Source organism: Poromitra crassiceps, assembly GCF_964638095.1.
Source record: "Poromitra crassiceps genome assembly, chromosome: 29".
Lineage (NCBI taxonomy): Eukaryota > Metazoa > Chordata > Actinopteri > Beryciformes > Melamphaidae > Poromitra > Poromitra crassiceps.
The window spans coordinates 4,172,218-4,244,306 of NC_139641.1; the positions used below are offsets into that span (position 1 = coordinate 4,172,218).

Here is a 72,089-nt window from a genome sequence, read left to right on the forward strand (position 1 = left end):
GCGAGGCGGCTGGCTTTACGGGACTCCTAAATGGCATTTTTTCCGCGATCTGTGTATGAAAGAGCCTTCTGTTTTGTTTACAGCAAGTGGGCCTGGCCAAAGAGTTTGAGAGTCTGGTGAGGGCCGACAAGAGGTTTGAGATCTGTGCTGAGGTGATCATGGGACTGGTCTGCTTCAGACTGAAGGTAACACCATCATCATCCAACATGACATCATGACTGTTGTGTCAATCCAGAGCTGAGTGACTTTTCTGTTTTGGATTTGAATAGAAGAGACACAAGCTGAGCACGTCCAGACCAGCAGGTCTCATAGCTCCTGACAACAAATCACCCTAGTAGGCTACCTATTGATAATACAGTATTGTGTATTATGAATGAAGAAGACAAAAATGGTTTGTTCGTGTTGTGTTGTTGTTTAATATCATTCATAACAACACTTTCACTAACGTTAGTGGAGACCAGACTAGCTAATTTACCTGTTGGACCAGACCAAACCAGAGTAGACTTGAAGCTAAATTAAATTAACGTGGCGTCAGTAGCTCTGTCTGTAACGTTAGCTCTGTAGCTAACGTTAACGAGTCTGCAAAAAAACAGCGAGTTTGACAGTTGTAAACAAACGTTATTACCTAGCTAACACTACATAAAACAAACACAGAAGAAAGGCTAGATACGTCGGACAAGCATGTTTACCAACCGTTTGAACATTTAAATTGAAAGTAGTCGGCCGAAAACAACGAGAGGGTTTGACAGCATTTATTTGACAACACGCACATTTAAACCTGCCGCCTTCCCCAAGTGGTACGCGGAAGTAAATGTTGTTTACATGGTGACGTCACGTGGATTTGGTCGATATAGAGAGCCCCAGGAACGAGTCCGGAAATCATCGATGCTAACACTCCTGGTTCTTCACTGTTTTCGCCTATGGGACTTTTGAATGGGTTTTTGGCGCGATGCTTCTAATAAGGTCTCTGGGCAACGCAAGATTAATCAAACGCGAACCAGTGTTTAGTAATATCATCTTCACACATGAGGACCACTTGTATGAGTTTTGAAGCTTTTACGTGCCGTTAAAAGGGCGGCTAGCTAGCAAACGGCTAAATGAGACTACACTGTTGAGTCGACTTCAAAGGACGAACACGGAAATTCTCTTTCCCTCACCTGGTTCAGCCCGTTCAGCCCGGGGTAATCAGTGCACACATCAACAACAGTCCAGGTTGAGTGGTGACGTGACGTGGAAGCCTATGCGACAGTGTGTAGTTCTGGATTAGCTTCGCTCGAGCTTTTTACTTCTAGGGCTCGCATTTACGCTACAAAACTCATGAAAGTGGTCCTCATGTGTAAAGATTATCCGACTGAACTCTGGTTCGCGTTTGATTAATCTTGCGTTGCTCAGAGACCTTATTTGAAGCATCGCGGCAAAACCCCATTCAAAAATCCCATAGACAGAAACAGTGAAGAACCAGGAAGTCCGGGACTTCCGCGTTCTGACTACAAAAATACGTCATCCCTGCGGCTCTCTATAACGGATTCCCCTCTCCACCTACTCCCGACTCCCTCCCTCCCTTCACTCCTCCTCCCAGGGCTCCAACGAGCTGAACGAGGCGCTGCTGAAGAGGATCAACCACAGCCGGCGGATCCACCTGGTGCCGTGCCGGCTGTCGGGCCGCTTCGTGCTGCGCTTGGCCGTGTGCGCGCGCACCACCGAGTCACCTCACGTCCAGGAGGCGTGGCGACACATCACACAGCTTACCTTTGAGCTGCTGCAGGAGCCTGCTGCTCACTGAGACCTATACAGAGAGAGAGAGCTGCCTCTGTGAGGGGGAAGAGTGCCCACTACCAGTGGTGTAGTCTACCTTTTTTCAGAGGGTATTCATAGCTTTCAAGGGGCGTTACGTGCTGCCGGGAACGCCCACCTGACGGTCAAAAAAAAAACTTGTTCATTCCGCTGCCCGCCGAGTCGACTAGTTTCTCACGCAGTGTTTGTTCAGCCAAAATGCCGATTACCTGTTGTGCTATCGGTTGCACTAACCGACGAGGAGACACGCCTGGCTTGTGCTTTTACAGAATCCCGTCGGAGAAAGAAAACTCAGAAAGAGGAGGTTGTGGATTTGACGTGGTTCAGTCGCTGGGGAGGGCAAATGGCTTTTTTTTCTACCATCAAAGTACACACGTTGTAGAAAAGGGTCCATATTACAATGATGTCATAGCATAGAGTTCACCTGTGAGGTCATCGGCGATGTCAGACATAACACCGATGATGTCATACCTCCCTCGAACGTTGTGACATCACCAATGACGTGATGATGTCATACACCAAACGCGGGGATATAAACAAGGTGTTCTGTGACGCTATATTGTTTTCCAGAGATTCCTTCTACTTCCATACTTCTTCCGGTATTCTTACTCCCTACTATCCTTCATAATGTCAACCATTAGCACAACCAAATCCGAACTCGAGCTGAATCCTGGCTATCTTACAACCAGCCAGGCCCTGGTGACCGACTGCCTTACACCCAGACAGGTCACCAGTGGTATTTCAACCGCGTCCGAGGACCGACATCTCGGTCCCTATCTCCATCCCCGTGATTCTGATCGATCACAGCCTGTGAGCCCTCATCCACGATCCAGCACACTTCACGAGGCAAGCCCCAAAGCTTCTCCCCAGCAAGCACACAAGCTTCGCTACAAGTTGATTGCGATTCTGACCGATCACTCTTGGTCACTGGCTGCCTTACACCCAGCCAGGCCAGGCCCAGGCCACTTCACGCATCACCCGAGGCAAGCCCACAAGCTTCGCTACACACGTCTTTGCGGCCAACATTTCATCAAAGGTAAGCTCAAGTAACGTTAACGGGGTATTTTAATCATTATTGTAACGTTACTTGAGCTTACCTTTGATGAAATGTTGGCCGCAAAGACGTGTGTACTTTGATGGTAGAAAAAAAGGCCATTTGCCCTCCCCAGCGACTGAACCACGTCTAATCGCACAAATCCACAACCTCCTCCTTTCTGAGTTTTCTTTCTCCGACGGGATTCTGTAAAAGAACAAGCCAGGCGTGTCTCCTCGTCGGTTAGTGCAACCGATAGCACAACAGGTATCCGGCATTTTGGCTGAACAAACAGCGTGAGAAACTAGTCGACTCGGCGGGCAGCGGAATGAACAAGTTTTTTTTTTGACCGTCAGGTGGGCGTTCCCGGCAGCACGTAACGCCCCTTGAAAGCTATGAATACTGACTCTGACTCTGGGGGCGTGGTTTCGGCCGGAAGTGGGCGGAGATTCGACCCATTTTGTTGTTGTTCCTCCCCAAATTTACAGAATAGCTTCAGCTATCAGCTTCATCTTGCTTCTTCTGTCGCTCTTCTCTCTCCTGAAGATTTGTTTACCGACGGGGAGAAAGCCCCACGTGATAGCCACCCGTCAATCTCTCTCTCTCTCTCTCTGCTCAACACTGTAACACCATTTTATTTTGAAATTCAGTTGACTTTGCCATTTCCCACGGATATTGTCGTGTTTTTCTTTCATGGCTTGACAGAAAAAGTCTGCCTTCTTCACGCGCCTAGTCGGCTTGAAAATAGAACTCACGTAAAAATCGGCGCAGCTCAGGCGAGGCGTGGGTACACGGAAGAAGGTTCACGTTGAGGCGCCCTGTGTACACAGCCTCATTGACTAAAAAGGACGCCTATTTAAAAGCGTGGGTAAAGGCAAGGCTTGGGTGCTGTGTGTGAACGTAGGGTAACACACCTTGCACAAAATTGCACACCTTGCACAAAATGCACAGGGTGAATTTTATGAATGGAAATTGAAAAACGATACGTATCATAGCGCATTTCCCAGTGCGCATACGCAAATCTGAGTCATTTCGCAGTGTGTATACGCCGTATACCTGCGTATCACGTAGACAACACCCAGGCCCGGTTCTACGGGGGTGCAAAAACACGCATTGCACCCTTATTTTAATTGTCTGCATGCTCAGTTGAAAAGTAAAAAAAAAAAAAAAAAAAATGCTGCAGCTGCACACTTACTGTTTAAACTTGAATAATAATTGTTGTTTTTCTTTGTTCTTTGATGTGAATTTATGGCTTTTTGGCACCTATATGTAACCTTTTAAGGTTGAGATAATTGTATTATCATTATATGGTCCAAATATTTCAGTAAAGCACTTGAAACACTTGAAATATTCTTGCTTGGGTGGTATCATTCTACTTGAAATGATGGTCAAATGCATTCTTTTTAGTAAAAAAATAACATGTCAAATCAGTGACACTATTCTTATAAATCAGGTGTAGGTGTTGCAGATGAAATCCACGTGGGCTTTAATTTGAAGAGTAATACCCCAGCAAAAAAAATCACCCCTCATAATCCTGCTGTACCTTCAAACAGTTGAGAGTATCCTAATCCCCTATATCCCTGCAGGGGGCATGGCCAGCATTCTATAAATACAGATAAGGATTTGGTGTTAGAGGTTTAATCCCTATAGATTTCTCTTTAACTTTACACTGTTTCCATGGTCCAAACTCACTCCAATGCTGCTGGTCTCCAGGTTGAATGACCAATAATGAAGATGTTAACGTTCTTACAAGAGAAGACCTGTGTTTTGCACAACCCGGCCTGTGTTAGTAGCAATCCCCATTGCTCTGATATTGGATGCCAAAGTAACATTTCTGATTCTCAACATAAACTAATATGGATGAACAAGTGGGGTTCACTTTACATGGGAATTCAATGGAGCCTTATGATACAAGAAAACAAATCTATCAATCACGCCCTGCCTGGTACTGTAAGGCCCGCGATAGGGTGCAGAGTGGCCCCCCAACCATTTTCTAATTCACAATGAAAACTAACATGAAATAAAGTTTGACTGAGCTCCAGCTAAACTGTCAAATACCGCTGTCTGCTTGCCACTCAGGCACTTATGTACCTACCTAAGGGCCTGTGTCCACCTAGCGTCTTTTTCCGACTGTTAAACGCTGGGAGTGCGCTGGGGAGCGCTGATCCCAGCGCACAATATACAAGGAAGCAGTCTCAAACTAACGTTAGTTCAGTGCGGTAGTAGCTTGATAGCTGACAGCTAACAAGCTAACAACACAGGTAGGCTACGTTATTAAAAGCAGTAAGCACAACACTCACCAGAAATATTAAGTGTCTAGCCAATCTGCTCCCACAATTGAGCCTTTCTGTCTCTGTTGCGATAGTTTCTCCATATGATTAGTTGCCAGAAAAGCAGCACCCGACACCAGCGTCTTTCTGAAAAGTTATATTATTTTCAGCTGGAAGCGCTGGGAGCCGGCGCACAAAAACGCTGGAGCGCTCTGAAAATAGACGCTGGGCGCAGCGCACTTTCTATAGACGTCCGTGTGCGCCCGCATACGCTCTCCCCCCATTGGAAACAACTGAAAAAAGACGCTGGACCTGAGGAAAAAACGCTAGGTGGACACAGGCCCTGACTAACTTAACTATCCTGTGTGCTGTGTGCACAAAATTGTCAGACTAAACTCCAGCTGACACCAAAAATAATATTAATGTTTGTTTGTGAACTGGCCCCTGGCCTCCTATCATTATACAGAAGTGGCCCCCGGACAAAGCAAGTTGAATATCCCTGCTGTAAGAGCTACTTTCAATCATACCTGGCCTTTGCTCTGCTAGCTTTTAGGGACATTAGGGAAAATTCAAAGGCTGTTTTGGGTAATCAGGGGCCTCAGGTGTTGTCACCTTATCACTCTGCTCATCTCCAGGTCTAAAACAGTCATCTCCCGGTCTAAAAGAGTCCTCTCCAGCTCTAAAAGAGCAGTGGAGACTCATCTCCCGGTGTAAAAGAGTCATCTCCAGGTCTAAAAGAGTCATCTTCAGGTCTAAAAGAGTCATCTCCAGGTCTAAAAGAGTCATCTCCAGGTCTAAAAGAGTCCTCTCCAGGTCTAAAAGAGCAGTGGAGACTCATCTCCAGGTCTAAAAGAGTCCTCTCCAGGTCTAAAATAGTCCTCTCCAGGTCTAAAAGAGCAGTGGAGACTCATCTCCAGGTCTAAAAGAGTCATCTCCAGGTCTAAAAGAGTCACCTCCAGGTCTAAAAGAGCAGTGGAGACTCATCTCCAGGTCTAAAAGATCGGGACCAGTTGCAGGCGAGCGAAAAACACTCAAGAGAGCCAGAGACACTGCGTTGGCTGCGTTCATGTGGGGACCACAATGGAAATAAGCCCTAGGGCTTTTTTGTCTTTTTATCCTCGGTGATTTCCTGGATGTTTGTTATTAACTTACTGTATATATGTTTGATATTTGGTACTGTCCAGTGTCCACCTCTCCTTGTTCCTTTGATCTTATCACCAAATAAATAAATAAATTCATTCATTCATTCATTCACTCCTGCCAGTCTGTTAATGGCCCATGACTCAAGCTGTTAGCTTGTAGCATTTCACTTGATGCAATATCCAAAAATCTGCTGTGTAAGAGTTGGATTTTGTCTCGTAGTTGTGATGACACATCTAATCCTTTGTGCTTTCAATTTAATCCAATTTGGAGTACCCGGTTTATCTAGCCGCCAAAATGTGTGGTGGCATAAAATAAGTAAATATTGAGATAGTGAGTATCACATGCTATGGAAAGAAGAGCCAAAGTTCAATATCACATTTAGGGAAAATCTGCTGGTAACGTTTAGGGATAAGAACAGAAACATGCAGATCATTGACTCTAGCGTTTCGTGGCGGATCTAGGCATTTGGGGGCCTAAGGCGAAGCCACAAAGTTTTTTGACCTTTGACCTTTTTTGGACGTATTTTTGCCATATTTAGAGGCTGTTCGAAGTTACATCCCCCCTCAGATTCAATGGGCATGACCCTCTGCATCCATTGTTCTCCCCCTTTTTAAATCCTTATTTATCTAAGAAAGACCTACCTGTAACTTCTTCTTCTCCTCTCTTCACCAGTACAGTCTTCACCACACCACAAATCTCTCTCCAGCGCTTTGCTTCAAGAGCAATTAGATCTTGGTTCTGCTGATCTATAGCTGTGTTTGTTTGTAGTTTCTGGAATAGATTGCGCCAGGTATCCATGTTTGTGATATCTCATGCATGTTCAAGGCGGCTGAAAGATTTTTCCATGCACTGAATCCATCCCCACTTAGCTGAGTTATCTTTTCTCTGTTTCCAAACAGGCGGCAACAAAAGCACAGAGCACTGTCCTCCTTTTCACTGTACACAAGCCAGGACCTGTTGATCTTTTCTCCATTTTTCATGTGGATGTAATAGTGACTGCTTGTGAATCTGCGCCCTTCTTGATTTGGGGGAAATATTCTGTCCTTCACCTGAACTGGTCCTCTCTGCACTATTGAGCAGCGCTCTTTGTCTGACAGCTGTTTTTTGCCAGAGTGCTGGATCATCTTCAATAATACAAGTTGAAGTGCTACTCACTGGTTCTGGTTCTAAAGTATCTTCATTGTTGCCATCTTCGTTGTCAGTGTCAGTCTGTTGATTAAAGTTGTCATCCGTATCGCCGACGTCACTGTCACTGTCAGACTCAGCCACTTCCTCTTCAGTGTCAGTTCCACTAGCACTAGCAGCAGTGTCAAGCATACTAACACTAACACTACTACAAGTTGCTGCAGCTCCTTGTGCGTGACTTGGACCTGCTACCGCCGGTAGAAGATCCTCCTCCAGCTCCTCTTCACTAACGCTAACGTTAGCAGCTCCGTCCAGCTCCTCCTCGCTAATTTCGTTAGCAGCAGTGGCAGCGTCTTGCTCCCAGCTTAGGCAGTTTTGCAATGAAGTTTTCCTTCACCTCTTTCTTTTTCCTTTTTGAATCACCGCTGGGGTACATTCGTTTCATGTTTACTGTTGTGTTGTTGTCATGTATTCGTTTGAATTCTGTTCTGTTCCTGTTTACTTCCTACACATGGAAGTGATCATTGGTTGGTAGACGTGCCGGGGGCCCTCCTTCCCCCGTCACACCAGCCAATCCGGCAGTAAATTCATGGAATAGTCCAAGTAGTGGGGACTGAGGGGGGGGGGGGGGGGGTGCCGGCCCGAGACAGCCATGATTCATGAATTTGTCGTTCTGATGCAATTTTAGCATATGGGTTTTTAGAAAGACATGGTGCAAAGTAAAAGTAAAATATTAATAACGAAAAACATTTTTTTACCATAGTTTTATGGGGCCCTTGGTAGGTTGGAGCCTAAGGCAACCGCCTTACTTGCCTAATGGTATGGTCCGCCTCTAACACTTTAGCTATGAGTGATAGAAAACTCCATGCTAACATGCAGGACATGATATAAAACTAACATTATTTTGAAGTACTGTATCAGGAACTATTCCTAGTACTGTATCAGGAACTATTTCCCCTGTTTTCATTGGAAGTTTTTTTTTTTATCACTTTATCACTAAAACATCTCTCAACATAGTGTAGCCTGCTGCAAAAGTGTTAGCATGGAGCTCAAGAGCCAATGATCTACCGGGAACATGTGAATGAATTTGGCATCTACGTTCTCATTACTTAGTTAACCAATGGGCCAATCTCTCAAAACCAGGGGCCGGTTCCACAAACCACCTTGAGTTAAGATTAAGATTTTCCTCAAAGTCAGAGTTAAGGTTTCAATCAAATAAAATCGGTTGCACAAAAACAACCTTAAATCTTCTCATTGGTTTCCGTAAAATGTTTTTGAGAAGATTTGAGGGTGTTTTGTGCAACCAATTTTATTTTCTGGAAACTTTAACTCGGACTTTAAGGAAAATCTTTTTCTTTTCTTTGGGGCATTTTGCTTGAGTTGATTCACTATTCACTATAGATTTACGAATGGGTTAGAGTTAGTTACTTGCTTACAGAGTTATCTGTTCTTATCGTGTCTGCTGACACCAGAGAAAGACCATTATGAATGTGACCCAACGTGGAAAAACAGGCATGTCATGGGATATGTCATTGATAAAAACACTACAGGGATAGGTTACTGTGTCACCAGGAGCTCAAACTGTACAATAAGGTCACACTATGGACACACTGCTTGTCACTATAGGAAACCTATAGGAATATTATCAGAGGTAGCCTAGTTACATCAAAGTGGCACCGCAGGACCTAAACATTCCATAAGACACACTATAACTGTAAAATGGGTAAAGGTAAACCTAGGCTAGGGCTGGTTCCGGTTTAATGCATCCCCCTCGGAGGTCGGTTAGAACTGGAATAATGAAGCGTTGATGGATGTAACTGGGTTTATTAACAGGCAGTAGGTAGGGTGTTGATGGCATGGGGGTATTTGGGGTTGTGTGTGTGGTCTGAAATAAACAACAAAAATAAACTGCATTATAAAATGAGTATCCAGAAACTAACAAACATGTTTCCCACTGAAGGGTTCAAACTAAACCTACATGCACGGAGATAAATTAGGCTACTGGTTACCATAGTAACACAATACTGTAGGACAACCAGGAAAGACTGGTGACTACTGGAGAGTCAGTTGACAGCCGGAACAGGGACGGCACCCGGGTAGCAGTATGGGTTAGCTCCCCAGCCTGCGTCTTCCGTGAGGAAGAAGCCCAAAAACCCACGAGAGGCCTTTTAGGAGGGCCATTCAAGCCGCAAGTGGAGACTGCAGTACCACCAAGTACTGGTACTGCATGGTGTCCACTAAGATACCATCACCTCGGAATGAGATGTTTGGAGTGGGGGAGTCTGGTGCAGCGCACAGGTCGTAGACCTGGTGAGACGAGGGAGGAACCCGGCCGGGTGGCAACCCACAGAGCTCGGTCCCTCTACGTACCAGGGCTCTCTCCCTCCCCCGGTCCCGGCAGAGTAGTTCCGGAGCAGCGGATTGAGTGGCCCTGACCGCATGACCACCTTCGACCCTTCCTAGAGGGCTGACCGTGGGTAGCTACTGGGACGTAAGTCGGGGCTTGGCCAGCCCCGGCTGGGTCACCTGGGCGAGGGCGTATGATGTTGCGAGACCCGAAACATCCTATGACCCCAGGGTACATCACTGAGGATACGTCCCAGTTATGCATCCATGCGATGTTTTTTCTTTCTTTATTAGGTGGTGAATTATAGCCTATTATATTATATTATTATAACTATTACATGACATGAGTCTTCTCTATTCAGTAGTAGGCTAATAAACATCACTACAAACAAACATTACAATCATGACATCATAACCAAACAAAACTGTATCAGAATTATATTCACAACTTCAATGGATGGAGCACATGGCCAACTGTCAATTATTCAATTAAGGTGCCATGACAGGTGAAACATCAACAGGTGGAAAACTACTAACTCAGGATATCTACAAAACAGAAAGAATGGCTCAAATCAAAAACAACAATGAACACAATGTGAAATGACTTACATTTCCTTTCATGAACGCACACAAAGGCAAGTCAATCAAGGTGAAACAGCGAGCCATCAATTGTGCGCACCTCTGGAAGTCCTTGGCTTCACATAACAGACAAGGCACGCAGTTGAAGCCTTTATACAGAAGCTGCAGTACCGGGTTGCGCCAGTAGAGTTCGCCATGGGGGCTTTGCTATTAAAATGATAAAGTACACAATAACTGAACTAAAATAACTAAACATTACAGGGCCTTTTTTTTACAATAACTCTATAGATGGTTTTAACTTGACACACTTTCTAAAATTAACCCCCAACTCACTTCCTGTTGCAGTGTTTTATAATAGGCTGCAATAGGCCAGCACACGACTGACAATTCTGTGAAAATCGTCTATATTATAGATATTATGTTAATAATTAAACCATCTCTACAGTACAGTATATGAATACTATAAGTGTGTTAGTCTGTCGGTGTCGTGACCTTGTCATTTATAATCTATTACCATAAGGTCAGAGACAAGAAATTAGACCAACATTAAAGTGACACCAATGTCACTGTTAGCCGCTCCAGGAGAGCTACATGAGAGCTAGTCTCGCTGGCCAGCCTCCCCTCCCTTCCGTGAGATGAGTCTGGCAGCGCAGGTCTCCATTGTGGGATTGCGATGGGGGCGGCGCTTAGCGGCAGTGCCCTTAGAAAATAGTTTCCAACAATCCAACCTGCCGTTTTCAGCGTGTAGCAACGAGCTAGCGTGTAGGTTTCTACCGTTAGCGTGCTAGCGAGTTAGCGTTATTGTTTTCACTGAGGCGGCAGGGCACTATTTACAGCGACACACAGGGAGGAGGGAGCGGAAGCCGCTCTGATTGACATGGTCGGAGCCAATGACAGAGCTTGTAATAAGCCGGGAGCGGACATCCGACACCGAAACAGTCGCTCCAATGGGAGAGCAGCTGTAGAGCAGGGGAGGGTTTATCCCAGTAGCCTGTTTCCGTGCAGCCAAACAACTCTCACGGAAGGGAGAGGAGTCTGGCCAGCGAGACTACATGAGAGCTGAAACACCTTCAAGTGTCTATGTGGCCTCCTTTACACCTGGCATGAAAATGTGTTTTGGGGGATCAGATTGCAATAGGATCGTGCTTGACAGTACAGGTGTAAATGCACCCAAGACACATTGAGGACAGATTTGTGATCTGATCGACCAAACCACCTCCGGAGTCGGTCAGGGACACATTGTGACCACGTTGAACACAAGTGGAAATTCAAATGTGTTCTCAAGCCCCATATGACAACTACATGGGCGGAAATCCATATTCGCACACGACTGTTCCAAACTCAGCGATTGAGAGAGTCGAAAATGCTTGATTGTCACATGACTCACATAGCTCCATTCCATAGGCTGCATTCTAGCATCCACCTAGTGGACCTTCAAGGATAGTTCCACAATGTAAATTTTGTATGTGATTGAAACTATGCAAGTTGTTTGACCCCAGGAAGAATAGCTGCAGCTCTGCTGTAGCTAATGGGGATCTTAAAAAAAGACAAAGACAAAGACAAAGACAAAGACAAAGACAATGACAATGACACAATGTAAGACTATTTTGGTCACGAGTTTCATACACGTTCTGTAATAAAACATCTAAAAGCAAAAATCTGATCAGATGGGGTGTGTGGTCTAATTTGTGTCCGTTTAGGGTCCTTGACATGAACAACTTTGATAACTGGTGTAGAGCCACAGATCTGATGAGAGCTTGTCTCTCAGACCCAAATCAATCAAATCAATAAATATAAATGAAAAAACGGTGAAGTATAACAACGACCCTGGTGGTCCCCGGCCCGCACGTTGACAACCGCTGTCATTAGGAGGTGAAAATCCCATGTAGCTGATCTAGAGTTCCTGCAACACAGCAGGCCTTTCTCATGTTTCTCAACAGCAGAGAGGAAAAAAAGGAAAACCCCACGGTTGCGTCAACCCCCTCCCCCCCCCCTCCCCCAGCTGAGTAAACTTCCTCAAACCTCCACTTCCTCTCCTCTCTTTAACCCCGCCCACTTCCTCTCCTCTCTCACTTCCTGCTCTTCTCTGTAGCCCCGCCCGACTGGCTCTCACACATACACACACATACACCTCTGTAGGCCCGCCCGCCTGGCTCTTTCTCTCTCTCTCTCTCTCACACACACACACACACACACACACACACTCCTCTGTAGGCCCGCCCGCCTGGCTCTCTCTCTCTCTCTCTCTCACACACACACACACACACACACACACACACACACACACACACTCCTCTGTAGCCCTGCCCACCTGGCTCACACACACACACCCACAGACCCGACACACACACACTCTCACACACACACTCCTCTCCTCTCTGAGACCAGATGACCGGTGAGTGAGTCCCTTCTCTCTCTCTCTGTGTGTGTGTGTGTGCGTGTGTGTGTGTGTGTGTGTGTTTCTGTGCTGCTGCTAACCCCATCGATCGATCGGCTGTCGAGGGTGATCATGTCTGAGCTGAAGAAAGTTTTTCTGTTCAAATCTACCGAGGGAAGTAGAGATGGAGAGAGAGAGAGAGAGAGAGAGACGGGGGGAAGAGTGACACAGAGAGATAGACAGAGGGGGGGAAAGAGTGACAGAGAGAGAAGAGGGAGAGAGACAGTGACACAGAGAAATTGATGGGGGGAGACAGAGAGAGAGAGAGAGAGAGGGAGAGAGAGAGAGAGAGAGAGAGCGAGAGAGACCACTCCTTGAGAGTGTTGACATGCCGGTAGTGTGTGTGTGTGTGTGTGTGTGTGTGTGTTTGAACCTGTGGGGTGCGGCCGGCAGGTGGGTGTGGCTGTCAGGTGGGCGTGGCGTACAGCAGGAGGACAGCTGTCTCCCCCCTTTCCACATGTTCAACCACTCGCACCCTCGTTCCCCCTTTAACTTCCCCTTCTGTGACCTCACAGCCAGAAGTCGCTTTGTGTTTTCCCGACCGCACGTCAACGCCTCCCCTGCAGTGCACTGTATCCCTCTGCCTGTCAAAGAACGTACATCGCTAAGAACTGAAGTTTTAATAGGTTGTACCCAGTCCCCAACACGACAGCCCCTCTCTTTTTTAGGCCGATGCGGAAATTGCATTCTCTCAAATGGCCAGTGGGGGGGGGGGGGGGGGGGGGGGAGCGCAGCTTGTGTAGCACTCCCGGGAACATCCATTCAACTCTATGGGAAACGAGCCAACTTCTCTCTCTCGGTCTATGTCTTAAATAAACACTTTACAAATGAGTTTATGGTCTGAAAAAACAATTTCAATTTCTTTTTCGTGCTCTCACGCGCTCCGTTTACCAAATGATAGCCCCATTTCGAGGAAAATTGACGACAAACATCGGACAATAAGAACAGTAATACTTCCGACCGGTAGAGGCAGCAATGTGCCGCAAGGCATCAGGTAGCAAGTAATAGTTGAGCAAATGATCAGAAAATAGCGTTACTTTATGATATTTTAATAATGTTAGTAGACACACGTAACTATATAGATACCATACATCTAACGTCCATAACATGGCGGACCATTTAACGTTATCTATACCGTTAGATAAAGCCTTAAGCCTTCTCTGTATTCAGACCATTCAGACCATTGGATTCAGCCCAGAAACCGGAGTACGTTATAACGTTATAAATATAGTCACGTTATAAACAACTAACCAACGCTGGGGGTCCGTATTGAAACAGTGTTACTCGAAATGGTTAAAAGTTCAATCAATTTGGTCATTCAGTGCCGTTGTACTGCAATGTAGCCTAAACTAAGTAGCGTTAGCCGCTAACATTAGCCACAGTAGCTGACTACCCATAATGCATTACGCCGATAAGCGAGACAGGGCAAATTCAGAAACTCCCCCGGCAGCCGCTAGGGGCAGCCGCCCCCTCTCCTCGTACTTCCGTGTAGCATTCATTCATTCAACCAATCAAACGAAATCAAACAATATCCGGAAGTGAGCTTCATTTTGCTGTGTCAAAGTCAATGAGCTATGTTGGTCCATTATATATAGGTCAATGGTTGTACCATTGTAACATCAGCGCACAGCAAATCCCTCATTTTGGCCTGAAGGAGACGACCGTAACGACGGCAGTAAAAGGTGCCATACAAAAGTTCCTCTACTGAAACGGCCCGCGACCTTCGACCTTCTCTGTCATGGTCCTGTGCTGTTTCCCATTGGAGCAAGCAGGAGTTGTTTTTCAGGCCAAAATGGCGGCAGCACTGTTGTCAAAAAAGCACCAGCCGAGCTTTGTCTCCTGACTTCTATAGACGGTTTTAACGGAGTTGTGTTGCTAGGGAACCATTTTGAAACCTATAGCTCATTTTCTGTCAGTTATTGTTATTAGCAAAAACTGCAACAGGAATTAAGCTGGGGGGGAATTTATAATGTTTATGTTGTGGAGTTGAAACCATCTATACACACTGGTTTAACCCCTTTGCTTCCTCGTTCCCTCTTTAACTTCCCCTTCTGTCACCTCACAGCCAGAAGTGGGTTTGTTTTCCCGACCGCACCTGAAGGCCTCATCGTCTCTCTGGACATTTTGAAGCTCTGCACGTTGTGTTTACGCTCGCCGGCCACCATCTAGTCACCTGTGTGGTTTCCATCTAGTCACCTGTGTGGTTTCCATCTAGTCACCTTAATTACACCCTGTGTGGTTTTCATCTAGTCATCTTGCACCCTGTGTTGTTTCATCTAGTCACCTTAATTACACCCTGTGTGGTTTCATCTAGTCACCTTAATTACACCCTGTGTGGTTTCATCTAGTCACCTTAATTACACCCTGTGTGGTTTCATCTAGTCACCTTAATTACACCCTGTGTGGTTTCATCTAGTCACCTTAATTACACCCTGTGCACCTTAATTGCACCCTGTGTGGTTTCATCTAGTCACCTTGCACCCTGTGTGGTTTCATCTAGTCACCTTGCACCCTGTGTGGTTTCATCTAGTCACCTTGCACCCTGTGTGGTTTCATCTAGTCATCTTGCACCCTGTGTGGTTTCATCTAGTCACCTTGCACCCTGTGTGGTTTCCATCTAGTCATCTTGCACCCTGTGTGGTTTCCATCTAGTCACCTTGCACCCTGTGTGGTTTCATCTAGTCACCTTGCACCCTGTGTGGTTTCATCTAGTCACCTTGCACCCTGTGTGGTTTCCATCTAGTCACCTTGCACCCTGTGTGGTTTCATCTAGTCACCTTGCACCCTGTGTGGTTTCATCTAGTCACCTTGCACCCTGTGTGGTTTCCATCTAGTCACCTTGCACCCTGTGTGGTTTCATCTAGTCACCTTGCACCCTGTGTGGTTTCCATCTAGTCACCTTGCACCCTGTGTGGTTTCATCTAGTCACCTTGCACCCTGTGTGGTTTCATCTAGTCACCTTGCACCCTGTGTGGTTTCATCTAGTCACCTTGCACCCTGTGTGGTTTCATCTAGTCACCTTGCACCCTGTGTTGTTTCATCTAGTCACCTTGCACCCTGTGTGGTTTCATCTAGTCACCTTGCACCCTGTGTGGTTTCATCTAGTCACCTTGCACCCTGTGTGGTTTCCATCTAGTCACCTTGCACCCTGTATGGTTTCATCTAGTCACCTTGCACCCTGTGTGGTTTCCATCTAGTCACCTTGCACCCTGTGTGGTTTCATCTAGTCACCTTGTCACATGGGTGCCATCTTGGCCCCCAAATTCCAAAACACATCACAAACTCTAAGCCAGCTCCATAGACTCCCATTATAAAGGCAGAACAAAAGTATAAAAATTTTACTGATTTCTCAAAAAGTACAAAAGATGAATTAAATTGATACAGGGCTATAAGTATTGTTAAAGTTTGAATGGAGTTTGAGAAATTAAATGAACACTAATTTGTATTCATTTATTTATTTATATTAGGCTATATAGAAATTGCATTGGTCAAATGTAAACAGTAGTGACTAAACTGAAAGTATGGGTTGGATTGCTTTTGGGGTTTTCTTCACAAAAGTGGAGAAGGAGGCAGAAGCAGCACTGCAGCAGGTGCTCCTGCAGAGCTGGAGGTGGTGTTGAACTGATCAGAAGCAGCACTAGCACTGCAGCAGGTGCTCCTGCAGAGCTGGAGGTGGTGTTGAACTGATCAGAATCAGGAACCTTCAGGTAGGCTACAATTTCAGAGCATAAAGTGAAACATGTAGGCTATATGCTTATTGCTTTCACATTAATGTGCATTATGGGATTATCAGTAGGACTGCACAATACAGTTTAAAGTGGAGATGAAGCAGTTTGATTTTTTGTATTTGCATTTAACCTCAGACAAGCCAAGACAGGACACTGCACTTTTCCTTAAATGAAGTTTGCTGTGAAGCTTTTGTACAGAGGCATGTTTTTGTTTTTACGTCTTCATATTATACTCGCAGTTATCTAGGCAATGTTGAATTCTATTAGTGAACAAATGGGTAACATGTAACCAGTGTTGGGAAAGTTACTGAAAATTGGTAATTAGTTACAGTTACTAGTTACTTCTCTCAAAAGGTAATTTAATTACTATAAAGTTACCAGTTACTTCAAAGTAATTAGTTACTAGGGAAAGTAACTTTTGTGTTACTTTTAAAAGTCTGCTTCGATTGGTATTAATGCACACATTATGTTAGTGTTGCTGTGCCACAGTGTGGCATTGAACCTTCGCTTATTGGGGAGGCTTATAGCCTATCAAGGTCATTAGCCTCTGTGGCTCTGGCTGCAGCTCTCTCCCCGGACTAGGTCTGAGGATCAGAAACTGGGTAATCCTCTGAAGTTGTCCGTTATTTTCATGTCCTAAAGTAACTAGTAACTAGCCCAGTTACTATTTTAGTAACTGTAACTGAGTTACTGAATTTGAAAAAGTAATTAGTTAGATTACTAGTTACTGAAAAAAGTAGTTAAGTTACACCTTAGTAACTAGTTACTCCCAACACTGCATGTAACATCACATTAGCATTATATTCACCAAATCTCGCTTCAAACGGCCCAAATTTTTCCTTTTCCTTTTTCTTCCTTTTTCCCAGGCCTTACTTCTGCTTACTCTAAACCGTTTACCTAAATCTGTGAACAGCAAACCAAGACGAAGCCTCATTAGAACAAGTAACAGTTGGTCGTGCACAGCTGCCAAATTGATGACCCTTGGCTGTGGCAGAGAAACCATGAGGGCATGCAAAAGTTGACAAAAACTGTCTTTACCTATGCCTGTGAAATACTTAGAATCTTTGTCATCCAAGTCATAGGCTGACACTGATGGTGCAGCATCAGTTTGTGTTGCACTGTCTTTCGTTGTCTTGTTAGAACAGTACTTGTGGTCTGTAGCATCTGGCCACTGGATACCAACATCACACGTCTGCAGAGGCATGATATTTTCCAAATCTGATGACAAACTTTGGTTGTGTGATGCCAACCGATGTTTATTGTGATCATTAGGTTGTCCTACTGTAGCTCGAGTGCATATTTAACATTAGATCAACTGTTATTTCACAATAACGCCAGTTTGTTAACGTTAGCCACTAGCTAATCAGTGTTAGCTTAACAGCTGCATGCTACTCATTATGAAGCGAAATAACGTTAGCGATTTACCACTGTTGATCAAAACCTACTGTGCTGTTGTTGGTGGGAACAAAGTCCTTTCTATTAATATTCTTGATCCACCTCTGGCGAACATCTCGGTCCTCTGCACATCCAGGGAATCTATGTAAAGTGTATGGTTTCAGACGGGGGCATTCTTCATGGAGTAAAGGCTTGTGTATTTCACATGCTATTATCTTCCAAAGTTGAAGTTTGCCACTACTGTTGGAGCAGCCGATAACTGCACAGCTTCTTCCCGATTTCCTAGGCATCGTTATCAAAGGTAACGTTGAATAAAAATGTAAAGGTAGAAAAATATCCGGAAAAATATAAGGCTACACTCGAGGACAGCTTGCATTCAAACGCGCGCGCCGTGTATTTCCCCCTGGAGTCACCGCAGTAATGGCGGCGGCTTGTGTACATCCGGGACTTCGCAGGATTCGTGTATACTACATCAGAGTTGCTCAATTGACATCTGTGACATCACAGTTGGGCAATCAGTTGCTCGAGTGACATCACTGATGACATCACTGATTGTGACCCACATCGCCGTCAAACACTCCGCTACCCACTTGCCAATTTTAATTAAGAAGATATATTAGTTGTGTCTCTATAATATGATACACTGGTTTGAATATGCAGTGAACCATTTCATTTGCAGATAGGCCAGTGCATGCAATATCTAATCATCAATCATTTATCTCTGGGGGCGGCCTAGCAGCTTCTTTCACAGGACCTATGCTTCAGTGTCACTCGCTTAAATAGTGAGTGAATTTATGACATCACTGATGATGTCACAATGCTATATATGACATCACTGATGACATCAGTCACTGATGATGTCATCAGTGACATCATCACTGAACCTATAGCCTTGTGTGTGTGAGTAATTCACTGATGTCATCACTGAGTAATTCACTGATGATATAATTTATGACATCACTGTGGGACAGGGACAGACAGAGCCCAGACAGACCCCCAGCTCCCATTTATATACTGATGATGATATGAGGCTTCATTACTAGTTTAGATGAAGAAGTGATGTGAAGTCTGACTCAAGACCCACCCTACTCTGCCTCTGATTTGTGGTTGAGTTTGTTCTGAGGGTAAGCCAATCAGAGGCGGAGTAGAAGTCACATGTCACATTGCGTTTTTTCTCTCTCTCCCAGTTTAAACCTGTGTCAATGTTAACAAGGGCAAATTCGGCTCTGGACCACGTGCGGCAACTGCGGTGGCAGGCATCCCTGGGTTGTGGCTAGATGGGGTACAGCCACGGATGGAGTGACGTGAAATGGTGGCAATTGTTATTCCATGTAATTTGTGTTACTTAGTGTCATGACGAAAGCAAAGATACAACAGGGTGAGATAAAGGATACATCGCCCAATATTGCAGTAGCCTATAATACTGTGTGTGTGTGTGTGTGTGTGTGAGTAACTTCCTCTAGACCTAACCGTATTTTTGAAAATTTCTGATCACCAATATGCATTTTTTTTTTTTTTTAGGGCTTTATAGCCTGAATGACAGATGAATAGAGGGGGGCCAGCTATTATAATTTTTTCAAAAAAAATAATAAGAAGAAAAAGAAGTCATATTTGAGATCCGGGGCTTTTCATAAAAGATCCGGGGCTGTAGCCCTGAAAGGCCAGGCCTAACGACGCCACTGCTTGTAGGGAGATGCTGCTTTATCCTCAAAACTGCATGATAATGTCAATCTAATAAAAAAGAGGAAAGAAATCTCCAATAGGCTATCAAAGAACATGTCGGCGATCTCAGAATCAGAACCCTGAAGACCTGGACCCAGGCCCGGGTCCCTGATGTGAAAGCCCCCTGTTCCTGCTCTGACGAGGCTTTTCTATGAGACCCGGGCCCGGATCCCAGGCCACTTGACCCCAAAGTCCGGTTCCTTTTTTTGTATTGTGCCCATGGACGCCCAACCAAGCCGGAGGTAACGTGGGGGATGGAACCTGCGACTGTCATATTGATAGGCAGGGAAGCTGCACAGGCTGCGGTTAGAAAACATCCAAAATAAAATGCATGACAACAGAGTCTGTTTAGGGAATGAAGAAGTGGAGAAGTTGATCTCTGTGAAGAAAAGACGTGATGTGTCTGTATAGTTCCTCTCAGTCTGCGGCTTGCTGACGTTCTGCTGACTCAGGTCAGCTCGTCCTTCAGAGACTATCCATGTCTGACCAGAGACAACTAAAACTAACATTTTCTCCCAATGGGCCTTTTTCACAGCCGGCATTTTGTGTCTAAAAGGCAGGGTAAACACAGGTGCAACCAAATCATTAATTAGGGTCCCACTCCCAGCACTGGAACACCTAAATGGATTGAAAAGTTAGAAACCCTAATTAATGTTTAGCTTGCACCTGTGTTACTTCCTGCCATTTAGACACAAAATGGCTGCCGTGAAAAATGCCCATTGTACTTGGCCAATTTGAGAGTTGTAGACGAGGACGTGCTTCATGTGCAGTCGCCAGCTGCCTCTTTTCACTTGACAGCGAGGAGTTTCACCGCCAGGACGTAGCATGTGGGAGGATCACGTTATTCCCCCAGTTCCCCTCCCACCGAACAGACACCTCGACCGACCAGAGGAGGCGCTAGTGCAGCGACCCAGGACTCACACCCTCAATCCAGCTTCCCACCGGCAGACACGGCCAATTGTGCCTGTGGACGCACGACCAAGCCAGAGGTAACACGGGGGGCTCGAACCTGTGACCCTCGTGTTGGTGGCCGGGAATCTACCGCTGTACCACCCGGACGCTAGTCTCTTAAAACAGACTGTCTCATCTACATCCGGCGAATGCAGCTAAACAGTCTGTATGTTACACCCCCAGAACATGCACAAGGAAGTTGGGGGAAAAAACCTTCAGACTGGAAGGAAGTTCGACAAAATCAGTTTGGCTGATTGTTGACTCCTCCTGTAAGCTTCATTATTCCTCCAATAAAGTGGATTCAGTTCTAAAAGGAGCTGGCTAAACATGTTGTACCTCACTTTTCCAGAAGGGGATAGTGAAAGTAATATAGTAAAGTAACAAGTAATGTAACTAATTACTTTTGATAAGTAATAAGTCAAGTCATTTTAATTTCAAAGTTGTAATGACTTCCTGAGTAATTTGCCCAACACTGGGTGTCAGTCGGTCATCCAGGTCTAACTCTTGGACTTGATCACGTCTTTGTTAAAGTTTGAGCTCTAGACAGGGATCAGGCTGTTGGTAAACAAACCGCTTCAACAGACTTCCGGGTGCAACTGCCGTTGGTTTTAGACAGCAGTTCATGGTGAAGTTTGGTCCCTCACATGGACTTTGGCCCCCTGGAACCATTTGTGAGACCCACTGTAACCAACCTGAGTGTGAAAATGAACAGTGATTTTAAACTTGACAAACAGATCAACTCTGTGCTTAAATCTAGCTGCTCAGCATGGGACTTGTTTCGATTTGAATTTGAATTTCTGTCTGACTAGTCTCTGTGTCTATTTGTGTGTTGAGTATTTTTTGCTATTCTGCTATTTTTGTTTGAGTGTACAGACAGCACTTTGGTCAACTGTGTTGTTTTAAATGTGCTTTATAAATGAAGTGGATTGGACTGGATTGGATCATACTTTAAGCTAGACCACTCCATTTAAACTTTAAACGAGTCTCCACTTTTAGGACTCCGTCATCTTAATTCAGCTTTAATGTATCTTTCATCGTGTTTGAGAAATCGCAGTTTAAGTTTGATGCTGTTTTTTCAGCCTTCACAATGGGATCCTATGGAGCCAGCCTTGAGTGCGTCTCACTCTAGCAGGCTGTACTTTTTTTTTAAACTAAATTCACACGTTTTAAAACTGTGACAGTTCACACAACTTTAACAGTACATACATTTACTATACATAATTAGACCATTTAGCTACTTCTGCTCTCACTCAGAATGTCAAAATATAAGTGATGTGCTGTATACTTTTTGAGATATTGTTTGTTTGGCACAGCTTTTCAGCTTCATTTCATTCTAGTTTCTGCTGCAGTGGCACCCGGAAGTGCTTTTTTTGTCATTAAGTCACGCTGATTCATCCTATGGAATCCATATTATTTGCATATTACTAATAATACATGGACGTGTTTGTATTTGCAGTGTTTTGGTTGCCAGGAGATGAAATAAGTTCAGTTAATGTAACCCTGTGCTCAGTATACTGTGCCTGCTTGTGTGTATCGTGGGGGATTTGCTTGTATTTGAATACGACCGTTTCCTTATTGCCCCGGTGTGAGTGTGTGAATGGTGTCATGGTGTCATGGTGTCATGGTGTCATGGCCGGCAAACTTCTGCTTTAACCAGGAGCGCATGGATCAAGCCAGCTGTCTGTGTGACACCCACTGAGGATACCAAATCAAAATGTCAATAGCCCAGGGGTCTCATTAATCAAACTGTGCGTATAGGATCCCTACTAAGGATTTACTAAAAGAACTAAAAGAATGATTAACCTGTCCAGTGAATGTTGCACACCTGCAGGCTCATTTATATGTCATGTGGTAATTGGCATTGACCATTTATGGTTGGATTGGTGCAGATATGGAATGTCACATGATTGATAACAGGTAATTGCCTGCAGCTATGGGGACTTGTCTCCCAAAAGGGTCAGAATTGACTTCAATTATTGGCCTAAGTTGTCTTGTTTACTTTATAACCGTTGTGTGTGTGTGTGTGTGTGTGTGTGTGTGTGTGTGTGTGTGTGCGCGTGTGTGTGTGTGTGTATTTACACACAACAAAAGATGTTTACTTCACATACTTTTGCATGGAATACCTTTGCAAGACGACACTAGAGATTGTGAAACAAAGAGTATGTCACTGGACAAGTCATAATTTTAGTAGGGATTCTAGGCACATATTGATAAATGACACCCCAGAAATCGCCGTTAGCCTGTTAGCATCGATGGACTCTTGTTTCTTGTCTCTGTCTGAGTGGTCTGAGATCAGAAACAGAAAGTGGCAGTGAAGCAGTTATGGGGTTAAACTGAGTCAGTGCGACAGACAGACTGACTGACTGACTGACTGACTTCCTAACCTTGCTTAAGATAGATCTTAAGAAATGACACGAGGATATTTTAGGAAGTTCTTAAGAAGGCTCTTAAGTGCAATTCCTCAATATTTTATGAGTAACAGTCCCACCCCGACCACAATGCCATCACTAGCCCACCACTTGATGTCATTGTGACACTCCCATGGCATCTATTTCACATGTGGGAGTTCTATAGAAGTCTATTGGCTCTGGGGCGTCATGGGTATTGTAGGTAAAAAGCACTCGGCTACCAGTACCACCGCAGAGACCCGGGTTCAATCCCCGGCAGCGGCACCTCCGGCTTGGTCAAACGATCCTACGGCCGTGTCTGTGGATGAGAAGCCAGTGGGGTTTGAGTCCTGGTCGCTGCACTAGCGCCTCCTCTGGTCAGTCAAGAGTGATGATCCTCCCATGCGTTATGTCATGCCGGTGATACACTTTTATTATTTTCGAAAGCGTAAATGTGATTTTTTTTTATCACGATTTTCAGAAAACACTTCAGAAAAAGAATCAAAGTGGTCCTCATTTTGTGAAGATCATCTTGCTGAACATGAAGTTTGCCATTTCATTAACTTTTGTTAACCACAGACTTTATTTCAACCACAGACCTTATTTCAACCAAAATCCCATTGACTTTTAGATGGGGGAAGCAGAAAGGCACTGACTTCTGGGTTGGCCTACAAAAAGATGTCCTCCAGCGGTACTCTAGTCCAGTGGCTCTCAAATGGGGGTCCGCGGACCCCCAGGGGTCCGTGGCACTTTGCCAGGGGGTCCGCGAAAAGTTTTCAGGTTAAATCTTTTTTTTTTTTTTTTTTAATAAATAAAAGAAAATGCTACATGTTACTTATTCCTTCTCAAACTACTTCCTACATGGTGCTAGTCTATCAAAATATCTTGGCTGTCATTGATTGTGTTGCATAGTGGTTTTCTGTACTGTTGACAAATTGTGATATTGTAAGTCGCTTTGGACAAAACAAAAGCGTCTGCTAAATGACGTAATGTAAATGTAATGTAAAAAAAAAAAAATATATATATATATATATATATATATATATATATATATTATTATTTTTTTGCAAAATCTTCATAGTTCAACGAAAATAGTTTATGCTTTAAACCTAAAATGGTTCATGGATTACATTCTAATAACAAACCTATCAAATTAAAAGTCAAGCACGTTACCGTGGCAACAATTAAGCTTAGCCCAAAATCACAAATCAGAATGAGGGGGTCCCCGGTATATTTTCTATCTTGTAAGGGCTCCTTGGCTAAAAAACATTTGAGAACCTCTGCTCTAGTCTATTGGACTACCCTGCATGTTGAAAAAGGAAGAAAAAGGGGGGTAGCCAGTGCATGTGGAGTGAGAATAGGCTACATGATGAGGTGACTGAAGTGCTGTGCAGAGCGTCCAGAGAGAAGCTGCTGCGAACGCTCTGGCTGATAGCTGGGAGGTCAATGACCTCACTGCTCCTTCCTCTTATAGTCCTCCTTTCTTCAGCTCTCTCTTCCTGTCTCACATCCTCCCCTCTCTCTGCTGGGAGTCCACACATACACCATCCATCCACAGACAGACAGATGGATGGACAGACAGACAGACAGATTCTGATCGAAGTTAAATCTCTTCTGACCAGACAAACTCACTCGTCAAATCCTGACATTTGGTCAGGACATTTGGTCAGGCATCAGTTTGAACAGACTCGGCATCCCCTTTTCCTCACTTTTCAGCATGCAGGGTATAGTCCAATAGACTTCTATAGAACTCCCACAATGTGCAGGGTAGTCCAATATATTTCTATAGAACTCCCACAATGTACAGGGTAGTCCAATATATTTCTATAGAACTCCCACAACGTGCAGGGTAGTCCAATAGACGTCTATAGAACTCCCACAACATGCAGGGTAGTCCAATAGACATCTAGGAACTCCCACAATGTGCAGGGTAGTCCAATAGACATCTAGGAACTCCCACAACATGCAGGGTAGTCCAATAGACATCTAGGAACTCCCACAACATGCAGGGTAGTCCAATAGACATCTAGGAACTCCCACAATGTGCAGGGTAGTCCAATAGACATCTAGGAACTCCCACAATGTGCATGGTAGTCCAATAGACATCTAGGAACTCCCACAATGTGCAGGGTAGTCCACTAGACTTCTATAGAACTCCCACAACATGCAGGTTAGTCCAATAGACTTCTATAGAACTCCCACAACATGCAGGGTAGTCCAATAGACCTCTATAGAACTCCCACAACATGCAGGTTAGTCCAATAGACTTCTATAGAACTCCCACAACATGCAGGGTAGTCCAAGAGACATCTATAGAACTCCCACAATGTGCAGGGTAGTCCAATAGACATCTAGGAACTCCCACAATGTGCAGGGTAGTCCACTAGACTTCTATAGAACTCCCACAACATGCAGGTTAGTCCAATAGACTTCTATAGAACTCCCACAACATGCAGGGTAGTCCAAGAGACATCTATAGAACTCCCACAATGTGCAGGGTAGTCCAATAGACATCTAGGAACTCCCACAATGTGCAGGGTAGTCCAATATATTTCTATAGAACTCCCACAACATGCAGGGTAGTCCAATAGACGTCTATAGAACTCCCACAACATGCAGGATAGTCCAATAGACTTCTATAGAACTCCCACAACGTGCAGGTTAGTCCAATAGACTTCTGTAGAACTCCCACAACATGCAGGGTAGTCCAATAGACTTCTATAGAACTCCCACAACATGCAGGATAGTCCAATAGACTTCTATAGAACTCCCACAACATGCAGGGTAGTCCAATAGACTTCTATAGAACTCCCACAACATGCAGGGTAGTCCAATAGACTTCTATAGAACTCCCACAACATGCAGGGTAGTCCAATAGACTTCTATAGAACTCCCACAACATGCAGGGTAGTCCAAGAGACATCTATAGAACTCCCACAACATGCAGGGTAGTCCAATAGACATCTAGGAACTCCCACAATGTACAGGGTAGTCCAATATATTTCTATAGAACTCCCACAATGTACAGGGTAGTCCAATATATTTCTATAGAACTCCCACAACGTGCAGGGTAGTCCAATAGACGTCTATAGAACTCCCACAACGTGCAGGATAGTCCAATAGACTTCTATAGAACTCCCACAACATGCAGGATAGTCCAATAGACTTCTGTAGAACTCCCACAACGTGCAGGGTAGTCCAATAGACTTCTATAGAACTCCCACAACGTGCAGGGTAGTCCAATAGACTTCTATAGAACTCCCACAACGTGCAGGGTAGTCCAATAGACTTCTATAGAACTCCCACAACGTGCAGGGTAGTCCAATAGACATCTATAGAACTCCCACAACGTGCAGGGTAGTCCAATAGACATCTATAGAACTCCCACAATGTGCAGGGTAGTCCAATAGACTTCTATAGAACTCCCACAATGTGCAGGGTAGTCCAATAGACATCTATAGAACTCCCACAACGTGCAGGGTAGTCCAATAGACTTCTATAGAACTCCCACAATGTGCAGGGTAGTCCAATAGACTTCTATAGAACTCCCACAACGTGCAGGGTAGTCCAATAGACTTCTATAGAACTCCCACAATGTGCATGGTAGTCCAATAGACATCTAGGAACTCCCACAATGTGCATGGTAGTCCAATAGACATCTAGGAACTCCCACAATGTGCAGGGTAGTCCAATAGACTTCTATAGAACTCCCACAATGTGCATGGTAGTCCACTAGACTTCTATAGAACTCCCACAACATGCAGGGTAGTCCAAGAGACATCTATAGAACTCCCACAACATGCAGGGTAGTCCAATAGACATCTATAGAACTCCCACAATGTGCATGGTAGTCCAATAGACATCTAGGAACTCCCACAATGTGCAGGGTAGTCCAATAGACTTCTATAGAACTCCCACAACATGCAGGTTAGTCCAATAGACTTCTATAGAACTCCCACAACATGCAGGGTAGTCCAATAGACATCTAGGAACTCCCACAACGTGCAGGGTAGTCCAATAGACATCTATAGAACTCCCACAATGTGCATGGTAGTCCAATAGACATCTAGGAACTCCCACAATGTGCAGGGTAGTCCAATAGACTTCTATAGAACTCCCACAACATGCAGGTTAGTCCAATAGACTTCTATAGAACTCCCACAACATGCAGGGTAGTCCACTAGACTTCTATAGAACTCCCACAACGTGCAGGGTAGTCCAATAGACATCTAGGAACTCCCACAATGTGCAGGGTAGTCCAATAGACATCTATAGAACTCCCACAACATGCAGGGTAGTCCAATAGACATCTATAGAACTCCCACAATGTGCAGGTTAGTCCAATAGACATCTAGGAACTCCCACAATGTGCAGGGTAGTCCACTAGACTTCTATAGAACTCCCACAACATGCAGGTTAGTCCAATAGACTTCTATAGAACTCCCACAACATGCAGGGTAGTCCAATAGACATCTATAGAACTCCCACAATGTGCATGGTAGTCCAATAGACATCTAGGAACTCCCACAATGTGCAGGGTAGTCCACTAGACTTCTATAGAACTCCCACAACATGCAGGTTAGTCCAATAGACTTCTATAGAACTCCCACAACATGCAGGGTAGTCCAAGAGACATCTATAGAACTCCCACAATGTGCAGGGTAGTCCAATAGACATCTAGGAACTCCCACAATGTGCAGGGTAGTCCACTAGACTTCTATAGAACTCCCACAACATGCAGGTTAGTCCAATATACTTCTATAGAACTCCCACAACATGCAGGGTAGTCCAAGAGACATCTATAGAACTCCCACAATGTGCAGGGTAGTCCAATAGACATCTAGGAACTCCCACAATGTGCAGGGTAGTCCAATATATTTCTATAGAACTCCCACAACATGCAGGGTAGTCCAATAGACGTCTATAGAACTCCCACAACATGCAGGATAGTCCAATAGACTTCTATAGAACTCCCACAACGTGCAGGTTAGTCCAATAGACTTCTGTAGAACTCCCACAACATGCAGGGTAGTCCAATAGACTTCTATAGAACTCCCACAACATGCAGGATAGTCCAATAGACTTCTATAGAACTCCCACAACATGCAGGGTAGTCCAATAGACTTCTATAGAACTCCCACAACATGCAGGGTAGTCCAATAGACTTCTATAGAACTCCCACAACATGCAGGGTAGTCCAATAGACTTCTATAGAACTCCCACAACATGCAGGGTAGTCCAAGAGACATCTATAGAACTCCCACAACATGCAGGGTAGTCCAATAGACATCTAGGAACTCCCACAATGTACAGGGTAGTCCAATATATTTCTATAGAACTCCCACAATGTACAGGGTAGTCCAATATATTTCTATAGAACTCCCACAACGTGCAGGGTAGTCCAATAGACGTCTATAGAACTCCCACAACGTGCAGGATAGTCCAATAGACTTCTATAGAACTCCCACAACATGCAGGATAGTCCAATAGACTTCTGTAGAACTCCCACAACGTGCAGGGTAGTCCAATAGACTTCTATAGAACTCCCACAACGTGCAGGGTAGTCCAATAGACTTCTATAGAACTCCCACAACGTGCAGGGTAGTCCAATAGACTTCTATAGAACTCCCACAACGTGCAGGGTAGTCCAATAGACATCTATAGAACTCCCACAACGTGCAGGGTAGTCCAATAGACATCTATAGAACTCCCACAATGTGCAGGGTAGTCCAATAGACTTCTATAGAACTCCCACAATGTGCAGGGTAGTCCAATAGACTTCTATAGAACTCCCACAACGTGCAGGGTAGTCCAATAGACTTCTATAGAACTCCCACAATGTGCAGGGTAGTCAAATATACTTCTATAGAACTCCCACAATGTGCAGGGTAGTCCAATAGACTTCTATAGAACTCCCACAATGTGCAGGGTAGTCCAATATACTTCTATAGAACTCCCACAATGTGCATGGTAGTCCAATAGACTTCTATAGAACTCCCACAATGTGCAGGGTAGTCCAATATACTTCTATAGAACTCCCACAATGTGCATGGTAGTCCAATAGACTTCTATAGAACTCCCACAATGTGCAGGGTAGTCCAATATACTTCTATAGAACTCCCACAATGTGCAGGGTAGTCCAATAGACTTCTATTGAACTCCCACAACGTGCAGGGTAGTCCAATAAACTTCTATAGAACTCCCACAATGTACAGGGCAGTCCAATAGACTTCTATAGAACTTCCACAACGTGCAGGGTAGTCCAATATATTTCTATAGAACTCCCACAACATGCAGGTTAGTCCAATAGACACTTTCTAAATTAAATGTTGTCCACGGGAGCAAAAAAGAAACTGTGTCGCGAGCCACTTTTTCTAGTTTGATTTTCTGTATTACAGTTTGGCTCAGCACCAAGAAGTGGATGTGCGTAAGTTCCTTATCACCAGCATAGTCCAATAGACATCTATTGGACTCCCACAATGTGCAGGGTAGTCCAATAGACTTCTATAGAACTCCCACAACGTGCAGGGTAGTCCAATAGACTTCTATAGAACTCCCACAATGTGCAGGGTAGTCCAATAGACTCCTGTAGAACTCCCACAACGTGCAGGGTAGTCCAATAGACTTCTATAGAACTCCCACAATGTGCAGGGTAGTCCAATAGACTCCTGTAGAACTCCCACAACGTGCAGGGTAGTCCAATAGACTTCTGTAGAACTCCCACAACGTGCAGGGTAGTCCAATAGACTTCTATAGAACTCCCACAATGTGCAGGGTAGTCCAATAGACTCCTGTAGAACTCCCACAACGTGCAGGGTAGTCCAATAGACTTCTGTAGAACTCCCACAACGTGCAGGGTAGTCCAATAGACTTCTATAGAACTCCCACAACGTGCAGGGTAGTCCAATAGACTCCTGTAGAACTCCCACAATGTGCAGGGTAGTCCAATAGACTTCTGTAGAACTCCCACAACGTGCAGGGTAGTCCAATAGACTTCTATAGAACTCCCACAATGTGCAGGGTAGTCCAATAGACTCCTGTAGAACTCCCACAACGTGCAGGGTAGTCCAATAGACTCCTGTAGAACTCCCACAACGTGCAGGGTAGCCCAATAGACTTCTATAGAACTCCCACAACGTGCAGGGTAGTCCAATAGACTCCTGTAGAACTCCCACAATGTGCAGGGTAGTCCAATAGACTTCTGTAGAACTCCCACAACGTGCAGGGTAGTCCAATAGACTTCTGTAGAACTCCCACAACATGCAGCGTAGTCCAATAGACGTATGGAACTCCCCCAACCCCAATTTTTTTCCCACAAGCTGTCAGCCTGCTGAACACTACCCCTCGAAACACAACACAACCCCCCCCCCCTCCCCACCCGAACAATGAACTCTGACCAACTCTGACTGTCTCACACTCATTGCTCACAAACTCTGTACAACATTCTGGACTCACTGGTTACATGCACTACTGAACAGTCACTAACTCTGATGCCTTTATAGAATCATGTATTTATTTATTGTATGTATTTATTATTTGGGCCGATGCACTTTACCTTGGTGTTTCACTGTACGTCTCAGGGAGATGCTTGTCTATATCTCGTTGTTGGAGCAATTTAACAATGACAATAAATATACTTGAACTTGAACTTGAACAACGTGCAGGGTAGTCCAATAGACTTCTATAGAACTCCCACAATAGACTTCTATAGAACTCCCCCAATGTGCAGGGTAGTCCAAGAGACATCTATAGAACTCCCACAACATGCAGGGTAGTCCAATTTGTCTCTGTCTAAATTAAATGTTGTCCATGGGAGCAAAAAAAAAACTGTGTCGCGAGCCACTTTTTCTAGTTTGATTTTCTGTATTACAGTTTGGCTCAGCACCAAGAAGTGGATGTACGTAAGTTCTTTATCACCAGCATAGTCCAATAGACATCTATTGGACTCCCACAATGTGCAGGGTAGTCCAATAGACTTCTATAGAACTCCCACAACGTGCAGGGTAGTCCACTAGACTTCTGTAGAACTCCCACAACGGACAGGGTAGTCCAAATGACTTCTATAGAACTCCCACAATGTACAGGGTAGAGTCCAATAGACATCTATAGAACTCCCACAACGTGCAGGGTAGTCCACTAGACTTCTGTAGAACTCCCACAACGGACAGGGTAGTCCAAATTACTTCTATAGAACTCCCACAATGTACAGGGTAGAGTCCAATAGACTTCTATAGAACTCCCACAACGTGCAGGGTAGTCCACTAGACTTCTGTAGAACTCCCACAACGGACAGGGTAGTCCAAATGACTTCTATAGAACTCCCACAATGTACAGGGTAGAGTCCAATAGACATCTATAGAACTCCCACAACGTGCAGGGTAGTCCAATAGACTTGCGGAACTCCCCCAACGTGCAGCACAGTCCAATAGACATCTATAGAAATCCCACAAAGTACAGGGTAGTCCAATAGACTAGAACTCCCACAATGTGCAGGGTAGTCCAATAGACTTCTATAGAACTCCCACAATGTGCAGCAGGGTAGTCTAATAGGTGGCTGGTGACTTTTCCTCTGAACCTCTGGAGGGGGAACGAGTTAAGTGAAATCCTCATTCTAAAACCCCATAGACTTTTCCACTGAAGAACCAAATGGCGGCGATTTCTGGATAAAGCCTACAAAAATACGTCATCCATGCGGTACTCTATAGACTTCTATAGAACTCCCACAACAGGGTAGTCCAGTAGACTCCATGCACAACTTCTTTACTTCCTGAAATTAGTACAGCTTCTTTATTTCCTGTCCTAAACTATTGGATGAACTGATGAATCAGGTGTGCCTGATCACTGTTGTAACTGCAGCACACCTGACATTAATCACTTCATCCAATAGTGATGACAGGAAATAAAGAAGCTGTACTAATTTCAGGAAGTAGTGGAGTTGTGCATGTAGCCCATAGACTCCAATAGAGACACTGCATGAAATAGGCCACGCCCATCACGGGGGAAAAGCTCCGTTCATTTCCACACACCAGCGTCATTTTCCTTGAATGAAACATAGCTAAAAGCTGTTGTGTGGTGGGGCTGCGCAGACAACAAATGTAAAAAAAATCACCAGTTAAAGTTTTTTTTGTACTCCTGAGCAAAACAAGGAAGCCATTGAGAATTGGCGAGAAGAAAAATGTGGATCTAGCTGTCAAGGAAGTAAGTTGGAGTGTTCATCTTCCGTATATACGATCTTTTTGCGCAACACGCAACCATGCACGTGACATAGGAGAACGCCAGGATTGGAGGGGGGGGGCTTTCTGTTTTCCCCCGTCTTGGGCGTGGCTTCTGAATGATGACGCGTTACGCAGTGTCTCTATAGTCCACAATGTCTGAACTCGACGCCACGGGAGTGTGACAGTGAAATCAAATGGGCATTGTGGTCGGGGTGGTGGATGGGCATTTTACATCATAAAAAAACAAAACACACAACAGACAGAAAGAAAGAAAGAAAGAAAGAAAGAAAGAAAGAAAGAAAGAAAGATAAAATAATACAAGACCAGGAGACCAAAAGAGAGTTCAACATTATTTTGAAAAGGTGTTTTTTTATGAAGTGATTTCTTGAATGGGCAGAGTGAGGACGAGTCTTTGATGTGGCCCCCCCAGGTCACACGCTCTGCTGTGGGATGATATCTCCCGACAGGCCCTGAAGGCAGCACTGTGAGAGCTTACAGCGGTGAAGAGTTAAAAGAGGAAGTCACCCAGCCCGACCTGTCGGAGCAGGAACTGTCGTGTGAGCGCTGACACTTTACTCTGCTACGGGACAAAGTAATGTGATTACTTTACTCTGCTACGGGACAAAGTAATGTGATTACAGTATCACATTACTCTGCTACGGGACAAAGTAATGTGATTACAGTATCACTTTACTCTGCTACGGGACAAAGTAATGTGATTACAGTATCGCATCACTTTGAATACTTTACTCTGCTACGGGACAAAGTAATGTGATTACAGTATCGCATCACTTTGAATACTTTACTCTGCTACGGGACAAAGTAATGTGATTACAGTATCGCATCACTTTGAATACTTTACTCTGCTACGGGACAAAGTAATGTGATTACAGTATCGCATCACTTTGAATACTTTACTCTGCTACGGGACAAAGTAATGTGATTACAGTATCGCATCACTTTGAATGTAGTCTGGCGTGCCAGACTTGCCATGCAGGAGATTCATTGATTGATTGCCTTTATTGATCCAACAGTGGGGAAACTTACTCGTTACAGCAGCTCACACACATAGAACATGACACATTTAAAAGAGCTCCAAAATAAACAAGTTCCAAGTTTGGCTCCTCTTACTCTCACTCTGGTATGCCAGCTCAGTGGCCTTGTGGTCGCCTGGTCGGAGTGTCCGCCCTGAGACTGGGAGGTCGTGAGTTCGATCCCCGGCCGAGTCATACCAAAGACTATAAAAATGGGACCCATTTGCCTCCCTGCTTGGCACTCAGCATCAAAGGGTTGGAATTGGGGGGTTAGATCACCATGTGATTCCCGAGCGCGACGCACGCTGCTGCTCACCGCTCCCCCAGGGGATGGGTCAAATGCGGAGAACAAATTTCACACATTGTGTGACAATCAGTGGGACTTTCCCTTTATAGACTGAATCGAGGTAGCGTTAAAGGATGGCTTTACCGATTATCAGCCCACTTTGTATCATTACAATGTCGTTAATATAAGCAGATGGGCAGTGTTTACCTTCGCTATATGTTTTCCACACAGAGAGCTCTTATTTCCTCTTCTGGCAAAATGCACCACTGTGACGCGTTTGACGTCACAACAACGCGTCACGAACTGCGGAAGCTCTGCTCGACACGCAGAATCTGCTCCGAGGGCGGCTGTTATTATTTTCTTTTTTTAAGCACATCCACTGAGAATCGCATGGAGAGGCTTAATGAGCCTTAGCCCTCATTCACACAGGACACCGAACGTAAGCAGAACTGAAGCTTGAAGATGAACGTACGCCTTACTGTTCACACAAGACGCCTTCTCTTTTCCTCTCAGCGCCTACTCTCGCGCCTTGAACCCGCCCACAACTCCCATTGACTTCATGCCTCACGGCTTCACGGCTTCAGCGTCACGCTTGGAAATTCGGCATCAGTCCTGAGCGATCGCTTTGGCGCGGCGTGAGCGTGGCTTCGGCACGGGGGTGTGAACGGCTCCGCCTGTTAACAAGGACGCCAAAATGAAACTTGTGGGCACAGCGTAGGTACAGTACAGCTTCGGTTGAGCGTTGCTTCAGCGTCCTGTGTGAACGGGGGCTTAATGAGTTGCAGCTGGCGGGGACGGAGTTTCTGCAAATGGAGGATATTCGGCCATGGAAAACATATAGCGAAGGTAAACACTGCCCATCTTTCAATGTTTATTATAAAACATAATATTATTCTGGTCTAATTTCCACGGATGGAATGCACACTTATGCAGATTATACCTAAATATACAAAAAGGAAAATGCACGCTCGCACACTCTTGTCTGATTTGCTGACATTTATTATGAGCCAACCAATTATATCTGAGCGGCATAGTCTTGATGTCGCAAGTGAGACGAGGGAGGAGCCCAGCCGGGGGAAAAACCCACAGAGCCCGGTCCCTCTACGTACCAGAGCCCTCTGGAGTGAGACGAGGGAGGAGCCCAGCCGGGGGAAAAACCCACAGAGCCCGGTCCCTCTACGTACCAGAGCCCTCTGGAGTGAGACGAGGGAGGAGCCCGGCCGGGGGAAAAACCCACAGAGCCCGGTCCCTCTACGTACCAGAGCCCTCTGGAGTGAGACGAGGGAGGAGCCCAGCCGGGGGAAAAACCCACAGAGCCCGGTCCCTCTACGTACCAGAGCCCTCTGGAGTGAGACGAGGGAGGAGCCCAGCCGGGGGAAAAACCCACAGAGCCCGGTCCCTCTACGTACCAGAGCCCTCTGGAGTGAGACGAGGGAGGAGCCCGGCCGGGGGAAAAACCCACAGAGCCCGGTCCCTCTACGTACCAGAGCCCTCTGGAGTGAGACGAGGGAGGAGCCCGGCCGGGGGAAAAACCCACAGAGCCCGGTCCCTCTACGTACCAGAGCCCTCTGGAGTGAGACGAGGGAGGAGCCCGGCCGGGGGAAAAACCCACAGAGCCCGGTCCCTCTACGTACCAGAGCCCTCTGGAGTGAGACGAGGGAGGAGCCCGGCCGGGGGAAAAACCCACAGAGCCCGGTCCCTCTACGTACCAGAGCCCTCTGGAGTGAGACGAGGGAGGAGCCCGGCCGGGGGAAAAACCCACAGAGCCCGGTCCCTCTACGTACCAGAGCCCTCTGGAGTGAGACGAGGGAGGAGCCAGGCCGGGGGAAAAACCCACAGAGCCCGGTCCCTCTACGTACCAGAGCCCTCTGGAGTGAGACGAGGGAGGAGCCCGGCCGGGGGAAAAACCCACAGAGCCCGGTCCCTCTACGTACCAGAGCCCTCTGGAGTGAGACGAGGGAGGAGCCGGGCCGGGGGAAAAACCCACAGAGCCCGGTCCCTCTACGTACCAGAGCCCTCTGGAGTGAGACGAGGGAGGAGCCCGGCCGGGGGAAAAACCCACAGAGCCCGGTCCCTCTACGTACCAGAGCCCTCTGGAGTGAGACGAGGGAGGAGCCCGGCCGGGGGAAAAACCCACAGAGCCCGGTCCCTCTACGTACCAGAGCCCTCCCCCCTCCCCCCGGTCCCGGCAGAGTAGTTCCAGAGCAGCGGATTGAGTGGCCCTGACCATGTGACCACCTTCGACCCTCCCTATAGGGCTGACCGTGGGTAGCTACTGGGACGTAAGTTGGGGCTTGGCCAGCCCCGGCTGGGTCACCTGGGCGAGGGTGTATGATGTTGCGAGACCCGAAACATCCTATGACCCCAGGGTACATCACTGAGGATACGTCCCAGTTGCATCCATGCGATGTTTTTTCATTATGTAAACAGAAGATAAAACCTATGCGTAATGACCTCTCCATGCCGTGGAGAGGTGTGTGCGCGCACTTCATACAGTACCTTCACTAGGTCTCCATCTCCCTCTCTCTGACACCTGTCAGTCTGTGTGTTTAAATTGTGTTTTCTGAATTCCTAAGGAATGTTTGAAGTCATTTAAGTTGTAGGCTATCTGTTTCTGGTTTTGTGGTTTGTTTGATTGGACTTAGATTTCTAAGGTAAATTCTCGCTCCATCACTCATTGGGCATATTAGTCTGGATATGAACATGCACCTGCTGGTATCCTAATGATTATTTTTGATTTCTTTCTGCACTCCCAACCTTAAAGTTCAAACTTCGCCTGTGTCTGTATAATAGAGTTTTTTTTGACAGATTATGACAAAGATGACCAACCGTCTCTCTCCTCTTCATTTCAACATGAAACCACCACACATCACTGTATTTAAATCTTCCCTTTCCTCTGCCTAACTGCTGCCGAGTTACAACATCACATGTCACAACAACCTCTGAACGTGTGTGTGTGTGTGTTTGCTGTTACACATCGTCATCTCAAACCTGAACCACGTCTGGCCGCAGTTCAAAGTAATCAATGTTTCAGGACTTGAGCATCCATGCATTCAGACTCGGAAGCTGGAGCTTGTTTTGATATACTTTTTTTTCTTTTCTTTTTTGTAATAGGCCCTACTAATTTGGCACAACATATTGATAGCTATATTAATAACGTGAAATTATTCAATTTTGTGAAAAAGAGTATAATGAAGGCAAGAGACTAAGCTCGGTTCTTATCAATGTCAGTTCTTTGGCACAAATAATGATGTGTGATTATGCAGTGCGCTAATGTGTGTTTGACATGGAACACCAAATGTTACAGAGGTAGAAAAAGTGACTGGATAATGAGTCTGTTTCAGACTGAAAACATAGTTTGTCTAAGATGACAGGTTGAGAGGCCATAGTATCATGTCGATGATTTTATTTGACAATTCTGGGGACTGGATTGGGCTTTGGCCAATCCTGGCGTGTTCCGCCTCCAAATCGAGTGGGATTCAGTGTGTTGTGGCGCTCCCCTCGGGAAGAGCCTTTTGACGGGAGGAGTGGAGCTCAGCGAGCCGCAGGCAGCCAGCTGCCTTCGTGTTGCCCAGCGGAGAGTGCAGCACGTCGGCCTGGAATCTCCGAAGTGCGACCCCTGACAACCAAGCTCTCGGATGCGCGCGCCATTATCGCTGCTGTAAATACGATATCCCTGGAATGCGCGTTTTAACGAGCCAGTTACATTTCTTTGCATTCTTAGAGATTATAGTTTTTGTTTTTTGTTCATGTTTCATGCAATTGGCCAAGTTAGTAGTTAGTATATGGGATAGGAAAAGCTGGGTTCTGTTTTATGGAGCTTCCTCCTGAAGGGAGAGTGTTGCTTTTCTCCACTTGCTGGTTTTGTGGGACAATGAGCCTGGTGGTTTCTGGGAAACTTTAGGAGTGGCGGGAAATTATTAAGTCATGCCTAGTCTCGGCTTAAACTAGCAACGTTAGCATTCCCTTACATCGCTCCCTACGTGTATTGAGTTGATAGTGTAACTTAGGCTACGTTCACACAGCCATCCTTAGTGCTTGAATCTAATCTTTTCCCCCCTAAGTGACTCAGGTCAGTCTTTTTCATGACTGTGTGAACAGTACAAGTCACATTGAAAGTGACTTTTTTAAAGACGACCTGGGCTACTTTCAAATGTGGAAAAACATCAGATTCGAATCTGATGTTTTGGACTGTGACTCCGGTGTGAACAGACATCTGGCCCACATCTGACTTAATGCTTCAATGTGACTTTTACGTCATTCCAGAGCAACATTCATCATTATTCTGCGCTGGCGGGAGGAGGGAGGACCAAGCGGGCAGATTGTGATTACAAACATGGAGGACAGCTGCGAGGGAGCTCAGTGGAGGGACAGTGAGGTTTTAGACCTCATAAGTATTAACAAGAAGTAGCAGCTATTGCTCCACAGAAAGCCATCATTAAAATGTTGGCTCTCTTTCTCCTCCTCCTCACTATCAGCTGCTCCCGTATTCGCTGGCTTCCACTGCACAATAACTTGTCAATTAAACCGTAAACAACAGATGAAACAACATCGTCAGCTACCTCCATGTTTACTGCTGTCTTCTTCCGGGTTTACGTAGAACAGCAGTGTGCTGCGTGTGACGTTATTGTTGTTCTTCTGCGCATGCGGGTCACTTCAGGTCCGCGACCTGTTCACACTGGAGTCTGATATGGGCCACTTTTAAAAAGTCTGTGTGAACAGCCACACAAAAAATCTGATGTGAGCAACAAGTCAGATTCAAGCACTAAGGATGGCCGTGTGAACGTAGCCTTTGTCTTTCTATTGTGTTTTTATGAGTGAATTTATGACATCAGTGGGACAGACAAACAAACAGAGCCCTAGCTCACTTTTATAGATATAATATACTGTATATAGATATATAGATAGATAGACGTTGTCATGTCCATATACGTACACACCATTCTGCGTGGTCTCACCAGCTAGCCGACTGCCTTGCCTTGCAATCCTCTGCTTTGGCAAGTGCCTCTGTGACCCCTGTAACGCCCCTCGGAGCCTAGAGCGTTTTATGCACCGGCCGACCGTTCAAAAGCACTCTGCAGCTGTGGGTTCAGGCAAAGTTCAAGCACAACCTCGGGCCCGTCGTTCAGGCCGAGTTGGGAAATACGGTACTACCACTAGTACCACACCCTGGGTTTGGGTTATGGCCTTGAAGACGATATTCTTCCCTGGAGACCCTAACCACACCCACCCAATGCCTAACCCTAAAGACCCCCCATCCCAAGGTGGTACTACCATGCCCTGGTAGTGATACCAGTGGTCAAGCCTACCCACCCCCTTTCCCAGGAAGATGCTGAAGTCTTTGTTTAACCTGGAATTCCTTGAATGGCCACTTGGGCTCGGGGGCAGTAGATCTCCCCATGTTAAAATGCCCGACGTGGTAACAGGATTAAACATCTTTCCAGTTGGGGCGAAACACGGTTTTGGTCTATATAGCTCATTTCACCTTTTCATAACAACTGTATGACTATATATAACTCACCCGTTTGGAGTAACACAGATGATAGAAAAGGGGGTGATTGACAGATCGCCTGTCCAGTGATCGCGCAGCTTGCCGATCACAGACCAATAGCAGGCGGAGCTGCGGCTCTGTGGAAACGCCCATCTCACGTGAGGTGCGACTCAACCCATTCCCTCCAACTCTGCTGACGAAAAATCAAGATGGTGACAGTCGACGTTTGAACTCTGCCAGGGAGAAGAAATGTAATGGGATGGTTACGTCCATATTATTTATGTCTATGGTACATACTACCGTGCTTCCCGACTCGTTGTGGACATGATAAAAACACATCTATGTAAGAGTTGAAAAGTATGATGTGAGACAATTTGGTAGTGAATGTTGAAAAGCAGTCGGGGACATTTTAGTGTTACACAGATAGATGTTGGGAGACACCCGTCTTGAAACAGATAGTTGTTGGGAGACACCCGTCTTAGTGTTACACAGATAGTTGTTGGGAGACACCCGTCTTGAAACTGGGACAGTGCCGGACAAACTGGGACGTTTGGTCATGACCGTTTTCCTCCAGAGCTGAAATCATCAGAGACACAAGAACTGTCTGAACTGCAGCTTCCAACCAGAGTGAGATCAGACCCACACCCAGAGAGAGAGAGAGAGAGAGAGAGAGAGAGAGAGAGAGGAGAGAGAGGGAGAGAGAGGGGCAGGAGAGAGAGGCAGAGAGAGAGAGGGGAGAGAGGGAGATAGAGAGAGGGGCGGGAGAGAGAGGCAGAGAGAGAGAGGGGAGAGAGAGGCAGAGAGAGAGAGAGAGGGGCGGGAGAGAGAGGCAGAGAGAGAGAGGGGAGAGAGGGAGAGAGAGAGAGGGGTGGGAAAGGCGAGGGAGAGAGAGAGAGGGGCGGGAGAGAGAGGGGAGAGAGGGAGAGAGAGAGAGGGGCAGCAGAGAGAGGCAGAGAGAGAGAGGGGAGAGAGGGAGAGAGAGAGGGGCGGGAGAGAGAGGCAGAGAGAGAGAGGGGAGAGAGGGAGGGGGAGAGAGAGGGCAGAGAGGGAGAGAGAGGGGGGGCGGGGGAGAGAGAGAGAGGGGAGAGGGAGAGGCAGAGAGAGGGAGAGAGAGGGGAGAGAGAGAGGGGAGAGAGAGAGAGGGGCGGGAGAGAGAGGGGAGAGAGAGAGGGGCGGGAGAGAGAGGCAGAGAGAGAGAGGGGAGAGAGGGAGAGAGAGAGAGGGGCGGGAAAGGCGAGGGAGGGGCGGGAGAGAGAGGCAGAGAGAGAGAGGGGAGAGAGGGAGGGGGAGAGAGAGAGGGGAGAGGGGGAGAGAGAGAGGCAGAGAGAGAGGGGCGCCAGAGAGAGGGCAGAGAGGGAGAGAGAGGGGGGCGGGGGAGAGAGAGAGAGGGGAGAGGGAGAGGCAGAGAGAGGGAGAGAGAGAGAGGGGCGACAGAGAGAGGGGAGAGAGGGAGAGAGAGAGGGGAGAGAGGGAGAGGGGGAGAGAGAGAGGCAGAGAGAGGGGACAGAGGGAGAGGGGGAGAGAGAGAGGGGGCGAGACAGAGAGGGAGAGGGTGGGGTTGCTGTCCCAGGAGTCTGGGCCGAGCCACTTTCCCTATCCAGACATCTGGAGAGAGAGATGAACATTTAGCTCTTACATAGTTACAAAGTGTGTGTGTGTGTGTGTGTGTGTGTGTGTGTGTGTGTAGGTGTGTGTGTGTGTGTGTGTGTGTGTGTGTGTGTGTGTGTGTGTGTGTGTGTGTGTGTGTGTGTGTGTGTGTGTGTTCCTCTCCTTTCTTTCTGTCTTTCTCTCTTTGTCTTTCTTTCGTTAATATGAGACACCATATGACAGAGAAGAACGCCGTTTCAGTAGAGGAGCTTTTGTCTGGCTCTTTGTAGGCGGTTTTACTGTCGTCATTACGGTCATCTCCTTCAGGCCAAAATGGCGGATTTGCTGTGCGCTGAGGTTGCAATGCAATGCTATTAGCCATCAGTTCTTAGCAATTTAAGTTCTTTGGTTATTTTGGACCAAACTGTTTGCTTTTATTCCGTCTTGTCGTCTTCTTCTCTCTCCATCTCTCTCTTCTCAAGTTCAATTTCAATGAGCTTTATTGGCATGAAAATAGTGCTTATATTGCCAAAGCAAACGTACATATTAAATATGAACAATAATACAACAATAAGGAAAGTATAATAAATGTACAATCAAAAAATACATGTACATTTGAAAACATTTTACTTTGAGTTTTTGTGGTGTCTTTCCAATAAGTGAAGTATTTGTCTTTTTGTCTTGTTATAATTTGGTTGGGCCAGATAGTCTGTGGGCTGTCCTGAGGCTGTTAGGGAGCTGTAAAACTATAGGTTGAGGCCACGTCTCGTCATAGACGCTGGTTTAGCTGGCTCAGCCTGGCTGGGGGCGTGGTCAGGGTGGGGTAAAAACCCCAGTTCTATCCATTCAGCCAAGTTAGAATTTAGCTGATAGCCCAGCCCAGGCAGACACGATCGGGGATTTAACCACTGCAGTAAACGCACATCTGAGCAGACGTCTTGTGTTCTGCTCTAGAACCCCCAAACCTGTAGTTTAGAGCCGCAGCACCGTCTTTTGGTGAGTCAGCCCATGAGATATATGGGCGGTTTTACCCCACTCGCGCGCCAGCCGTTTAACATTTTGTGGGCATTCCCAGACATGCGGACTGTCTCTATTGTAGGATTGCACACTGCAGAGTGAAGCCCAGAAGCAGAGGTGGAAAGTACTCTGTGGAAAGTTGGACTTGGAAAGTACAAGTACTTGAGTAGTTGTTTGGAGGATTTGTATACTACTTTTACTCTTACTTGAGTCATTTTAATAATATATATTCTACTTGAGTACTTTTAAATTTACACTGCGTAAATGAGTTCAGTTCAATGAATTCAGATTTTTGTTTTGCACGCCGCACTATGAAAACAGCACAGTAGCATCGGGACTGGCCAATTCACGGTCAAAACTGGTGGCTCATGCTCAAGACATGGCCAATTAAGTTTAAATTATTAAACTTAATAAGATGAATTATTATTAAGCTCTGCGTTATTTTCTAGGAGTTCATGAATTCATTTCAGTTCTGGCCATTAGTGGTGATATGGGATGGGAATCTCCAAAAATCTGACATAAACATCAAACGCTTCTGACTTTGGAATAGACTTGTGAAGATGTCTGACCAGAGACTCACTAAAAAGATATTTAATTGGGACATCGCCCATAGACATCCCTGGGTGAATGAATTGAAATCGTTATTTTATTTGAACGATTTATCATTTATTTTTCATAAAAGGTTACTTTGTGATATCCAAGAGTCTATGAGTAAATGTTTTTTTTTCATGTATAAAGATAAATGGTCTGTTGATTTATGGTATAAACCAAAAGTAAGAACCTATCGTCTCATAAAAGAAAGACACTTACTACTGTGTAGAGCCCTATGTGAAGTTTGTGAAGTTTGTGTGCTCAGCTACGCTCTGGAACTCTACAAAAAGGTTGTTGTACAAAGTAGGGATGGCACGATACCACTTTTTCCATATCCGATCCGATATCCGATACCACAATCTTGAGTATCTGCCGATACCGATATCAATCCGATCCGATATTTTTCCCCCGCTCATACAACTAAGCTGTTAATAATACATTTACCAATGCACTTTGCTTAACCCAGCCATCTAAACAGCATGTTCAGTCTGTGGAACAATATTTATTCCTTAAATATATATATATATATATATATATATATATATATATATATATATATATATATATATATATATATATATATATATATATATATATATATATATATATATATATATATATATATAGCAGAGGGGGTATATGTAAGGGATAATGTATACTGAGCCGGTGATTACTGTGGAAATAATGACCGACAGGTGAATGATTGAGCCCGACGCGCAGCGGAGGGCTTAATATTCACCTGAAGGTCATTATTTCCAGTAATCACCGGCTCAGTATACATTATCCCGCTTAGAACACGGCCTACAACTAAATCATTCAATAATCTGACAAAAATAATTATTCAAATAGATTTTTTAATAGCGTTTTCAACACAAAGTGGTTTCATTCGTAATTGGCACACAAGACACCACAGCCGCAACTGGTTGGCCTAATTAGTAGTGGCTTGCTGACAAAATGCTCTTACCAACTGATTAATCCAGGTGTGGCAGAGCAGCGGTCGGTTGTCGAGAAATAATGACCGGTGAATATTGTTGATTGACCAATCAGAATCGAGTATTCGAGAGAGCCGTGTTCTAAATATATATACCCCCTCTGCTGCCCTGCTCGCGGCTTCACCCCCTCTGCCCATCTTCGGGAAAATATATAATTAAGCAATATATATAGCTATATTGCTTTTATAAAACGGTTTCCAAGTATGATAATATAATAATAATAATAATACTATAAGTCCGACTGGCATGGTATTCTGATAGAGTCAGTTGAAACACTACTGTAAGGCGGGACCGCAAGAACGTGCGGGTGATTTGATTGGATCGTTCTGGAGACTGAAGTTGACATTGGCCAATCCTGGCGCTTGCTGAGAAGCTGAGAGCTTTTCTGCAAAGCCCGACACCAACTAACGTTACGGGGTTAAATGCGGGGTTAAATGCGGGGTTAACAGCCTTTTTTTTGCAAAGAAGACATTAGCCCGCGTCTATTCTTGTACAAAACATAATTTTCTGCGAAGTATTAGTAAAGTTATAAGCGAAGATCGATTCACAAGGATCTGACAGCTGTCTCCGCCATTTGTTTTTTCTACATTGTCATTTGAGGTAACCAAAGCCTTTTAGTAAGAGAGTTGCCATGGCAACTCAATAACCCATGGCCATGGGTTATGAGAGTGGGTTACGGGATTTATACAATGGCTGTGAACCAATCAGATTGCTTGATTTGAGAGAGCCGTTTTATAATATATAATATATAACATGTACAATATACATTACAACATAACATAACACACTGTCCCTTTAAAGAAGATCTGTCTTGTCTTTGTTGTCCGACTCCAATAAAGACTACCAAGCTGAGTGGACTGAAGTGAGAGGGAGAGAGAGAGGGAGAGAGAGAGAGAGAGAGAGAGAGAGACACACACACACACACACACACACACACACACACACACACACACACACACACACACACACACACACACACACACACACACACACACACACACATTATCTCACTTAATGTAAATAATGCTGAGATTCTATTTTTATACAGATTGACTGTATGGAAGGATATCTGGTGTGTGTGTGTGTGTGTGTGTGTGTGTGTGTGTGTGTGTGTGTGTGTGTGTGTGTGTGTGTGTGTGTGTGTCGTTGGCCAGCACGATAAGATCTCTGTTATGTTTGGATACTGTTTCCTCATGCAGCGATCGAGCGCCCATTTCCATAAACACAAATACTGATGACAAACTCTCTCTGTGTGTGTCTCTCTGTCTCTCTCTGTCTCCGTCTGTCTCTCTGTATATATGCGTCTCTCTCTCTCTCTGTGTGTGTCCCTCTGTCTCTCTCTGTCTCCGTCTGTCTCTCTGTATATATGCGTCTCTCTCTGCGTTTGTTTGTGTGTCTCTCTCTCTCTCTCTCTGTGTGTGTCCCTCTGTCTCTCTCTGTCTCCGTCTGTCTCTCTGTATATATGCGTCTCTCTCTGCGTTTGTTTGTGTGTGTCTCTCTCTCTCTCTCTGTGTGTGTGTGTGTCTCTCTCTCTCTCAATATCTCTCTCTGTATGCCTTTCCCCTCCCTTTAACGTTGATTCTGACTCGAGCTGCGTGTGTTGTGGCATATATCCCGCTGCTCAGCAGTTATCCCACTGGCTCTCATGCTATATTGCTTAATTGTAACGACCCCTGCTTTTTAAAGCACGGCCCAACGAGACCGCAACGGTTATGTTTAGGCAAAGTGGCTCAAGTGGCCATTCAAGGAACTGCAGTCGGAGGTTGCGGCTTGGTGGCCGCCCAAACATGGTTAAAGTCTGTTTGGTAGTTGTCCGCTATGGGTGTCAGTCTGTACTATTGTGCATTGTTAGTCAGTTACTTACATGGGTGTTAATTGGGTTTGGCTAAGTATGGTAAGCTGTTAGAGTTTTATCTTAACCTAAAGTTTGATTTAATTCTTAATGACGAGCAAAGCAAAAACATTTAAAGAAATCACCAGAAGTTTGAAGCCATAACACCAGAACTTCGATACCAATATTCCCTCTAAACTGATTGGTTTAGCGCTTGGTGGTTGGTTTAGAACTGGACTCAAATGATGACAATTAGCCTATCAGAAGCTTCTAAATCCACGGCATAGTTTCCTGGAATTTTCCAAACGGTTTAAAGGCACAGTCAACTTAGAGAGCTCTGACCCACTGCAATTGTGATATAGTTAATTATAAGTGAAATAATCTAAAGAATTGTTGGAAAAATTACTTGTGTCATGCACAAAGTAGATGTCCTAACTGTCTTACCAAACTATCGTTTGATAACATGAACGCTGTAGAGTGGTAAAAAAAAAAAAAAAAAATGCTTTTAATGACATCAACCTATGTAAACTTCTGACTTCAACTGTATGTCTAATAACCATACTGACCAAATACTATTATGCTCTCACCCAGACATGATATCAGTGCTTTTTGGTGTTGAATGCTACAGTAGAAGCTGGAGAACCCAGTTTCCCCATAGCTTCATCTGATGTTTCAGCAGATCTGTGGTTATTGGTTGATGATGGAGATGTCTTCACACGTGTTAGTGTGTGTACACACCATAGACATAAATAATATGGATGTAGCTATCCCATTACATTTCTTCTCCCTGGCGGAGTTCAAACGTTGGCCGTCACCATCTTGATTTTTCGCCAGCAGAGTGGGAGGGAATAGGTTGAGTCCTTCCGCACCTCACGTGAGATGGGAGTTTCCCAGAGCCGCAGCTCTGCCTGCTATTGGTCGGCGATCGGCAAGCTGCGCGATCACTGGACAGGCGACCTGTCAATCACCCCCTTTTATATCGTCTATTTTACTCCAAGCGGGCGAGTTGTATAAGATATGACGCCCCTACAGTTGTTATGAAAAGGTGAAATTAGCTCTATAGACCAAAACCGTGTTTCGGTCCAGGCTGTAAAGATGCTTAATCACTGTTACAAAGTGGGGCCTTTTTAACATGGGGTTGAACAGGAACTACTGGACTTCTGAGTCCTGCCTCAAGTGGCCATTCGAGGAACTACAGCTTTCAGGATTACTTTGTCGTCTTCATGGGAAATACCTGAGAGCTTGCCCACTGGAGTGTGCGTGCGTGTGTGTGCAGGGGCGGACTTATAAATATTATAATTTGGCGAGGGAAAAACTGGCATGGCCATTTTCTAAGGGTTCTCTTGACCTCTCACCTCAAGATATCAGAATAAGAATGGGTTCTATAGGTAGTGGTACCAACATGTCTTTACAGACATGCCCATTTTATGCTAATCCCAGTGTGCGTGTGTGTGTGTGTGTGTGTGTGTGTGTTTCAGGTAGCGTCGGGGGGCCACAGTCCAGCGGTCATCATGCAGAGTGTTAAGTGTGTGGTGGTGGGAGACGGAGCGGTGGGCAAGACCTGCCTCCTCATCTCCTACACCACCGGAGCCTTCCCCAAGGAGTACATCCCTACTGTGTTCGACAACTACAGCAGCCAGGTAACTTCATTTAACTTACCCCTCAGTACCAGTCTGAGTCTACCCACCCTCAGTACCAGTCTGCCGACCCTCAGTACCAGTCTGCCTACCTTCATTACCAGTCCGCTCACCCTCAGTACCAGTATGCCCACCCTCAGTACCAGCCTACCGACCCTCAGTACCAGTCTGCCCACCTCCCATTACCAGTCTGCCCATGATGTCACTGATGTCCGGCAAGATTGAAAATCACTGGTGTAAAAAGGATCTTTGACTGTTAAAAAAAAACTGTTATACTGTGTTGTTCCTGTATTGTGTGTGTATTAGGTGACGGTGGATGGTCGGAACATCAGTTTGAACCTGTGGGACACAGCAGGACAGGAGGAGTATGACAGGCTGAGGACGCTCTCCTACCCTCAGACCAACGTCTTCATCATCTGCTTCTCCATCTCCAGCCCCGCCTCCTACGAGAACATCAAGCACAAGTGGCATCCTGAGGTCAGAGCAGAGACTGGATAGATACGACCTAAGACCTTCATTCGCCATTCACTTTTCCCTAGACATTTTGGATATTATAAAAAGAGTTATACTTGATCAAACCAAGCGATTCAGCTATATTCAGAATCAGGAGAGACCATAGAACATTTTACTCTGAAAGGTTTTGGTCCAAGTGAAATGGTCTTTGGCCTCCCCCCAAAACTCATGAAAGTGGTCCTCATGTGTGAAAATTATCCGACTGAACTCTGGTTCGCGTTTGATTAAGCTTGCCTTGCCCAGAGACCTTATTTGAAGCATCGCGGCAAAAACCCATTCAAAAATCCCATAGACGGAAACAGTGAAGAACCAGGAAGTCCGGGACTTCCGCGTTCTGACTACAAAAATGCATCATCCCTGCGGCTCTCTATTCACAGCGACTCCATCAGCAGGTCTCGGACAATGACTCCGCCTCTGTTTGGAAAGGCTCAAGTGACGTCAGGCTCTTTAAAAGACAGAAGTCACGGAAACCAGCCGGACCTGACTCTGTTTCGCTCTGCCATAAAGCACTGTGCTGATCAGCTGGCTCCAGTGTTCACTGACATTTTTAAAACCTCACTGGAGACATGCCACGTTCCAACCTGCTTCAAGTCCTGTCCCGAAAAAGACAAGGTCCGCGGCACTGAAAGATTGCAGACCTGTCGCCTTGACCTCTGTGGTCATGAAGTCCTTTGAGCGCCTTGTTCTGTCCTACCTAAAATCCATGATGGATCCAATCCTGGTTCCCCTACAGTTCTCCTACAGATGGTAACGATGGTATAAACATGGCCCTCGTGCATGCTGGACACTGCAGCAACCTATGCCAGGGTCCTGTTTGTGGACTTTAGCTCGGCCTTCGATACACTCATCTCAGCCCTGCTACAGGAGAAGCTCTCCCAGCTGGGTGTGCCACAGTCCATCTGTAGATGGACCACAGACTTCCTGACCGACAGGAAGCAACACGTAAGGCTGGGAAAGCACGCCGCTGACTCCCAGACCATCAGCACTGGAGCTGCCCAGGGTGGCATCCTCTCTCGATACTTCTTCTCCCTGTACACCAACAGCTGCACCTCCACCCATCAGTCCGTTAAAGCAGCTACGAGCAAGATTTTCGATTGTTATTAAACAGTCTAAATTGAATATCAATGCATCACATCTTACCTCTAATAGTAGACGAGACCGACGCAGAGTAGTCTCGCTTGAACCCCGAGTGAATCGGCCAGTGTTAGTCTGTCTGTGGCCAGGGAAGATCAGGAAGTGAAATGAAACGGTTTGCAGCAGCCACTTCGGCCACAACCACAAAATAACTTCCAAAAAAACCTGTTAGAATATAACGAGAGATGTTCGCGAGAGTATGCATGGCGTTCTCCTTGTTTATGGTATGTTGCTAGGCAGCGCGAACGGGGGAAGGCAGGCAGCTGCGTTTCACTTCCGGGTTTATCCGGTCCGCCGGAGAGAGAGAGAGAGAGAGCCCCCTGGTGACGCGGGTTTAGACAGACACAGACTTAATAATAATCAAGAGAGCAATCTCCGATTCACACGGCTTTGGTCTCAGCTACTATTATAGGTAAGATGTGATGCATCAATATTGTAATTATACTGTTTAATAACAATCGAAAATCTTGCTCGTAGCTGCTTTAAGCTCCTGAAGTTTGCAGATGACACCACCCTCATAGGGTTAATCTCTGATGGAGAGAGACGAGTCTGCGTACAGGTGGGAGCTGGTGAACTCGGTGCAGTCAAAACAACCTGGAGCTCAGAGCTCAAAAGACTGTGGAGATGGTTCCAGACTACAGGAGAAACGCAGCCCCCACCTTCCCCCATCATCACCCATGGGTGACTCCCATGTCAACAATGTGGAGTCCTTTCGTTTCCTGGGGTCCATCATCAGCCACGACCTGAAATGGGAGCTGAACATCAGAGCGCTCACCAAGAAGGCACAGCAGAGGATGTACTTTGTGCGGCAGCTGGAGAAGTTCAAAGTGCCAAAGGCCACGATGGTGCACTTCTACACCTCCATTGTTGAGTCCATCTTCACCTCCACCATCTCGTTCTGGTACGCTGCTGCTACTCTCAAGGACATCTGCAGACTACAGTGCATCATTCACTATGCCGAGAAGGTGATCGGGTGCAGCCTGCCATCCCTTCAGGACCTGCACACCGCCAGGATGCTGAAGCGGTCTCGGAAAAACCATGACCACCCCCCCCCCCCACCCCGCCACAAACTCTTTGAGGTACTCCCCCTCGGCAAGAGACTGAGGTCTGTCAAGGGGGGCAGACGTTGTGCTGTTTTTTATTTCTCTCTCGAGTGAAATGTTTTAAATATAGCTGAATCACTTGGTTAAGTAAAACTCCTTTTATAATTATTTTATGAAACGTCTATGGAAAAATGAATGGCGGATGAAATCCCTTAGGTGAGGTCCCATGTTGAACCGTGAAGAAGGCGTGACTATTTTCTACTGATTTTGTAATGATATAAGTTGGTTGAAAATAGGAAAAGTGGCCCTTTAAGGTATTTTAAAGCTTATGATTGTTTATTATATTGTAATTTCTAACTAACTCTGGTGTCTGTTTGCAGGTCTCTCACCACTGTCCCGGTGTGCCGGTGCTCCTGGTCGGCACCAAGAGCGACCTGCGGAACGACGGCGACACCCAGAGGAAGCTGAAGGAACAGCAGCAGGTGCCGGTCAGCCACGGGCAGGGCGTGGCGCTCGCCAGGCAGATCCACGCCAACAGATACCTGGAGTGCTCCGCCCTCAACCAAGATGGCTGCAAAGATGTCTTCGCCGAGGCCGTGCGGGCCTTCCTCAACCCGCAGCCCACCGCCGCCAAGAAGCCCTGCGTACTGCTGTAGGCAGGGTCGCGAGTTCCAGTCCCACTCCGAGTCCCGGACATATCTGCAGGAATCGTGACTCGACTTGGACTCGAGCATTTCATTCGGACTCGTTAGTTGGAGACGAGGACCTGCACTTGTTCATTAATAAAGACTGTGTTTTTTTGTAATAGGTCCTAATAATTTGGCATAAGTTATTGATAGCTATATTAAAGGAACACTCCGCCCATTTTCAACCAGCTTTGTATCATTAGAACATCAGTAGTATATCAGAAAACTGTAAACGGTTTTGAAGGCTGTCATTTAATTTGACAGTTATTGAGTGTTAAAGTGTGGACCAGTGACATCACTGGTCCACACTAACTCAAATTAATAACTCATTAACTCAAATCAACTCTCAATAACTGTCAAACTATTCATCATTCATCTAGTTTGACAGTTATTGAGAGTTGTTATTAATATTAGTTATTAATTTTAGTTAGTGTGGACCAGTGATGTCACTGGTCCACACTTTAACACTCAATAACTGTCAAATTAAATGACAGACTTCAAAACCGTTTACAGTTTTCTGATATACTACTGATGTTCTAATGATACAAAGCTGGTTGAAAATGGGCAGAGTGTTCCTTTAATAACGCAACATTTGTTCCACCTATATGTGGATTCACACTTGTGTTCATTAACTCCGGACATGGACTTGCAGGTAATGGGGGCTCGACTTGGACTCTCCTTGACTCTTGGGTCACTCGGATTCGAACACTGGGGACTTGAGACTTGACTTGGACTGGAGATATAGGGCTCTATCGTTGCAAAGGCGGAAATTTTGCGTTAGCGCCCGTTTAGCGCCCGAATGCAAAGGGCCGAATTGTGGGCGTGTCGGCCCGCTGCACCTGCCGTCATCTCGAATTGAGAGCACCCGAGGCCCTTTTTTCTAACACATTGCGCTGGAACGCCGATTTTGGCACGGCCAACGCCCAAACCTGTGTTTACTCTCCGAACATGGCGATGGTATCTTCGCCAGAGCGCAAAATGACACTTGCGGGAGGCAGATGATAGGCTAAGAGACGCACAGACACGCCTGGGCCACGCCTACACCTGTGTCTGCGCTTAGATTCCAGCGCAAAAGTGGATGGTGGAGACAGACGATAGCTGAAGATGCAGGGAAGATAGCATAAGAGGTGCACAAACGACTGCGCAAACGATAGTGCCGTACGACGATAGGGCCCATAGTGACTTGACTACAGCGCTGGCTGTAGGCCGGGGGGAAGCATGGAACCAGAGATGTGGACTTGGACTCGGGTCACTGTTTTGACGACTTGCAACTTGACTTGACAGAAAGAGAATGACTTGAGACTCGACTGGGAAGTTAAAGACTCGTGATTTGACTTGAAACACGATGACTGGAAAGACTTGTTTGTGTTCATTTTATGTTTTCAGTTTAAATAATATAAAATAAAGTGTATTAGTTTAAGTATTAAAGTGATGGGGAGGGATTTTTTTGATTGAGAAGAAATTAAGAAATAAATAAGCGTTTATAAGGTTATTAGTTTTTTGTTTGATTACATTTATTTCACTAATATCAATCATTTAAAACACATTCAATTCATTGTCATACTTTTTGAAGAGGTTAGATAAATTGGCCAATAATATCACTATTAGATAGGTACTGATAACTTGTCTCTTCTTGTCATAAAGGCCAAATACTGCAGGTAAGACTTGACTTGCCTTAAGGAATCAACATAATGTGGGACTTGGGACTTGCTTGAGACTTGGACAAAATGGCTTGAGACACGTCTGCACGGAACCCTTGCTGGCTGAACCCGACCGGACGTGACGGGTTTGTTTGTCTCCTCTGCGTGAGAAAGGTCTGGGGCTCAGGTTCGAAAATGATTGTTAAAAAATGTTAGTTATATGTTTAGGAGATAATTTAATATGGCGGTTTTTGGGCTTTAGACAGTTTGGGCTGACAGACAGCTGCAGTCCTCAGGGTCGGGTCGGGGTTGGAAAGGGTTTTTTGTGGGGGTTATTTTGGGAAACCCAGTTGTGAGAATAAAACGTTGAGATTTTATTTCTGCAAACAATCTCTGCGTAAATTTGAAACAAAACATGCAAATAAAACAAGTTTAACAATTTTGAGTTAGAAACGTTAAATGATTGACAGTTGAAGTGCAGACTTTGAACACGCTGGGACTCGAACGGTGTGAAAAGCAAGTGTTTACGCCCTCCATCCACCCCGACCACAACACCCTTACTGGCCATCGCCCTATTTCAATAGCAGACTCTATAATGTTGATACACGTATCTAGAACCGTATGCAATGTCTTTCAGTTCAGAAACGTTGATATGCAACATCTTTCAGTTCAGAATGATATTCTGCATATCTGTGGATTGCAGAAACCAAACGTACAATGCCAAAGTTTTATTCTGGCAACCAGGTCCTTTTGGGGTTCTGGGGTTACGGAGATGAGAGAGACAGAAGAAGAGTAGACAGGAGAAAAAAGGAAAGAAAATGTATTTTGGTTGGTTGGGTGGTTGGATGGAAATGGCAATCTAATGGGAATCTTGATGGCAATCAACCTTCCCAGAACGTTCTGGGATCATAACAATAAAGTTGGTTTACTTTTAAGTCAGAAAAATTTGCATATGTAGTTAGGCTGAAAAAAAACCATTTCCAGAACAAAACAAAAACAAATGTTCCCAGAACGTTTTGGGAACCAAATTTTGCTCACTGGGAATTGGCTGAATATGGAAGTTTCTCCTGTGATTGAGAGAGATTGAGAGAGAGAGAGAGAGAGAGAGAGAGAGAGAGAGAGGCAGGCCAATCAAGGTTGTGTTCAGGATCATGAATGTGTAAAACTGTTGTAGGTTTGATCAAGATGCAATCTTTTTTTTGCCGATATCACAAAGTCTGCCACGATACAATGCCATTCAATACGATTCAGGGACCTGAGATCGATATTAGACTGGTAAGATAGGTAGTTAGGTAGACAACTGGTAGATAGGTAATTACGGGGTACCACACCTGTACTTATAGTGTAACTACAGGGTACAATAAGTGAATTTAGCCTGTTGGTCCCCTGCTTTAGAATACAGGCCGCACCGCTGTAGTTACAATGTAGTTACTATGTAAGTGTGGGTGAATTGACACAGCTTCAGAATACAGCCCGCGACCCCGTAGTTACCCTGTAAGTACATGTGTGGTACCCCATAATTACCCTATAAGTACAGATCTTGTTACCCTGTAGTTACAGGCTAAATTCACTTCTTGTAGCCCGTAGTTACACTATAAGTACAGTCTTGTTACCCTGTAGTTACACTAGAAGTACAGATCTTGTTACCCTGTAGTTACACTAGAAGTACAGTCTTGTTACCCTGTAGTTACAGGCTAAATTCACATCTTGTACCCTGTAGTTACACTATACGTACAGGGGTGGTACCCTGTACTTTGCCTGTAAGTACAGAATTGGTCCCCTGCTTTAGAATACAACCTGCCCACCTGTAGTTACACTCTAGTTACTATGTAAGTGCGGGGGTATTGACACAGCTTCAGAATACAGGCCACACCACTGTAGTTACAATGTAGTTACTATGTAAGTGTGGGCGAATTGACAGCTTCAGAATACAGCCCGCGACCCCGTAGTTACCCTGTAAATACAGGTGTGGTACCCCGTAATTACCCTATAAGTACAGATCTTGTTACCCTGTAGTTACAGGCTAGATTCACTTATTTGCGGGCTGTATTCTAAAGCGTTACCCCTGGGATCAATTTATAATTCATTCATAAATCACGGTCCGACTGATATGCAATCTGTTGGCAACAAAATAATCACAGATTTGGGGTTTACTTTTATACTTTGAACACTTCAACTTTATTGAGAGCAATGCTCATGGCCGGCCCTGTTTGGTCCTGCGGTTATTAATGTGATTCTGAGCTTTAACTTCTATTTTATGCCAAATCTGTACACAAGACCCAGGATGGTTTTAGAAGAGGTTGAGTACATGATGTGGCTGAAAGGGGGATCGAACCTGTGACCTTCCAGTCTAAGGATAGTCTCTTAAAACAGACCGTCTCATCTACATCCGGCGAATGCAGCTATACACAGTCTGTACATTACACCCCCAGAACATGCACAAGGAAGTTGGGAAAAAAACCTTCAGACAGGAAAGAAGTTCGACGGAATCCGACCAATCACGACACGTGTCCACGAAAAATGCGGCATATTGGATTCTGATTGGACTCTAATGGGCGGAAGACCCGCCTTTCTGCGATTCTGATTGGACTAATGAGCGGAAAACCCCGCCTTTCTGCTTCCCATTCCGGTTGGTGCATGATTCTCCCCCACGAAGTACAGACGGTATGGCGGAAGCATTTGAAAATTGCGGAAGCCAACTGGTCTGTTCTAGAGACTAGTCTAAGGACAGTGCTCTCAGCTCTCCCTGCCTGTGAGGGTTTCCATGCCTTTTTTTCTCTCAAGAGAAGTCATTTCAGGAGGCATCTTCCAGCTTTGTAAGGGCACTCTCCTTAAACCAGCCTTCACATTCACCTGATAATGAGGAAAGTGTCTTTGTTTCCCATTCACATTTTCCAGATGTTTTCCACCACAAGCTCTTTCTGAGTTGCTACCCTTCCTTCCTGTAAATACTTGATTTAATTCATGTGGGGAAGCCAAATGGTGCTAGCCTTTTAGAACCATTGTGATCGCGTGACATCACATCCTGTTTCACTCCACGTATCCTTCCACAGTGATTTCAGTGGGCGGGACTACTTGGCTTGACAGACAACTCCTTCAGCCGATCGGCGTCACAAAATCCAACCCAAAGTCACTCAGAAAACAGAGCAAACGTCTTTGTACCGAGAAACTCTGCTTGTTCTTGTTTAATTGTTGTTATTGAGTCTATTTCTGCAATAACTGTTTACTCAACTAATGTTAACGTTATTGCTCATTGCTTCAGGAGATGCCATTACTGTTTGTTTTGCCAGCAAGCGTCCCTGATTGGCCAATTACATTGTCAACTACGAGGCAGATCCCTGATTGGCCTGTGCACTTTGTAATTAATTTATAAATTTTGGAGCTTGCCGTAGGCGGGCTGGAGGCCAGATCGAACGAAAACTGAATGTGAGGTCGGGTGATCAGGTGATGGTTTAGCAGGCTAAAATGGTGCGAAGGCAGCAGCAGTGTGAAGTTTGCTCTGAGAATGACAAGCTGCCAGCTGTTCAGTTCTGACTCAGTGCTTCACTAGTCTGATTATCCCACAGCTGGTCTGATGGTCCCACAGGCTGGTCTGATGGTCCCACAGACTGGTCTGATGGTCCCACAGACTGGTCTGATGGTCCCACAGACTGGTCTGATGGTCCCACAGACTGGTCTGATGGTCCCACAGGCTGGTCTGATGGTCCCACAGGCTGGTCTGATGGTCCCACAGACTGGTCTGATGGTCCCACAGGCTGGTCTGATGGTCCCACAGGCTGGTCTGATGGTCCCACAGGCTGGTCTGATGGTCCCACAGACTGGTCTGATGGTCCCACAGACTGGTCTGATGGTCCCACAGACTGGTCTGATGGTCCCACAGACTGGTCTGATGGTCCCACAGGCTAGTCTGATGGTCCCACAGGCTAGTCTGATGGTCCCACAGGCTAGTCTGATGGTCCCACAGGCTGGTCTGATGGTCCCACAGACTGGTCTGATGGTCCCACAGACTGGTCTGATGGTCCCACAGACTGGTCTGATGGTCCCACAGGCTGGTCTGATGGTCCCACAGACTGGTCTGATGGTCCCACAGACTGGTCTGATGGTCCCACAGACTGGTCTGATGGTCCCACAGGCTGGTCTGATGGGTCCCACAGGCTGGTCTGATGGTCCCACAGACTGGTCTGATGGTCCCACAGGCTGGTCTGATGGTCCCACAGGCTGGTCTGATGGTCCCAGAGACTGGTCTGATGGTCCCACAGACTGGTCTGATGGTCCCACAGGCTGGTCTGATGGTCCCACAGACTGCTCTGATGGTCCCACAGACTGGTCTGATGGTCCCACAGACTGGTCTGACAACCCGATCTCCCCAAAAATTGTAAAATAGCAATGTTTTTGGACCAACGTTGCGATGTTACAATTTCGGCTCCAAAATTGTAAAACGGTAACGTACGTTTCTACAGGGGTGGGGCGTGGTTCACGGAGATTTTCCGTTTCTAACCCCTCCCCCTACACTAACCCTAACCTTAAAATCTCAGAACGTTACCATTTTACAATTTTGGAGCCGAAATTGTAACATAGCAACGTTGGTCCAAAACGTTGCTATTTTACAATTGTCTGTGAGACTGTGTTGGGTCTGATGGTCCTACAGGCTGGTCTGATGGTCACACAGGCTGGTCAGATCTGTGGGACCATCAGACCATACATACATACATACATCCATACAAAATATATACATACATACACACACAGTATATGTGTGTGTGTGTATATGTCTATGTCTATGTCTATGTATATATATACGGTATATATATATATATATATATATATATATATACACACACACATATGGCTCGGGGCTGCTGTGAGAGCCAGACAGGCAGGGAGAGACAGGCAGGGGGAGAGACAGGCAGGGAGAGAGACAGGCAGGGAGAGAGACAGGCAGGGGGAGAGACAGACAGGGAGAGAGACAGGCAGGGAGAGAGACAGGCAGGGAGAGAGACAGGCAGGGAGAGAGACAGGCAGGGGGAGAGACAGGCAGGGAGAGAGACAGGCAGGGAGAGAGACAGGCAGGGGGAGAGACAGGCAGGGGGAGAGACACAGGCAGGGAGAGAGACAGGCAGGGGGAGAGACAGGCAGGGGGAGAGACAGGCAGGGTGAGGGCGGAGCTGACTGTCTTCAGGAAGCCATGGTCCTCTTGAGGCTGTATGAAGAAGCAGAGGGCGTTTCCTCTTCCTCTCCAGGATGAATAGATCAGACACGCCCCGCCCAGCAGACAGACAGGCTGTCCCCTACCAGCAGACAGACAGGCTGTCCCCTACCAGCAGACAGATGGGCTGTCCCCGACCAGCAGACAGACAGGCTGTCCCCGACCAGCAGACAGACAGGCTGTCCCCAACCAGCAGACAGACAGGCTGTCCCCTACCAGCAGACAGACAGGCTGTCCCCGCCTAGCAAACGGACAGGCTGTCCCCTACCAGCAGACAGACAGGCTGTCCCCGCCTAGCAAACAGACAGGCTGTCCCCTACCAGCAGACAGACAGGCTGTCCCCGCCTAGCAAACAGACAGGCTGTCCCCTACCAGCAGACAGACAGGCTGTCCCCGCCTAGCAGACAGACAGGCTGTCCCCGACCAGCAGACAGACAGGCTGTCCCCGACCAGCAAACAGACAGGCTGTCCCCGACCAGCAGACAGATGGGCTGTCCCCTACCAGCAGACAGACAGGCTGTCCCCGCCTAGCAAACAGACAGGCTATCCCCGCCTTCGAGGACAGGCTGTCCCTGACCGGCAGACAGGGGGACAGACAGGCTCTGTAAAAAAAAATGTCCCACTCGGTGCTTTTCCTTCCTAACACTCTGACTCAGTAAAATCATGCGGGACAAAATTAACTGAACTTCTAAAACAACCCCCCCCCCCCACACACACACTTTTCTTCACCACGTGTGTCTTGCTTATTTTTCAAATCTGATCTAAGTTATGTTGTTTTATGATGTGTGTGATGCTATTTGCTCATGTTTTTGTGCCTTAACTCATTGAGTGCCAGCCACTTTTGGAGAACGGCGCTCCCAGTGCCAGAGTTTCAGAGCGTTTTCAGTGATTTCTCGAGGCCCACAGAATATTGTGTGATATTACTATGTAAACACCGAACACGCAAAAAGAACAAGGAGACTCTATTGTATCATCAGCAAAAAAAAGTTTATTGATACCATTTTCCGTTCTTTAGTTATGAGCCGGAGAAGATAGGTTGTTTTCAGCGTTTTCAGGCATTTCAAATTATAAGCTGAGATATTCAGCCTTTTGTGAAATTAAGCATTTCAAGCACATTCACTGACTCTAGGGGTGTCACAATATATCGTCCCACGAAATTTCGCGATAGTAAAACGTCACGATATGTATCGTTGAGATGAAATCTCATATCGTGAAAAAAAAAAAAAAAAAAAAAAAACATTTTTTTTTTTTTTCAAAAGTAGACAAAGAAACGTCTTTGTTTGTTGAAGTTCAATGTGTGGAAAGTAGTTCAGTTGAACAAGTCTCTAAAGAGACACATGAGAAGTTATACAGGAGAGAAACCATTCAATTGAGTTTCTGGCAAAACTGTTTACGGTACTTGACAGGAAAAACTGAAGATGCATAAAAAATAGACTAAGAAAAGTCTTGTTGTTTGAGTTTGAAGAAAAACTGAAGATGCATAATGAGAATTTATACTGCTGAGAAACCTTTTAGTTCAAAGTAAATCTAAGTGACGGTGTAACTCATTCTATTTCAAGATAAGCCTTATCTCCAATCTCATGTTTTTTCTAGTTGTTATTGTAATAACAATTTCCCACAACAGCATGTTTTGTATTTGTGCATTTCAAATAAAATACTACTTTTCCAGTCATATATTGTCATTATTCAAGTTTAAAAAAATATTGTTAAAATCGTATCGTATCGTATCGTTATCGTGAACCTAGTATCGTGATACGTATCGTATCGTGAACTGAGTGTATCGTGACACCCCTAACTGACTCTAGCTAATATTTTCTGATGTAGTGACGTGGTGTAGTTGTGTCCTGCCCTGCGTGCCCCACCCCCCTCTCCCCCCCTCAGCTGAAAACTCCTCCCCACACTAGTAACACACAGCCTCACGCACGCAGCGTCTATTTTCGGAGTGCTTTTGGTATATATATATATATATATATATATATATACTGTATAAATAAAGAGAAAACATTGCATGGATGCATAACTGGGATGTATCCTCAGTCATGTACCCTGGGGTAAGAATCTCATACACCCTAGGAGGTTAGAGGATGTTATTTGCTGTTATAAAGTGGCTTTCTCAAATCAAGTAATCTGATTGGTTCACAGCCTGTGATATGAGCGTATATCACGGCTGGGGATGCAATCACTTAAAGACAGACAGACAGACAGACAGACAGACAGACAGACAGACAGACAGACAGACAGACTGACAGACAGACAGACAGGCAGGCAGACAGACAGACAGACAGACAGACAGACAGGCTGACAGACTGACAGACAGACAGACAGACAGACAGACAGACTGACAGACAGACAGACAGACTGACAGACAGACAGACTGACAGACAGACGTTTAAGAAAACGAGCCACGTGAGAAGAAGCTGCTCGCCGCCCGTGACTCACACATCCTCCAAACACCAAGGATTCCTGTGACTGAGTGCAGAGGTCTCTCTCTCTCTCTCTCTCTATTGGACTACCCTGCACGTTGTGGGAGTTCTATAGAAGTTTATTGGACTACCCTGCACATTGTGTGAGTTCTATAGAAGTCTATTGGACTACCCTGCACGTTGTGGGAGTTCTATAGAAGTATATTTGACTACCCTGCACATTGTGGGAGTTCTATAGAAGTCTATTGGACTACCCTGCACATTGTGGGAGTTCTATAGAAGTCTATTGGACTACCCTGCACATTGTGGGAGTTCTGTAGAAGTCTAAAAAGCCTTAAAACCAGGTCCTGATCCTAAACTTGTTTGTTTTAGTGGAAATCAGCAGCAGCAGCTCCTCACTTTAGAAGACGTCTGGTCTTCATGAGGACAGAAACACGAGAACATTCATCCCACCTCACAAACACTTAAAAAAATCACACATTCCTCACATTTGTCCAAACCTGCCACAGCTCAGCTCAGTGACACTTCTGCTCCACGTACAGGATGTACAACAGGTGTATCCAAATTCTAAGGCTGTGGTCCCTCCCCTCTAGCAACGCCCGAACGCCCCCACCACCACCAGTTGACTTGCTTACCGTAGTTTCGCTAAATTCCTGGATGCCTACGGGATCAGGATTATGTTATTTGATCCCAACAATTATTTGATCTCAACAATTGAGACAAGATAGCTTCAGACTATAACAAAATGTCTGAAGGAACTTACCGTATTTATTTCTGACTCTGACTCTGAAAGTCGGAAAACAGTAGGTCTCCGACACTCAACATCTCTTTAACCAAATCACACACATTTAGGCTATTCTGAGATGTCCTTTTGATAACTCATGTAATCATATGTTTTCACTTCCATTCACTGAGCCCCCCTAAACCTCTGGTGTAGGCCTACAACAAGAGTCAATGAAGGGAAAAGATGCATCAACCAACTCTTTATCACCACCAACTTAGGAATTATAATCCGCTGGCACTCAGTTCTTCTTTGTAGGTTTATGTTCATAATTTCAACAAAATAAACTTTGTGGTTTCAAATAAAAGGTCTAAAACAAAGAAACATTTCAAAGGTTAGTATATGGGACTACCCTGCATGTTCTGGGAGTTCTATAGAAGTATATTGGACTACCCTGCACCTTGTGGAGTTAGAAGTATATTGGACTACCCTGCACCTTGTGGAGTTAGAAGTCTATTGGACTACCCTAGACGTTGTGGGAGTTCTATAGAAGTCTATTGGACTCTGCACGTTGTGGGAGTTCTATAGAAGTCTATTGGACTACCCTGCACCTTGTGGAGTTAGAAGTCTATTGGACTACCCTAGACGTTGTGGGAGTTCTATAGAAGTCTATTGGACTCTGCACGTTGTGGGAGTTCTATAGAAGTCTATTGGACTACCCTGCACATTGTGGGAGTTCTATAGAAGTCTATTGGACTACCCTGCACATTGTGGGAGTTCTATAGAGGTCTATTGGACTACCCTGCACATTGTGGGAGTTCTATATGTGTCTATTGGACTACCCTGCACATTGTGGGAGTTCTATAGATGTCTATTGGACTACCCTGCACATTGTGGGAGTTCTATAGAGGTCTATTGGACTACCCTGCACATTGTGGGAGTTCTATAGAAGTCTATTGGACTACCCTGCACATTGTGGGAGTTCTATAGAGGTCTATTGGACTACCCTGCACATTGTGGGAGTTCTATATGTGTCTATTGGACTACCCTGCACGTTGTGGGAGTTCTATAGATGTCTATTGGACTACCCTGCACATTGTGGGAGTTCTATAGAGGTCTATTGGACTACCCTGCACATTGTGGGAGTTCTATAGAGGTCTATTGGACTACCCTGCACATTGTGGGAGTTCTATAGAAGTCTATTGGACTACCCTGCACATTGTGGGAGTTCTATAGAGGTCTATTGGACTACCCTGCACATTGTGGGAGTTCTATAGAAGTCTATTGGACTACCCTGCACATTGTGGGAGTTCTATAGAGGTCTATTGGACTACCCTGCACATTGTGGGAGTTCTATAGAAGTCTATTGGACTACCCTGCACATTGTGGGAGTTCTATAGAGGTCTATTGGACTACCCTGCACATTGTGGGAGTTCTATATGTGTCTATTGGACTACCCTGCACATTGTGGGAGTTCTATATGTGTCTATTGGACTACCCTGCACATTGTGGGAGTTCTATAGAAGTATATTGGACTCTGCACGTTGTGGGAGTTCTATAGAGGTCTATTGGACTACCCTGCACGTTGACAAGAGAGAAAAAGGGGTACCCCTCCCCCTGTGTGCAGTGGCGCTGGAAGTACTGTTAGGTAGGGGGTGCTGTAAGGAAGGGACTCTCTCAAAGAAAATTTTACGTTTTTTGGACTTTTAGCCATATTTAGAGGAATATTTCATTTTAAATTAACATTAGGATTATACTGTTATATGTAATTATTCAGTATCTTCTCCTTTTTGCACTCACTTTCATGTAACCACCTGCTCTCCCTTTAGTCGTTTTACGCTACAACAGACAGCAACACAGGCATAAACACTGAACTTATTATTATTATTATGGAAAACCAGATTATGATGAAAATCTAACACTTTTGAAGAGAGAGTGTATGAAATAAGATTAGAGCTGGGAAGCACAAACTGTTTTTTAATGCATTTTGTTGCTGTTATAAACACAAGACAGCCAAATCCAACAATTTAAAAAAAATCCCATCTCTTGCCACCAGGGGGTGCTGCAGCACCCTCAGCACCCACCTTCCAGCTCCCTTGCCCGTGTGTTGTGTGTGTGTGAGCGGGTCATGTGACAGTGCCGCTTCATATCATTTCACAGTCAAATAAACTCTGCTGCACTCACTCCAGCTTATCAATGAGCCGCTGACCAGCCTGTGTGTGTGTGTGTGTTGGGGGAGGGGTTCTGAACACACCCTGATGTAGCATTTTAAATCAATTATAAAATGGGGTAAAATAACAGCCCACTTAATCTGTCGTTTCAGTTTAATTTTCCAAGTCAAAAACAAAAAGTAAAATAGAAAATGCAACTCAGGTGTGTGCAACAACACCTTATTTGAAGAGTCATCTTAACAGTTGACACCAGGCCGGTTCCAGGCTTAAAACTCTTTGTGTAAAAGGATTTTATGAAACATGGATGGAGAAAATGAATGGGGGAATTCTCTTATGGAACCAGAGCTGCGAAAAAGTGGGCGGTCACTGTTGTTGAGCTCGATTTGATTAGTCAAACCTCAGACCTTTAAAGCCGTGTTCACACCAAGATATTTATTTTTCACTCTGTCGCTTGATTCAACCCTTTGGAATCGCTCTGTCGCTGTGTTTAAAACGCTCATCAACAGGCACACGAATTGACGGACATCTGGGGGCTATAACGTTACGCAATGTCATGATGTTTGTCCACTACGAGCCACCATAGTTGTTTACAAGCTAAGGCTATCAGCGTGCTCCTAACGCGAGCTCTATACCGGTAGTACAGACTTCACTTCATGTCAGCTGTCAGGCTGTCAATGCGGTTTGTTGCCACACAATAAACCAGCGGTTTGTTCCAAGCCCGTGTGATCCTTGACTCACTCTCACACGGCAGCCAATCAGCGTTGAACAGCGAGCGACTGATGCCAGCGTAATTTCGCTTGAGTTGGGATATTTCATCTCGGGCGACGAGCGTATTTTCTCCCTATCGCTCTGTCTCTGGGACGCCCAGCGATTTTTCTCCCGGGTGAATATACGCTCAATCGCTCGTTTGCATTGACTTTGTATGTAAACTCGATGCCAGCGAAAAACTTTAATAGGTTGGTGTGAACGCAGCTTAACTCTTATCTTACAGGGGGCATTTAAAGGCTCATTTCAGATGTTTTTGCCACGAGACCCCGTTAATTTATAACATAACAATGTAATTTCCGACCCCGGTGACGACTCTGTAAGACATTGTGTATAAAAGGCCAGACTTGAAAGCAGCACAGGTGTTGTGCGCTAGCAGCATGGTTCAACACAAAGCTAACTGGCCTGGGTTACACAGAGGCAGAGTTGGGACGTTACAGTACTCAGGAAATGTAATTAGTTACTGGTTACTCCTTAAAAAGGTAGTAAAATTACTTCACTGATTACTTGGTATCAAAAGTAATTAAGTTACGTTACTTTCGCTTACCCTCTTCCGAAAAAGTGACGCACAACCTGTTTAGCCAGCTCCTTTTAGAACGGGATCCACTTTATGGAACAATAATGAACCTTAGAGAAGGAGACAACAATCAGCCAGACTGCATACTTGTTAGGCTATTTATTTGCCTACATGTACCTCGGACAAAACACAAATCGTGTTCTAGCCAGACCTATCGCCACACTTTGTTTTAGCACTGTCCCAGCGCTGAAGAAAGTAATGCAGTAGCTTGAAGTTACTTTGATTAGTAATCAGTGTTGGGCAAGTTACTTTCAACATGTAATGTACTACATATTACTAGTTACTTTCATTTGAAAGTAATAAGTTACTTTACAATATTACTTTCTGTGTAGAGTAACTTGTTACTTATTACACTACTTTTACCAAAACAACAGCAGCAGCAGAATGACATTGCTGGCCCGGAACCATCCCGAAAAATAATTTCAACCGCCTTGAAGTCAGTGTAAACAATCCAAAATTCCAAATGTTATTCTTTTCCTTTGTTATTGTCATCTATAGTGGTTATTTGCATAAAAACAAACAGTTTGATTAGGAAATGATTGTATCTTTTTTAAATATGTGCTTTGATTTAATAAAATGTAACTCAATTTGTAACTTGAGTTACTTGACAAAGTAACTGGTATGATATTACTGAAATCCTATAAGTAATAAGTGATATTACTGAGTTACTGCTAAAAGTAATATATTACATGTAATATGTTACTTTTGTAATGAGTTACCCCCAACACTGTTAGTAACTAATTACTGTTCTGGAAACTGTAATCCCTTACATTACTAGTTACTGGGGAAGTAATCAAATTACATGAATGCATTACTTTACTGCTCAACACTGCACAGAGGTGACTCGTCTTAATGGAGTGGGGTGTGGGAGAGATTTGCCTGACTTCACTGACCATGTGAGCCCAGTTTAGCTTGGATGAGCAATAAGCACATGGCAGCTAGCGCTAAACAAGCTTCATCTGGACATTAGCAGTTAGCATAGCAACTTCCCCCTACTCACAGACTCATGACTGTGCAGCTTCCAGTTCAAAAAAGACGAATGGGGATTTCCAGCTGTCAAAACGTACACATCAGTGGGCAGTGTTGGGCAAGTTACTTTCAAAATGTAATATACTAGATATTACTAGTTACTCTCATTTGAAAGTAATAAGTTACTTTACAATATTACTTTCTGTGTAGAGTAACTCGTTACTTATTACACTACTTTTGCATTACTTTCGCCAAAATAACAGCAGTAGCAGAATGACATCGCCGGCCCGGAATCATCACCAGAAAATAATGTCAACTGTCTTGAAATCAGTGTAAACCATCCAAGATTCTAAATGTTATCCTTTTCCTTTTTTATTGTCATCTATAGTGGTTATTTGCATGAAAACACACAATTTTATCAGGAAATGATTGTATCTTTATTTAAATATGTGCTTTGATTAAAAAAAAGTAACTCAATTTGTAAGTTGTGTTACTTGACAAAGTAACTGGTATAATATTACTGAAATCCTATTGGTAATAAGTTATAATACTGAGTTACATGTAATATATTACATGTAATATGTTACTTTTGTAATGAGTTACCCCCAACACTGTTGATGCTGCATACAGACACTAAGACAAATTCCTCGTATGTATCTTGCATACTGTGGCAATAAAAGTGATTCTGATTCTGATGAAGCCGCAGAAGTGATCCTGAAAGCCGTAGTTCCTCGAATGGCCACTTGAGGCCGGCTCCAAAAGGGAGTCGGTCCCCGTTCACCTCCATGTTAAAATGCCCCACTTTGCAACATGATTAAGCATGTTTACAGCCTGGTTGAAAACACAGTTTTGGTCTATAAAGTTGATCATATAGTGAACTATTTGGGGAATGAGCAAACGAGTTTCGGACTCACTCTTCCTTTCCTTTGGCAAACACGACAGCAGCATTGCATTGTTGTATGGGAGACAATGTAGGGTACATTCGCTGTTCACTGGAAATTGCAGTGCATTGTGGGTATTTTATAGTGGATATTTTATAGTGATTCAATTCACAGTTGAGAATTCGTACACTATAAAAAAAAATGGCGCGCACTATATAGTCCACAATTTCTGTTTCGAACAGGGCTTATATGTTTTTGGGGTGATTGACAGGTCGCCTGTCCAGTGATCGCACAGCTTGCCGATCATGGACCAATAGCAGGTTGCGGCTGTGACAAACCCCTCCTCTCGCGCCGTCTTGCGTGAGCTAGGCTTCAACACGGGAGTCCAAAAAACAACAGTAGGCGATGTCCATAGCTATATTTACTGTCTATGGGAGAGACACATCACAAATCACATCTTTGGCATGCGAGCACGTCGTACGGATTGCCTTTACACCTAGCTGAGATCCGAACACAATGCGAGCCAGACTACCTCCAGATGTGGTCAGGCAGATCCGATCACAAGTCACAAAAGATCTGGAAGCCTCCTCCACGTATTTTAAAGCTTTGCCAGCAACAGACAGACTGTTCAGGCCTGGAGGGATTTCGAAACATACCCTGGCGACGTTAAACTTTTAGCAAACCTGTTCGCATCTATGTTCGCAATGGCATCCCAAGTATCATCATACTATTATGGGATGCGATGCAAACAGTTGTATTATGGGATGTGCGTTTCCCAGGCAACGACACACGTTGACACATTTTGGAACAGCGCTGCACGCTGGCACAATGCTCCTAAAAGCAAAATACTTTTGAATGATTTGGCATCTTCTATTGCTGTCAACACTAGTATTGTTGTATTGTAATAATATGCCATAAAGGTTTATTGAAACTTTGGGGACAGCAGGAAAAAAGAAAATATATAATACATGGTTTTATTTTTTTCTGGCCTGGAGTTGCTCAGAGTTTGGGATACCGCGAGGTGTGTGCAACTAACCCTGTGACGTCCACTCTAAAAGGGTCTATAATAGGGCTGTCACTTTTTATTCAAAATTCGAATTTAACTTCGAATGTGGGGGAGGAGGGGCATGTTCGAATTATTATTATTATTATTTTTTTTAATTAACCAAATTAACCAACTGCTGCTTGCTGGTAATGTTAATCCCATGTCAGAAAAAGTCTCCAGATTTGTCGCGTTAGTCTCTTCTGAGAAAGATTGTCTCCAGGGTCTGAAAAGTTGTCTCGAGTCGGATGCAGCCAAGTTTGTGAGGCAGTGTTGTGACTGTGAGCGTCCAAGCTAACACAGCAGCGGAGAGGAGCTGACTGACTGGACCATGAGGACAGCTGAGGATTTTTTTTTTAATATTCTTTCAATATTTTATATTATATTATATATATTTATAAGATGTAACCGGCAGGCGCGGACTGCATAATCGGGCACGTCGGGCCGATGCCCGGTGGCCTGGCCTGCAAAAAAAAAGTAATTAACCAAAAAACTTTGAATATATTCGAACATTTTCCGGGCAATTCGAAGTTCGTTCGAACTTTATTTTGGGAAAAAGTGACAGCCCTAGTCTATAGTCAATGTGCCTGATTTAAAAAAATATATATATATTTTTAATAACCAGCAGATACACTGTCCAGCCAGTTGGCTGGTTCCCTCTCTGTCCCTCTCTCCACTTGTTGTCACTGTCTGGTTTCCATCCAGAATCAACTAACTCCATCTTCATTGTGGCCAGCCCAAGAGAGCGAGGTCAAAGTTCATTTAAATTTCCCGGGAAGTCAAGTGTTTTATGACACAATTGTACTCGGCCAATTTCCCCTGCTGTCCCGGTAGATGTCCTCCATCCCCTCTGCCGATCTGGGGAGAGTCGTAGGCTAGCACCATGCTTCCTCCGTTTTCACCATTCTTTCCGAGTGGATTTGGATTTTTCGATCCGACAAAGGACTGGCTACTTCCCACCCACTGAAATGACAGATCCACGAAAAACAAAACACAATGTCAGTTCACGGATCTGGATGGTCTTAACCAGGCTGCTTGTCAGTAGCGTTTGTCCTGGGCGACGGCCCTGTCAGTAGCGTTTGTCCTGGGCGACGCCCCTGTCAGTAGCGTTATGTCCTGGGCGACGCCCCTGTCAGTAGCGTTTGTCCTCGGGGGGCGTGGCCACCATCAGCTCCTTGTTGCCAAAATCCCAGAAGGCGGTCATGTGGAAGGCCATGTTGGAGAGGACCACCAGGTACTCGCACAGTGCAAACAGAGTGTAGACTGAGGGAGAGAGAGGAGGAGAAGAGACCCAATGTTTAGGAATGAAATTATACTGAGAACGACGGCACAGAAAAAACAACTAACTCATCTGTTCAATACTAGGTCAAAAAACTAGAGCCCGACCGATATATCGGTTCGCCGATATTATCGGTCGATATTGGCCGATTACCGATATATCGTATCGGCGCCGATATTGCAGTTTTTTTTTTTTTTTTTTAGTTTTAAGTTATAGACAGCATGTTGTGTAGCCTATATTTGATATTTTTTCTTAACTATTTGTTCTATTGTGTTTTTGTATTTCTAGTTATTTATAATTATTAAATTCCCAGTTAAGATCACTGTTTCATTGCATTGAGTTTATTAATAAGCTGTGAAATATCCTGCCTACATTACATATTTCAATTCAAGTCAACTCATATCTTTGTCAAGTGTTTGATATTTGAGGGTTGCTGATGTGGTGCCTCCTCTGGTCGTTAAGGGCGCCTGTTCGGAGGGAGGGGAACCCGTTGGAATAGCGTGATCCTCCCACGTGCTATGTCCTACCGGTGAAGCTTCCCCTGTCAGGTGAAAAGAAGCGGCTGGCTAACTGCCCATGTGGAAGCATGGAGCCAGTTTTCGGCTCTCCCCAGATCGGCAGAGGGTGGAGCAGCAACCAGGATAAATAAACAAAAAAATTGCACTAATGGGGGATAAAAATTTGATAAAAAAAAAAAAAAAAAAATCGGCCGATATTATCGGTATCAGAATTTTTGTACTCCCTAATATCGGTATCGGAATTGGCCTCAAAAATCCAGTATCGGTCAGACTCTACTTAAAACTAGAGATACCGCATCGACGCGGATGTATGCCTCTGCCAACGAGTGAGCAGCCTACATCCATGTCTGTCCAGACTCTTACAAACACAAATACCTTGAAGCCCACAGCACGGTCGTGTGGCCCTTCAGTCTTATGGCGCTTTGTTTGGGAGTACTTCACCAACACGGCTAATCGTTTTCAGCGTGGAAAATGGTCCTACACCTTACTCCAAAACCACTCCCATCCCACCAACCACTCCCCCTACCCACCCCTCCAACCCTGACACTCTATGACAGTGATACTCAAACAGTAGTCCGCGGACCACTGGTGGTCCGTGGGCGCCCCCTAGTGGTCCGCGAGAACATTTCTATTTTTTTCCCTTTTTTTCCCCTCCCACTATCCAATCAGAGAAATGTTTATATTTTCTGGGAAACTCAAGGTCAGATCATGATGCCTATAAAGGACTATATGTATTTTCTCACCCCGAATCCAATGCCATCACCACTGACTCTCTGCGACTTACGGTTGTGGAGATACGTCCACTCTGCCTGCAGGGCTACAGGAGAGAGACAGAGTACAGCGGGTGGTTGGGAGTTCCAAGTTACTGACCAAACACTCTATTTCAGTAATTGCTGTCAGAATATCGAGCCATTTAACACTTATTTGAACACAAAAACATCACTGAATGCAACTTGAAGATGGCAAAAGATAGCCTATTTGACTTTGGCAACATTGTGCATTTATTGAACTTGAAAAAACTTTCTTTGAACTTTGAATATATTTGAACTGAACAGGAGAAATAAATGAAAAAAAAGAAGGTAAATGGACTAACTAAAATAAATTACATTTATATTTTTTATATCGGTTATCTTGTTTTCATAATTGTGGGAAGCCAAACATTTGATTAATTGTACTGCTATTTGTCGTTTAATTAGCCTGTAATATGTAATTTACAGTTGAAGTAGTAGGCCTATTGTTTTTGGGGATGTTTTGGGAGTTAGGTGGTCCCTGAGTTTTTTTCATTGGTTTAAGTGGTCCTTGGTCTGAAAAAGTTTGAGAAACACTGCTCTATGACCTTCCTATCCCTAGCTATGGTCCATTTTCCCTAGCCGTGCCCCCTTACTAATCACACCCCCTCTCACCACCCACATCCCCCCAGACATTCCCCCAACTAGGGCTGGGTTCAAAAAATCGATTCTCCGATTTTTTATCGATTTTCATTTTAATCCTCGATTATCGATTCATATGTCCAGAGATCAATTTTTTTTTTTTTTTTTTAATAAACAGGCTAAAATATTATGCTGTGTGTGGTAGTTGAAACATAGTTTCAAGTTGACGTTTATTTATGTTTGTAGTTGAAACAAAAACATAAATACTGTAGGCTACATAAATGGAAATGTTTGATCATTAATATCTACTTTTAGATATAGGCTGAAATCAAATCACTGTGCATAATTGTAAAAGTGTCTTTATTGACAGATGAAAAGGCTGTTATTTACCCTTTGTCACAACCTGGTGAGTAAATATAACTAAAACCATTAAAATTGACAACAGGTCTGCAACTTTTTTTCCCATGTATCTACTTGGCTGGTTGGGAACCCCTGTGTTACATAACTGGACAGTCATGTAATTCAGGGTACAGCTCCAAAAACACATTTTGGTATCACTAACCAAATCAATATTGAAATTGATCGAATCGGAATCGGAATCGAATCGAATCGAATTGAAATTAATCGATTCGCAACCTTAGGAATCGGAATCGAATCGATTTTTGAAATTTGAACCAATACCCAGCTCTACCCCAACCCACCCCTGGAATCCTGACTCTCTATGACAGTGATACTCAACTTGCGGCCCGGGGGGCCAGATGCGGCCCGTGACAGGGTGCAGAGTGGCCCCCCGACCAGTTTCTAATAATTTCACGTTAGTTTTCATTGTGAATTAGAATCTAATTCACAATAAAAACTAACGCGAAATAAAGTTTGACTGAGCTCCAGCTAATTTGTCAAATACCGCCGTCTGCTTGCTACCCAGGCACTTATGTATTAGGGCTGTGAATCTTCACTGGCCTCACGATTCGATTACGATTCAGAGGGCTACGATTCGATTACGATTATCGATGCATCTCGATGCATCTTCAATCGATGCATCACTTTTTTCCCCAATACATGATTTATGTTTTCTCACTTTCTTTTTTCTCACTGTGTGGCTACTTTTAAAATAAAAGTGCATTTGGAATTGCATTGTATTATGATCCAAATAAACGACTGCATGTACTTCCATTATATTTAATTCGATTATTAATTTTTATTTTTTTTATAATCGATTTTTGACATTTGTGAATCGATGCAGAATCGTGCACGTCCGCATCGTGATGCATCTTATAATCGATTATTTTTGACACCCCTATTATGTATGTACTTAACCTAACTAACTTAACCTAACTAACTATCCGGTGGGCACAACATTGTCAGACTAAACTCCAGCTGACACCCCAAAAACCTATAATCCGCTACAGAAAAATGTATATTGTTTGTTTATTAACTGGCCCCTGGCCTCCTATCATTTAGTGGCCCCCGGGCAAAGCAAGTTGAGTATCCCTGCTCTATGACCTTTGTATGCCATTCCGTCCAGGCGTTCCTGATACATCACGTTAACGAGCATGAAAATGGCGGCCGTGAGGTCACAGGGACCTTGAACTTTGACCACCAAAATCTAATCAGTTCATCCTTGAGTGCAAGTGGACGTTTGAGCCTAAGCAATTCCATCAAGGCGTTCCTGAGATATCACATTAACAAGCATGAAAATGGCGTTGGTGAGGTCACAGTGACCTTGAACTTCAACCACCAAAATCCAATCAGTTCATCCTTGAGTGCAAGTGTACATTTGAGCCAAATTCGAAGAAATCCCCTCAAGGCGTTCCTGAGATATCGCGTTAACGAGCATGAAAATGCGGTCGTGAGGTCACAGTGACCTTGAAGTTTGACCACCAAAATCTAATCAGTTTATCCTTGAGTGCAAGTGGACATTTGAGCCAAATTTGAAGACATTCCCTCAAGGCGTTCTTGAGATATCGCGTTAACGAGCATGAAAATGGCGGTCGTGAGGTCACAGTGACCTTAAACTTTGACCTCTGATGACCAAAATCTAAGCAGCTCATCCGTGAGTCTAAAGTTCACAAATCAGATTTGGCCTCCTAGTCTGAACATGGCCTAAGTGGACGTTTGAGCCAAATTTTAAGCAATTCCGTCAAACGCATTCCTGAGATATCGCGTTAACGAACATCGGATGGACATATGTTCGTACGTACGGACCATTGAACTGAGCGTGATGTCACCCATTTTTTTTCCGAGACACGACTTGAAGCCTCAAATCAGTTGATTCCGGGAATAATTTCCTGGAGCATTCTGGGTAATCTGTTCAAATCTGGAGCCGAAATGCACGGGGCTGTGTGAGCCGGGTCTCAGCCTCAGTCCAGCCCAGTGTTTTCCGCTAGGTCATAGAATGTCCAGCTAGCTGAAAGCTGGAGCCAGCGGATTATCTGCAAATACCGATATCAATCCGATCCGATTTCCTCCCTCGCTTATACAACTAAGCTGTTAATAATAGATTTACCCAGCCATCTAAACATCATGTTCAATCTGTGAAACAATATTTATTCCTTAAATG

The 72,089-nt window shown here is 45.0% G+C and overlaps 3 protein-coding genes across 4 annotated transcripts in view; 2 read left to right on the forward strand and 1 right to left on the reverse strand.

Annotated features, from left to right (window-relative positions):
- The window catches only part of ddc (dopa decarboxylase), a gene marked incomplete at its 3' end in the record, with an annotated part of 51,149 nt that extends 49,366 nt beyond the window's left edge, over nt 1–1,783 (forward strand). The window contains exons 12-13 of the mRNA XM_083662733.1: nt 84–185; nt 1,580–1,783. Coding sequence (XP_083518859.1) covers nt 84–185; nt 1,580–1,783 — 306 coding nt within the window. The remainder of the gene's footprint in view (nt 1–83; nt 186–1,579) is intronic.
- A 10,771-nt stretch (nt 1,784–12,554) lies between these two features.
- rhogb (ras homolog family member Gb) lies at nt 12,555–51,952 on the forward strand. 2 transcript variants are annotated; one of them, XM_083662734.1, is made up of 4 exons: nt 12,555–12,685; nt 46,433–46,594; nt 46,898–47,068; nt 49,662–51,952. In XM_083662734.1, exons 2-4 carry the CDS (start codon nt 46,466–46,468, stop codon nt 49,935–49,937), a joined length of 576 nt encoding a protein of 191 aa, XP_083518860.1. In that variant the 5' UTR covers nt 12,555–12,685; nt 46,433–46,465; the 3' UTR covers nt 49,938–51,952. The 2 variants fall into 2 exon arrangements, with proteins under 2 accessions (XP_083518860.1, XP_083518861.1); XM_083662735.1 differs by lacking the exon at nt 12,555–12,685 and adding an exon at nt 32,698–32,717.
- Nucleotides 51,953–67,204: 15,252 nt separating this feature from the next.
- Nucleotides 67,205–72,089, reverse strand: part of LOC310800164 (post-GPI attachment to proteins factor 2-like) — a 30,436-nt gene continuing 25,551 nt past the window's right edge. The window contains exon 6 of the mRNA XM_083662751.1: nt 67,205–67,625. Within this exon, the coding sequence (XP_083518877.1) occupies nt 67,495–67,625 (131 nt within the window). The 3' untranslated portion in view covers nt 67,205–67,494. The remainder of the gene's footprint in view (nt 67,626–72,089) is intronic.

Bases quoted from the DNA above. Each gene is read 5' to 3' on its own strand.
- rhogb (XM_083662734.1), top strand. From the start codon at position 46,466: ATGCAGAGTGTTAAGTGTGTGGTGGTGGGAGACGGAGCGGTGGGCAAG. The intron at 46,595-46,897 runs GTAACTTCATTT...TGTGTGTATTAG, and splicing joins TCGACAACTACAGCAGCCAG to GTGACGGTGGATGGTCGGAA. The intron at 47,069-49,661 runs GTCAGAGCAGAG...GTCTGTTTGCAG, and splicing joins AGCACAAGTGGCATCCTGAG to GTCTCTCACCACTGTCCCGG.